The sequence below is a fragment of the Trichosurus vulpecula genome, chromosome 2 (genome assembly GCF_011100635.1).
Source record: "Trichosurus vulpecula isolate mTriVul1 chromosome 2, mTriVul1.pri, whole genome shotgun sequence".
In the NCBI taxonomy this organism is placed as follows: domain Eukaryota; kingdom Metazoa; phylum Chordata; class Mammalia; order Diprotodontia; family Phalangeridae; genus Trichosurus; species Trichosurus vulpecula.
Genome location: NC_050574.1, coordinates 446737883 through 446809971, shown reverse-complemented (window position 1 = coordinate 446809971; position 72089 = coordinate 446737883). Strand labels below are relative to the sequence as shown.

The 72089-nt window shown below is 35.0% G+C and overlaps 1 protein-coding gene and 1 pseudogene across 1 annotated transcript; one reads left to right on the top strand and one right to left on the bottom strand.

The window, feature by feature from the left end:
* Window positions 1-32824: 32824 nt before the first annotated feature.
* Window positions 32825-38099, top strand: LOC118837340 (perilipin-3-like). The gene is made up of 2 exons (XM_036744207.1): window positions 32825-32847; window positions 36914-38099. Exons 1-2 carry the CDS (start codon window positions 32825-32827, stop codon window positions 38097-38099), a joined length of 1209 nt encoding a protein of 402 aa, XP_036600102.1.
* Window positions 38100-65617: 27518 nt separating this feature from the next.
* The window catches only part of LOC118840054, an 8224-nt pseudogene continuing 1752 nt past the window's right edge, over window positions 65618-72089 (bottom strand).

Below are 72089 nucleotides of genomic sequence, written 5' to 3'. Positions count from 1 at the left end.
ATATCTATAGTCATATGAAAAAATGCTCCAAATCACTATTGACGAGAGAAATGCAAATCAAAACAACTCTTAGGTAACACATCTCTCCTGTCAGATTGGTTAACGTGACAAAACAGGAAAATGATAAATGCTGGAGAAGTTGTGAGAATATAGGAACATTACTACATTGTTGGAGGAGTTGTGAACTGATTCAGCCATTCTGGAGAGCAATTTGGAACTATGCCCAAAGGGCTATAAAAATGTGCATACCCTTTGACCCAGCAATACCACTTCTAGTGCTGTATCCCAAAGAGGTCATACAAATAGGAAAAGAACCCAGATGTACAAATATACTTATAGCAGCTCTTTTTGTGGTGGCAAAGAATTGGAAATCAAGGGGGTGCCCATTAATTGGGGAAGGGCTAAACAAGTTTTGTTATATGAATGTAATGAAATACTATTGTGCTATAAGAAATGAAGAGCAGACCGATTTCATAATAACCTGGAATGACTTATTTTATCTGATAGTGAGGGGAGCACAACCAAGTGAACATTATACACAATTAGAGACACATGGTATCTGTGATGACTGACTTTGATAGACTTGGCTCTTCTCAGCAATACAAGGTTCAAAGACAGCTCCAAAAGACTCATGATGGACAAAGCTATCCACATCCAGAGTAAGAACTGTGGAATCTGAATGCAGATTGAGGCAAACTATTTGTTTCTCTCTCTGTCTCTCTCTCACTCTGTCTCTCTGTCTCTCTCTCTGTCTCTCTTCCCTCTTTTCTCCTCTCTCTCTGTGTCTCTTCTCTCTCTCTCTCTCTCTCACTCTCTCTTTCTCTGTGTGTGTCTCTCTCAGTTTTGTTTCTTCTTTCTCATGGCTCATTCCATTGGTTATAATTCTTCTTTACAACTTGACCATTGGGAAAATAAGTTTAATGTGAAGGCATATTGTTAAGGCAATCAGGCTTTTCCCTGTTCTTCCCTTTGGGGATGCTAAGACTATCAAGTCTTCTCTTTGTTTGAATTGATGGAAAACCTTTTGCTGTCTTTGTTTTGGAATATTTCTCAGCACTAAGGTAGTCAGAAGTCATTGACTTGCATATGATTTGATACTGGAGATGGGGAACTTTCACACACCCAGCCTGGGTGAGGTCAAAGCCCTCAGGGCTCCAAACAGGATATAATTGAGGGGAGCTTGGTGTTTGACTTTTGGGGCTCATTCATGGAAGGAATGTTGAGACTCTGGGCAAGCTGTTGTAACTGTCCCCCGGCTTTAATAACCCAGACCCATTGGTTCTTCTCAGGTAACTATGAATTGTGATTTGAATCAGACAAGGTCTGTCTGTTGATGTTTGTAATTTCTGTTTGTATTTGCCTTGAAGTTCAGGGAGTTGATCTTTTCTCCCTGAGCTAAGTGAATGATATATGCATGTTTAATTAAACTGAGATTTTTTAACCCCTTAAAGTTACTTTCTTTGGAAAAGCAGATCAAAGAACCTGTGTTGGTAGCCCTTCTGTATGCTGGTGTTGTTGGTCTTACACCCCTACAGCAGCTGCCAGCAAGATTGTTGCTACACATATGTAGAACCTATGTTGGATTACACGTCATCTTGGGGAGGGAGGTGGGGAGTAAATTTGGAACTCAAAAACTTGTGGAACTGAGTGTTGTAAACTAAAAAATAAAAAAAAAAATTAAAATGATTATAATACACTCAACATGCTATTTTCAAATTTTTTCTCTCTTTTCTGTTTCTCTCTCTGATCGTTCATTCTGTACTATCTAAGAGAAAATCAAAGACTCATTTTTCTTTTGTTTTTCCATCACAATTTTCGACACTTCTTTCCCCACCATATTAAAAAAGAAAACAACACCCCCTCCCTTGTGAAAAATAAAAATAGATGAGCAAAGTAAAGCCACACATTGACCATGTTCAAAAAAATTAATAGGTCTTCTACAACAGTAGTCCATCATCTATTTGTAAGGTGAACAGGAAATGTTTTCATTATCAATCATCTCATGTTGTGGTATTTTACTGCAAAGTTTTTCAAAGGTTTTTTTTTATTGTTATAGTCCTTGTATAAATATTATTCTTCCTGTTTTACTTTCCACCATCCAAAAAAGTCATCCAAGTTTGCTAAGAATCCATCTTTTTGTAATTTCTTCTGGCAAAATAATATTTCATTATATACGCATATCATATTATCTTCAGCAATTTTCCAATAAACCTTTGTTTCTAATTTTTTTGTACAATGCTTCCATATATACTTATACACACACACACACACATATATGTATATACATATGCATATATGTTTTTTTCTTGGCTCTCTGGTGCCTAGTAAGAATAAAACTAGGTCTGTATTCTGTATTAACATAATCTGTTTGGTGACTTTTTTTGGAAATCTCAAATTTTTTTTTCATGAAGGCTGGACACCTTTTGTGCCTGTTCTCTCAGAGCTAGCATAATTGTTTTCTAGTTTTGTCGTTTTGCCCTTTTGATGGGTGCAAGCTGGGAACTCACGGCTTACGTTGCATTGTTCCTATTGTTGATTTGTACAGCTTTCCCTGCACCCCCTTCCATGTGGCTGTAGGTAGCTTGGATTTCTTTCATTTAGAACTGATTATCTATGTCTAAAGGGAAATGGAATTTGTTCTTATATATTTGAATCAATTGACTTTATTTTATGTGGTATTATCAGAGAAGTTAGCTGTAAAAGTCTTTTTGGTTTTTTTTTTTTGGTTGTTGAACAGTTGTTTCCATTTAATCTTAACTACATTGATTTTGTTTGTGCAGAAATTTCTGCATTCTGTGAATTCAAAATGGCCAATGACTCTTCTACCATCTATAGTTGGAAATGCTACCTCCTCTACCAATCCTATAATTTTTGCACAATATGATTTTTTTAATGTAGGTCCTGCGTCCATGTGTAGTTTATTGTAGCATATAGTGAAAGATACTGCCTTATATGTAATTTCTTCCAGACTATTTTCTCTCTTTTTTATCATGTTTTGTTGAATAGTGAGTTGTTATACAAGTGGTATCGTTTGACTTTCTACATGTTTGATTCTTTCCTTTGGCCTTTTATTCCCCTTTGTATTTTTTCCCAAGATCTGTAAGGTAATTCTTAAATTATTTGATTAGTGTGCACTGAATGTTAATAAATGTAGATTGTATTATCATTTTATTTTATTGACAATCCAACAATGAACAATTAATCTCAAAATTTTTACCTTTTTTATTCTGGTAAAGAGAATACAAAAAGTTGTATTCATATGGCTCCTCTGTGCCCTGGTAGGAATATTTCTACATGTTTTTCATAGTTCTATGATTATTCTATAGTTATTTTAAACATATCTTGTCAACTCTTTGTATTGTAATATACAGAAAAGTGATGATGTCTGTTCATCCAATTTCTACGCTGTTGCTTTGCTGACATCAACACTTTCTCAATTCTTTTTTGGTATTCTGCAGGGATTTCTAAATACATAATTATATCACTTGCAAAAGCAATAATTTGATTTCTTTTTTTGCGAATGTTTCTTCAATAAATTACTATTTTTTAAAATTCCCTTAGCTCTAGCAAGATGTCAAACAGAGGTTATGAAATGGATATCCTTGCTTTTTTATTGTTCTTGCTGAAAACTTTTGATATGTTACTTAATTGTATGATTATTTTTTGTAACTAAAATTGATTATCATCTTTGAGAAAATTTTGTTATTTTTATTTTGTTCTTTGATTCTTTAATATTGTAAGTCTTTATCTGAGTTTAAATGTTCTCTACTTATTTTAAAATTATATGTCTATTAAAATTACAAATTTTTGTTTTATTAGCATCAAGAACCAATGCATATCATCATTTTCATTTTGATGTATTTTATAATGATTTTATGCCCTAGCACACAACCAGTTTTTGAAAGGTACCCATGCAAATGCTAAATTTGTATGTTATTTCACTCTATTCTCATCCAGTACTTACCAGAGATCTTTCATATTAAATCTACTAAAATTTTATTCACCTCTTTAAATCATTTTTGTTAATTGTTTTCTTAAATTCATTTATGTATGAAAAGGTTTTCTTTTTGTTGTGGTAGTTTCCAGCTATTATAGTTTTTCCTTGAATTTTTCTATTGTAATTCAACTTCACCCTCCCTTCTCTATTCCATTTCTTTTCTCCTTTTTTTCTTTCCATTCCCCCCCCTTCACATTCACCTCTCAAGTTGAAGTTTATTTTTCTTGTGACTAGCCCTCTACTGCTCTACCCTCTCTCAAACTTTTGTATCATTTCTATCTCACCACCTGTTGCTCTGTTTAGGTTAACATATTGGTACATGAAATTGTGTTTCTGTAAGTGTTTTTGTGTAAGTGTGTATGGTATGTATCCAATTGTCCTTTGACAGATTCATGTAAGAGTGATGCCCACTCTTCTTACACCTTCTTCTACTTTGCACACACTTCTAATATCCAAATTATCAGAAAAATAGTAAATGTAACCTTTTTCTGCCTTTCTTCCCAAGGGTATTCCTTGTCCCCTTCACTTTTATTACTTTTTTTCCTCACGACCACCAAGTGTGAGTGAAACAACCTTAGATCCTTTGGTTGTCTAATTTAAATACTGCTGCTACTTTTAAAGATGTTAGAGTTACAAAGAGGCATTTATTTCTCCTATTCCAATTAGAATATAAGCATTTCATCATCAATCATATAGCCCTTCCAAATGTTTATATGTATTTTTTCTAGATTGCTGGAAAATTCTCTATTCCATTAAAAGTTCATTTTCCTGCCATAGGATTGTCATCTGTTATCCAGGATGATTTGTTGTTGTTTTGAAGCTTTGATCATTGGCCTTTTGTAATATTATATGTGAAAATTTTCTCCCTTTATGGTTGAAGCTGCCAAGTGTTTTTTGATCCTGACTTTAGTTGTTTTATTGTTAGACTTTTTTTTTATTCTAATGACAGGATTTTTTTTCCCTTTGACCTGCCAGCTTCTTGCCCATCTTCATAATTCAAGAGGTGTGAGTACTGCAAGTTTTCAGCCACTTATGTGTCTCCTTTGCACAGAACCCTAGGCTTCCTGCTTTCAAGTATAGAGTACTGTAGCCTTCAGATGCACCTGATTTTCTCAGGTATGAACTGACAGCTGTCTGGCTTACATCGGATTTTCTCATACAGCAGCTTTCCTTTTGCCTGTAGTGTTCTCGTTGACATTTTGTTGGCTTGAATGAAGGCATATAATATAGTTGCTACTTGGATTCTCTGATAATTCTTCATGTGAGTCCCCTTTTTGCTCTCTGTTGGCATTCATGGATGAGAGCTGTGTTCTGCAACCATCAATGAAGCCATGTTCAAGTCAGATATGTGTATATGCAATATTTATATTTATATATATATATATATACATATATACACACACACTTATGTACATATATATATTTTACTTAAAATAGTGATATAGTAGAATTTAGAAATAAGATATTTAATTCTAACACAATTAGATGCTGACACTATACCAATTCCCTCAAGAGAGTTACTTTAGATATTATATTGACACAAACACCTAGAATAATGTATAGATGGTAGTAGAAACCCAATATTGGTATTATAAAATCAGATAGGTAACTAGAAATTATTGATATAGTCTAAGAAGAGGAATTATAAAGCTGTTTGTAAATAAATAGATAAGTGTATTTCTAGCTTATCAAATAATATATTAGAAACTAAAAAGATCATTAAATGCTAAAAATATTTTTCTTGATATTATTTTGAGACAAATAGATAGTTGATTCCCAGGTATAGAAAACCAGTAATAATACTTGGAACTTGGTAATTAATAATTAATCATTTATAAAATTTTTAATGAATACATTGTCAAAATAAATGCTAAATTGTACCAATTTCTTTTCTATTTTTCTGAAGAGATACCGAGATCTATTTTGACCTAAAGTATTTCTATTCACTGTATCCTACAAATGATGCACTCAATTCACGTAGTCAAACCATGATATTTCCCCAGTTCTCTCCAGAGATTTACCATTGATGCTTTATTGATGTAGGTAATTAGAATATTGATTACTCAAAAGGAAGAATTTGATATTACTATTAAGAAGTGTGGTAGCTCACCAAAAATCAAGGACATAATCTGCCAACAATACATTTTCATGGAACACTGTAATGCTTACATTTTGAGTCTCAAAATAGCTGAATGAATCTATTTCTAAAATAACTAATAGAGCAGAATATTACAACCTGAATATCAAGCATGTGTGCCTAATAGAATTATATATTGACATAGCATGAAATTCTATCACAAGGTTTCTTTTAAGGTTACAAGTGTTAAACACTTGAATTTTTGGATTTGCAGGCAAGTTTGTATATATTACACCTAGTAGAAAGACATTGATTTAGAAAAAAAATATATTTTTACAGGTCTTCTTTTTTTACAGTATAAAATCTGTAAACAAATATTTATAACAATCAGTTGTTGGTGTGAAATGTATCTTCCAAATAAATACCCTTACATTTTAAAATACTTATTGCTTTATTTTTGTGCATTCTATGTATATTTGATTTGTATAATTTTCATTCATACTATATGGATTATATATGCATATTTGTATATGTTGTATATGTGTATATACACAGATTCTTAAAACTATGCTAAGGTTTGTGGAACACATATAGACATATAAGTATGGATTTTCACACACACACTTTAGATAGATATGTGTACATGTATATAAATATATATGCACATATATGTCTCTCTGTGTGTAGATGATAGACAAATAGACAAAAAAATATTGCTATAGATATAGATAAGTAGATAGATGCTGTTATTTTTATTGAAAGCCAAGACAGAGGAATGAGAGCTAGTCAAGTCTAGAAGACCTGTGTGAAATTCTACCTCTGGCACATACTGGCTGTGTAAACAGAAGTTACTTGACTTCTATGGCTCTAATTTTTTTTCTTTTTTTGGAGGGGGGAAGGCAATTGGGTTTAAGAGACTTGCCCAAGGTCACACAGCTAGTAAGTGTCAATTGTCTGAGGCCAGATTTGAATTCAGGTCTTCCTGACTCCAGGGCTGGTGCTCTATTTGCTGCACCACCTAGCAGTCAACTTAGAGTCAGAACTCTAAGTTTGGAAACTGAAAAATATATAGTAATCTCTAGTTTGGGAGAGTTTCCTAACTGAAAACATAAACCTAAGGCCAAAAAAGTATATATTAAAAGTAGAAGACATAACAGAGGATGATTTATTACACTGAAAATACCTTCCTGAGAAGGGAAGTAGATTTATGTACCATGGCTGATTTTGGTAAACACACATATGCATGCATATATGTATGTATATATGTATACAAACACACATATGCATGTACATGTGCATATATATTTATATATGTATTCCATGTGTTTTCTATGTGTATATTGCTTATCTAGCCTTACAGAAGATAAATAGTGTTAGGCATGTCAATACATTTCAAAACTCTTAGGTCCACTTAAATTGCATGTAATTGCACCATATATTATTTATCCAAAGCTGAAATTATTATTTATTCTAGAAAGACTGTGAAATTGTCCTATCCAGTGCAATTTCTACCAAATCAGGTAAAGCTCCAACTCTCAGATGAGAATCGCCTGAGGATGGTGAAGGCTGACTAAGCCTAATCAGGATTAATAACATTAATTCCATGTAATAGTTCTGTGTAGAAAAAACTTCAACTAAAATGACATAGGAAGAGATATAGAAATATCTGTGTCATACAGATATTTTATAATTCTTTCATTAATGTCAACATATATTTAATTGTTAAAGAATGAGCAAAAATCTTCAAGGGCTACATTCCCCTTAAAATATATTTTTTTAATGATGAAGAATTCATGAGGAGAACTTAAAGCTGAATATCCATGATGAACGCTTTATTTGATTATACAGAGAGTTTAGATTGTTTTATTTTCAAAACAGATGTATTTGGCATGACTGCTAATAATAAGTTGGTACTCTGAAGATAGATTCTGGCAATTAACACCCTTATAGCTTTCTTTTTTCTCCTATTTTTAATTTTTTTTTTTGCAAAGGAAGTAGCTGAACTTGAAGCAAATCGATAGAAAATTAAACAATGAAAAATAAGTTATAAATATCAAAAGAAAAAAGAGTGGATAGACTTATAGGTAGAACAGTATAATTGATGAAATGATAATATAATGAATGAATTTGGGAAACTGCACATTTTTAAAAAATGTATCTTGAATGAAGTATCTAAAACATTTTTTTGAAGTTGCAATGCAAAAAATTAGCTTCCAGTCTTTCAAAAATATCTCTTCCTATTTTTTTAGAAATTGATGCATTTAATAAGAAGATAAAAACTACAGATAAGTATTTCTTTCTATTTATTTTATGTGAAATTGCTAATTAGGTAAATGCTGATGGAGTGAGGAAATTGCAATCTCTAAGTATCAGTAACTTTGAAACAAAAAGCTATAACCGCATCATGGAAAAACCCATATATATGCTGTTTCATTCCATTTCAGTTTTTTTAAAAAAAAGAATTTATTAAGGATCAACTAGTTATGTGACATTGCACTATGCTGTGGTGAATACAAAGAAGAGACACTACTTATTACCAAGGATTCTTGAATATATTTGGAGACAAGATATGGACACATAATATAATACACACAATGTTGTTGTTCAATTTTGTCTGTCTCTTATATATCCATGGGGTTTTCTTGGCAAAAATACTGAAATGGTTTGCCATTTCCTTCTCCAGTGATTTAAGGCAAATTATGGTTAAATGTCAAAAAAGTAGTATCTGAGGCTGAACTTGAACTAAGGTCTTCCTGACTCTAGGCCCAGAAGTTTATCCACTTAAGGCTCCTAGATGCCTCCTAAGATACAAATACATACATACATACATACGTACGTACGTACATACGTACGTACGTACATACATACGTACATGCACAAGTCTAATATGCACATATAACATACACATATACATATATATGTACAAATATAAAAATACATACATATATTTACAATGAACACACAAAAATATAAGCCAATAATATTAAAAATGTGAGAAAGACTATTATACTGTATATTTGAAAGATATGAGTTGTTACCTCTTCTTATCATGACCTTTCTATTGCACTCATCCCACAAATATTCCAAGTCACAGAGTAATATTGAGTGGCTACAAATACTTATCTTGGCATATGTCAGCACCAAATACCAATCAATCAAATAAACAACAATGGATAATTGAGGAATATATCTATGTCTGATGTGCTAGCAACTGAGAATTGGAAACAAAATGAAATTTCCTGTCCTAAGTACCAGTTCATTCTAACAGAACCTGATTTTACTCATTCACAGTTTCCACCAATTATCTGCATAAAGGATTATTGTTTAAAGACAAATATATTATCACTCTCTTCCCATGCTCTTTCAATCTCACAGTCCAGTTTATGATCAGTTTCTGTAGGTCCTAGAATAAATCTGAAATCATGAAGAGATAGACACTCCCTCCAATTGTATGCGGATACTTACTGGTTCTCTGGCCCTCTACCTCTCAGCCTCACTATTCTCATCTGTAAAATCAGGATGACAATAATACCCTCTACTTCTCAAGATTGTTGAAAGAAGGTCAAGTGAGATAACATAGTAAGAGCACTTTGGAAACCTTAAAGTACAAATGAAATACTATCTTCAACAACAGAGTTACTATTGTTCATATCCTTCCGTGAATCTTTTGTAAAGGAACCACCCAAACCAAATGCAGTTTTTCATCTAGGTCTTTTGACCTTAAATTTATTGTAGTATACAATACAGACCCTATCCATTGGTTATCTCACATTGATATAAAGCATGTGAATAATATTTATGTCATTTTTTTCTACAAGCACTATCTTTATTTATACACCGTAGACTATTTGTACCTAGCATAAATTAGTTTATTGCCCTTTACATGACTTAGAATTTTGATTGTTCAGAACTTATGATATTCCATAAGTCACAGTCATTTAGCATTGTAAGAAGAATACTGATGTTAAAGACATATTTTTTTTTTTCCAGGAAAAACCTTAGATCTGCTGATTAGCACTACATAATCTTCAAAATGATATCGGGCCTACTGAATTTCTCTTGTTGATTTTGGAGCTCAGCTCATTGTACACCTGCAATATCTGTTCAAAATCTGTGTGTATACTGATATAACATAATGTGCAAAGAGAGAAACACAAACAGTAACAGAGACAGAGACAGAGACAGAGACAAAGAGAGACAGAGGCAGAGAGAAAGAAAGTGAGACCGAAATGTATGCATAGAGAGACAGGGCAGCTAGGTAGCACAGTGGATAGACTACCAGACGTGGATTCAGGAAGATGATTCTTCCTGAGTTCAAATGCAGCCTCAAACACTTACTAGCTATGTGACCCTGGACAAGTAACTTAAGCCTGTTTGCCTCAGTTTCTTCATCTGTAAAATAACCTGGAGAAGGAAATGGCAAAATACTCCAGTATCTTTGCCAAGAAAACCTTAAATGGGGTTACAAGGAGTTGGACACAACTGAAAGCCAACTGAACATATACAATGTGGACAGATAGATATGGCCCTGCTCTGTAGACTGCTCAACTGATTATATAGTCTGGACAGTAAAATGTCTTCATCCACTTGGTTTTTCCAATGGGATTTTTTTTTGTTAATTCTTTTACGTGGTTTTATATATCTTTTAAGATGCTGTGTAATGTTTGTGAACTTTATGGAATTTGTGTAATGTCACCCACAAACTGAAGCATCTAGAATACCTCAGCACTTATAGGAAATCACTTTTTCATTTGGATTTAGCATTGAACAAGATCTGTGACGATTAGTATTAATACAGAGAGACATAACTAGATGATACAATGGATAGAGCACTGGACTGGGAATCAGAGAGTTCTGAGTTCTACTCTCTTCCATGATACTTATGAGCTGCCTGAGTCTGAGCAAGTCACTTACCTTTGTTTGCCAGAGAGAGGGTGGAGGGAAGAGAGAGAGAGAGAGAGAGAGAAGAGGAGAGAGAGAGGAGAGAGAGAGAGAGAGAGAAAGAGAGAGAGAGAGAGAGAGAGAAGAGAGAGACAAAGAGGAGAGAGAGAGAGAGAGAGAGAGAGAGAGAGAGAGAGAGAGAGAAAGAGAGAGAGAGAGAGGAGAGAGAGAGAGAGAGAAAGAGAGAGAAAGTATAAACACAAATGAATAATCTGTCATCGTTGTGAGAATCAAGAGATGTTTGAAATTGCTCTGCAAACCATAAAACATTTTATGACACACTGTATAAATGTGAGTTATTATTGTATTATTATTGCTATTGTTGCAATCTCTAACATTGTATCAACCAAGCTATCAAAAAGCATTTTTAAGTGCTTACTATGTGTTGGGCACTATACTTAGTGCTACTGCTACAGAAGCAAAAATGAAGCACGTCCTAACCCCAAATTTCTGTCAGGTAAGATGGCATACACATATAAAAATATGGAAGCAATAAATACAAGGGGAGACACTGTTAGCTAAAGAGATCAGGAAACATACCATATAGAAAGTGCAACTGAAATTAAACTTTAAAAATGTAGAGGATCTAAGAGGAGGATTTGAGAAAGGGGTATACTCCAGGCATGGGGAAGAACATATGTGAAGTTACACATATGAGACATGGAGTTAGGTGAGAAAAAAGGCAAGAGAATGCATTAAATGGAATAATGAATAATAAGGCTGGAAAAGTAGGTATGAGGCAAGTTGTGAAGTGCTCTTACCATCAAACTGAAGATTTTATATTTGATGCTACTGTTAATAGAGAGCCACAGGAGAGCGAAATAGACCTATACATAGGGGAAATCATTTGATCAGCTGTGTGGCTGATAGATTGGAGAGGAGGGATAAGAAAGAGGGACCGAAGAGGACGCTATTTCACAAGTTCAAATGAGAGAAAATGAACAAATCAAGGTATAGAGCCATGAAAGTGGGGAAAACAACAGATAATAATGATGTCGTAGCAGAATAATTGACAAGATTTGTATTGTACAGGCATATGGAGGTAGAAAGAGTGGTTAAGGAAAACACTAAAGTTGGAAACTGGGATAAATGGAAGGATGACTACTTGCTAATGGCATGGTGCTGATCCACCACCTACTTAAGAGCCTCACATTCCTCCTAAAACGTGACTACCTCTTTTTATGGGTCTTGAAATCTTTTCATGTATGTGTATGTCAGAATCAGAAAAATTATTCTTTTTGTTGGGCCCCTTCTCTTTGGATTCATAAGCAGCATCTGTTCATATTTTGAATTTTTCAATCTATTCTCAACAAATGTCCAAAATTAATTACCATGTCTACATGAGTAATTTAGAGTTTACATTTGTTTGCTTATCAGATCTGTCAATTGAAGATATTTTTTTCATCATGTGATCACCCTGTAGTATGTGTCCTACCAATGATGATTCTGTCGATAACAAGGTATGAAATCTGAGGCCCATTCCCTTTGTAAGTTCACGCTGTAGGCCAGACATGAATAAGACAAGTATATCAGGTTTGTTATTCAAAATAAATTAATTACTTGTAGAAGATCTAGCAATTAACAAAAGGACATTTACTAACCATGTTGATTTAGCCCAGTGAAGCTTCCTTTTCTGTACTGTCCATTATGGCTAATATTCAAGCATCAAGGGGCACCCCAAGGTCATGGTGGTGTTTTTGTTTGTTCGTGCTGTTACATTTTGCATGGCCATTTGACTCAGAAGTTACATGTACTTCCTAAGCCTTAGTATTCTTAGTCAATTACAGCTCAAGAATTATTGAAATATCTTTTGGGGGAAAAATATAGCCTAACCTTCCTGTGGTGGCCCCTTAGGACGTTGCTCTCACTTCAACCCAACCCTTGGTGGAAAGGACTTCTAGAAGGTTTTCAACAACTTACATGATTTTGGAGTATTACTAGAAAATGCTAAATTTATGGAAGAAACCCTCATAGGTATCGGTGGAAATTTTTTTTAATGAAATGATTAAGAGAGCAAAAATAAAAGACAACAGACAATGAAATGACTTCCTGAAGAGTGAATAAATATGACAAATTAGAACTAGAAATGCCAGACCACCTCCCTTATTTGGAAGAATCTACATTCCAAATAATGCAGGCTGTGTACTAAATGGTACTAAATCTTTTAAAGTCATCATGGGTCTCCCAACGTCAAGAAGTCACCATGAACAGGAATAGTACATGAACCTTTAGAGCTACATCAAACATGAGGACATTTCCTTCATAATTACCAATCCTCAACAACAGTCAGGGCAATCTATGGGAAGGTAGCTAAGAAGACATTATACTTTTGCTTGCTTCCTATCTCAGTGACAAGAATCACCACATTGTAACCAACTTAGTAACCTTGGCCCATAAGCCAGGACCTCCTCCTTCTCCCCACAGGCCATATAAAGAAAAAGGAAAATACCAAATCTTTGTCCCTTTGGAGTTCTCTTTTGAAGAAATACTCTCCTTCTTCCATGGGATGGAAGTGGGGGGATGACATCTAGGTATATCCTTTCTCTCCTCCCATCACCAGAAAGCAAGCTGCCTCCCCAAAAGCTAATTCTTGATCCTCTAAGTTCTCCCTGGAAAGGAATTGTCCAATGACCACTGGGTGCTGTCCTCGAAGCAAATTTCACTGGGGCACTTCAGTTCCATATTCAAGTAAGCAGAAAGCTACATTATGCTTGTCTTTTCCACTATCTATGCTAATGTCTAATTTGCTGAGACCCATGTCTCTATCCAAATCTGCTACTGGGACCCATGATAGTATATGTTGCCACTGCTATTTTGGCCTATGTTATTCCCCACTGTCATTAACTCTGGCTCTTGCTAATACTAGAGTCTGCACCCCTCCCCTCTCAGCTACCTGGTATAATTGAGGCTCATGGCATTGCCTACTGCCTCTGGGAATAACATTGTTGCTTGGTCCACTATATGCTGCTTACAGGGCCTATGTTGTAGTCCACTTCCTCTGCTGATATGGCCTGTGATGGGATATAATAACGATCCCCTAGGCCAGGGGCCTGGGACTTCATTCTATTTATCATGATATCAGTAAACGGCAATTGTGATCATATTAGTTCCCAAAAGCAATTAAATTTCAAGCAGAGTTTCAATACCTTTTAAGGAAAATCGAGCCTAACCTTTATGGAACAGGACTTTGGAATATTGTTTCCGCTATAGCTCCCCTTCTATCATAGATTAGAATAAGTTCTCTCTGAGTACATTTAAGCATTTTTTGGGCCTTCAGTGGTTTAGCAAGTATATGGATTTACTCCACATTGTAAAACAGCTTAGTTCCAATTTTCTCCTCACAACATATTATTTAAATCTCGCCTTCTTTGTACATGAAATGTACTTCTTTTTCCTTTTCTCCAAGTTCTAAAGCCTTTCTTGGACCTGCTGGTGCCACATTTTTCTCCTATCTGTTTTAAGAATGTTTTCAGTGATGGTCGGCTGACACTAGAAAAGCCTCACCCTCCTTTTTTTTGCTTTCAGCCACCTCTATTTCACATTAATCATTGCCTCATGGTTTCAAATTGCAATTTTCATGATTCCAAAATGTAACACTTTTGTTATTGTGAACTCAGTTGCCAAGTCTCCTTGACTCTATCTCCATAAAAATCTCCTGTCTGTCCTCTTCTTCCCACTAATGTATCAAAGCGATTATCCTATTTCAGGACTTTATGACATCTTTCTTAAACATTTGCAATAGTCTTCTATGTGGTTTCCCTGCTTCCAGGCTCTGCTCATTCTAATCTATATGCCATCAAGCTGCCAAAATGATATTCCTAAAACATTGTCACTCTCTGGTGAACAAACTACAAGGGTTCCCTCTGGATTCTAGGTTAAAATTTAAACTCTTCTGCTTGGCTTTTAAAACCCTTTATAATCTGAATTTTGACTACTTTTCCAGGATTACTACACATTTTTCCTCATACACTTTAAGTTTGAATCATACAGGACTCCTTGCAGTTCTCAATACATGATCTCCATTCACATTTCTCGGTGCCTTAATTTAAGCTCCCAATCATTCGTGGAATGTACTCTTCATATTATCTCATACAATCCATAGCTTCCTTCACAACTCCATTCAACATCCTCCTTTAAGAAATCTTTACTGATACCACCCAGTTAGTTCCCTGCCCTTATAAATGACATATTGTAATGGCAAGCAAAGTGGGACTTTTTGGTGGCTTTTGTTTTGGAGTGCTTCTTAGCACTCAAGCAATCAAGTTCCTTTGAGTCTTGCCTTTGTTTCAATCAAGAGTCTTTGATTGAATCAAAAGTCTTTGATGATCTACTTAAGTCACGGGAAGGCCTAGATCACATGTGTTCGAGTCCCATGGTTGTGATGCCCTCTGACCCTGAAGAAGTTTATATATACATTGAAGTTAGCATTTTGCTTTGGGGCTCCTCACCCATTGGAAGAGCATTCATGTGATTTGGCCAGACGAGACTGTGTAGCCATTAAGGAGCCCCCCCACTCTGGCTTTGAAAACCCAGATGTTGGTGCTTCTCTCTCTGGTAACTGTGTACATATTGCTGTGGTCAGACATTTAGAAGCTTATCTTTTGATTTGTGTTTATTTGATCTGCTTATATAATTTCTCCTTGTGATTTCTATTTGTGTATTCTGTGAAGTTCAGAGTGCTGGCTTTTCCCCCTCAACTAATTGAATGATATATGTATGTTTAATTAAAGTAAGATTGTTAACCCCTTAAAGTTGCTTTCCTTAGAAAAGTAGATCAAAGAACCTGTGCTAGCAGCCCTTCTGTGTGCTGTTGTTTGTGATTTTGTTATTGGCCTTACACAGCCACAGGAGCTGCAAGTAACATTGTTGTTACAAATATGTATGTATGTATACATATATATATATATATATATGTATATATATATGTATATATATATACATACATTTACTTTTTATGTAAATTCTATTTTTTCCAAGTAGAATATAAGACCTTTAGTGGCAGTGACTGTTTTATTTGTCTATACATACACAATGCCTAACATCATGCTTTAAATATAATGGGCTAATTTTTTAAATTAGTGAATCAAATTTATTTTCATTATTTTTTTCATTAACATTCATCAAACTAGTATCTGCTTACTCTCATCCTTAGACAGAAGTCAGCTTCATTCTTATGTTTTCATTTTCATGTCTTCACTCTCAGTGTTTCATTTTCAATCTCAGTTCTAGAGCCTGCTCCACTTACTTTTTTGATCTGGCAATGCATTTGTCAATGTCAATAACCACTTTCCAAAGTCCAACTGTATGGTAATTTCCTTGCTATTGTTGTCTTCAACCACAAGTGAAATGATCCTCAAGGACAACCTCATTGTTGTCATTCCAGACAAATACAATTTTGAGGTCATTTACTCTGAAACAGGAGTTACTTTTCCAAAAGTCATGACACGTGTTTATCTACTCCTTACATGACCACTCACAAACTTAGAAAGATGCTTGTTACACTCAGTTCTAATAGTTAGAAAATACTCTTAAAGTGAAATCTATCTCAATGATGGAAAAGTCAGTGATAAACCACTCTAGTAGTTTCACCATAAAAACCTCAAAGAGGGCCATGAAGATTCAGGCACAACTGAAACAAACTGAATAGCCAACTATCACTTCAAAATTCTTAAATTAGTCCTGAAAACTGAAGACTCTTCTATCAATGAATGCCATGGTGCCATGATGCTCTATTATTAAAAAAAGTTGCGTCCCAGACCTGACCCCTAGTAACTATTTCTAAATTACACCAGAATAACGTCATTTTGTACACTATGCGTTAGCAGAATCAAAAGAGTCAGTTTGGAAATAGTCATATGTGCTGCTTAATTCTTGATGCCACATTAAACATACTATCTGCAATGGATCTTGGGAAATATTATCAATGGCAGCAATCTACTGGAAAGTTTAAGTAGTCAGTCTAGTAATAAAAATAGAAATAAAGAAGACACTAAAAAATTCAACATAACACGTTTTGTAGAAAAACAGACTACAATTAAAGTATGAGGATCACATGATTGCAGAAGACAGAATAATTTCTTCTCATGTAACCTCTTTTACCTTCAGTTTCTTTATCTCTAAAATTGGGAGAATAACAGCATTTACCTTGAAGACTTATTTTAAGGATAAAATGAAATGATGGAAGGATAGATATAGATAGATAAAATATATAAATGATACATGTATATGAAGGGGTTTGTTGTATGTATGTTAACTATTATCATCATTATTGTTGTTATTATGTCTAAATGCATCTTCATCACTTAATTCTTCTATCTCATTGTTTTCCCTTTCATTTAAAAAAATTCAATTTACTATTTTTATTAATTTATTATGTTTTTTTAGTGTTCAACATTCATTTTCACAAGATTTTGAGTTCCAAATTTTCTCCTCATCTCTCCCCTCCCCTCACCCCAAGATGGCATGAATTCTGATTACCCCTTCCCCCAATCTGGCCTCCTTTCTATCACCCCCCCATTCCCTCCCCCCTTACTTTCTTGGAGGGCAAGATAGATTTCTATACTCCATTGTCTGTATATCTCATTTCCCAGCTGCATGTAAAAACAATTTTTAACATTTATATATAAAATTTTGAGTCCCAAATTCTATCCCTTCTTTTCTCCCCACCCACCCTCATTACTCTCACCCAGGTCCCTCCAAACGCCTGTGAAAAATGGCTCTGAACAAATTCTAAAGCTGCAGAACCCATGAAATAACAGAGGGAAGCAGGGCTCCAGCCCAGGAAAGCCTGGATGGTTGCTAGATAAGGTCTATCACTCATGGAGCTGGGAACGGAGTGGAGTAGAGCCCAGCATGGGCTGCACCAGGACCAATCAGACTGGGAGCAGGGCAGAAGAGGTGGTAGGGCCCCGAATCATTGAGCTTTGGCAGTTATCAGACTTCTCAACTCACAAATGCCAAAGACAACAGAGCAGATTAGTGGGATAAACTGCTGGATCTGGGTGAAAGGAGTGTGCAGTCGGCCCCAGTCCTGGGGCATGGAAGTAGTGCAGTTCTGGGGCTGCTTCCAGAACTGCAGCTACAGTTGCTTCTGGCCCCAGGCCAACCCCATGGGAGGAATTAAGCAGCAGATCAGAGCGGGAGTGCAGAGCCTGCTTGGAGCAGGGTCACGGTCCAGGTTGGCAGTTCTTGGAGGAGGAGGAGTGCTGGTGTGGCAGAGTTTGCTATGTAGAAGTACCTCTGAAAACAGCAGCACAGCTGCTAAAGCTTGGGACAAAGTACTCTCTACTCTATAAGCAGTCATGCCTTGACAAAAAGCTCAAGGGTAAAATAGTGGGCTAGAACATGAACAGCCAGTGAAAATGGACTCAGATTCAGACTCAGACTTTGGAATCTCTTTTTGGTGACAAAGAAGATCAAAACATATACCCAGAAGAAGTCAACACAGCCAAAGAGCCTACATCCAAAGCCTCCAACAAAAATATGAATTGGTCTCAGGCCATGGAAAAGCCCAAAAATGATTTGGAAAAGCAAGTAAGAGAAGTAGAGGAAAAATTGGGAAGAGAAATCACAGTTATGCAAGAAAATCATGAAAAACATGTCAATGACTTGCTAAAGGAGACCCCAAAAATACTGAAGAAAATAATACCTCAAAATATAGACTAAATCTAAAGGCAAAAGAGCTCCAAAAAGCCAATGAGGAGAAGAATGTCTTGAAAGGCAGAATTAGCCAAATGGAAAAGGAGGTCCAAAAGACCACTGAAGAAAATACTACCTTAAAAATGAGATTGGAGCAAGTGGAAGCTAGTGACTTTATGAGAAATCATGGTATTATCAAGCATAACCAAAGGAATGAAAAAATGAATGACAATGTGAAATATCTTACTGGAAACATCACTGACCTGGACAATAGATCCAGGACAGGTAATTTAAAAATTATTGGACTACCTGAAAGTCATGATAAAAAAAAAAGATCCTAGATATCATCTTTCAAGAAATTATCAGGGAATATTGCCCTGATATTCTAGAACCAGAGAGTAAAATAGAAATTGAAAGAATCCGCTGATTGCCTCTTGAAAAACATTCCAAAAAAAAACTCCTAAGAATATTGTCGCCCAATTTCAGATCTCCCTGATCAAGGAGAAAATACTTCAAGCAGCCAGAAAGAAACAATTTGAATATTGTGGAAACACAATCAGGATAACACAAGATCTAGCAGCTTCCATATTAAGGGATCAAAGGGTTTAGAATATGGTATTCTAGAGGACAAAGGAGTTAGAGTTAAAATCAAGAATCACCTGCCCAGCAAAACTGATTTTAATGCTCCAAGGCAAAATATGGATTTTCAATAAAATAGAGGACTTTCATGCTTTGTCAGTGAAAAGACCAGAGATAAATAGAAAATTTGACTTTCAAACACAAGAATCAAGGGAAGCATGAAAAGGTAAACAGGAAAGAGAAATCCTAAGGGACTTACTAAAGTGGAACTGATTTGCTTACATTCCTACATGGAAGGATGATGTATGTAATTCATGAGACATTTTTCAGTATTAGGGTAGTTGAAGAGAATATACATATACATAGACAGAGGGCACAGGGTGAGTTGAATATGAAGGGATGATATCTAAAAAAAATCAAATTAAGGGATGAAAGAGGAATATATTGAGAGGAGAGAGGGAGAGATAGAATGGGGTAAATTATCTCAAACATAAAAGTGGCAAGAAAAAGTGGTTCATTGGAAGGGAAGAGGGGGCAGGTGAGGGGGAATGGGTGAATCTTGCTCTCATTGCATTTGACTTGAGGAAGGAATAACATACACACTCAATTGGATATCTTACCCCACATGAAAGTAGGGGCAAGGGGATAAAAAGGGGGGATGATAGAAAGGAGGGCAGATAGGGAGAAGAAGTAATCAAAAGAAACACTTTTGGAAAGGGACAGGGTCAAGGAAGAAAATTGGATAAAGGGGGATAGGATGGGAAGGAGCAAAATATAGTTAGTCTTTCACAACATGAGTATTGTGGAAGGGTTTTGCATAACGATACACATGTGGCCTATGTTGAATTGCTTGCCTTCTTAGGGAGGGTGGGTGGGGTGGGAAGAGGGGAGAGAATTTGGAACTCAAAGTTTTAAAAGAAGATGTTAAAAAAAGTTTTTGCATGCAACTAGGAAATAAGATATACAGGCAATGGTGCATAAACATTTTTCTTGCCCTACAAGAAAGTAAGGGAAAAGGAGATGGGGGGAATGGGATGACAGAAGGAAGGGCTGACAGGGAAATGGGGCAATCAGAGTATATGCCATCTTGGAGTGGGGGAGAGGGCAGAAATGAGGAGAAAATTTGTAACTCAAAATCTTGTGGAAATCAATGCTGAAGGCTAAAAAATCTCAAATAATAAAGTATGGAATTCAAAAAAAAGTGTTTGCTTCTGACTACCTCCTGCCCGAATCTTCCCTCCCTTCTATCATCCCTTCCCTTTTTATCCCCTTCCCCCTACTTTCCTGTAGAGTAAAATACCTAATTGAGTGTGTATGTTATTGCTTCCCTTCCTGCCACCTCAGCTGCCCCAGTTCTGGGGCTAGACCACACTCCTCTCTCACCTAGGTCTGAAAGTTTTCTCACTGATCTTCTACATTGTCTGGCATTTGTGGGTTGAGAAGTCTAGAAACCACCACAGCTGCCAGTGATTCAGTCCCCTGGGGCCTGCTTCAGCCTGTCAGTGCTGGGCCTCAAGCTGTACTGTGCTTTGCTACCAGCCCGGTGTGATAGACATTTCCTGTTCACCTTCCAGTTTGTCTAGGGCTGGATATTTGTTTCACTCTGTCATTTTGTGGGTTCTGTAGCTCTAGAATTTGTTTAGATTCATTTTTACAGTTATTTGGAGGGGTTTGGGTGGGGAAGCTCAAGCAAGTCCCTGCTTTTACTCTGCCATCTTGGCTCTGCCTCTGTTTTCCCTTTTAAACCTGTTAGGGTTCAGTTTTACTCTAAACAAAAAAAAGAGGTTAAAACTTTAAAAACTAATGTGTTTTCTGGGTAACATAACCAGCAAGGGGGTAGATTAGTAACTTTATTCACTACCATATAATTATAACTCTACTATCCTTGCCAAAAAGTGGGAGGCGAGGGATGGGGGAGGCAAGACTCAACATGTCATACGTACAGCTGAAGTCAAAGGTTGCTTATTGTCCTTTGTTCTTGAAGAGGACCAAAATGACATCGCTATGCTAGAATCATGTTACGTTGTGTCTGACTATGACTCATTAGACTAATATGAACTTGGAATGTTCTACCACAGATCAGGCACAAACAATCCATGTGAACATTTGGGGTGGATTCTCTAAATTTACACATCTCAAAATTCTTTTCAGCTGAAGCCAAAGGAAAAGAAGAGAAAGAAGCTTAACAAGGTAAAACCTTTACAAATTAAACCCAGATAATGCTCTCCAATCCCTAAAGTGTTCATTCAGTAACCCTCTCCATCAGCCTCGGTTACGGTAGTGGTAGGAATATAAAGCACGTTCAGGCTTGTACCAGGGCCAAACTTTTCCAGTTAACTTTACCTAGGACTACACTCCCATACCACAATAAGTGAAAGACACTGACTCTTTCCAGCCAAGTAAAGAGAAAGAAGAATTCTTTAATTAGTCAGTCAGTCAATAAATATTATTAAGTTTCTTTATTGGGTTAGGGACAGTGCCAAGTGGTAGAAATACAAAAGGTGGGTATACAAAAGGTGGAAATACAAAAGCTCTTAAGGAGCTCACAATATAATGTATGAGACAAAATGCGAACAATACCTACTATATATATATATATATATATATATATATATATATATATATATATACATGATAAATTGAAGATAATCAACAGAAGGAAGACACTGGCATTAAAACAAGGAGGCTTCCTAGAATAGAAGATTGAAATTTGGATGGGACTTGAAAAAAGGCAAGGAAATCAAGAGGCATATTTAAGTAGGGAGAGGATACTAGGCATGGAGGAGAGACAGTAAAAATTCCAAGAGTCAAGAGATAGAAAACAGTTATCCCTTCTACATCATGACTTTCCTCATCATGGTTTTGATATATTGCATATGAGAATAAGAAATTAAATGAGAACTTTTGGGTTGTTTTTCAGAAGGCACAGATGACATGCAAAGCCCCAGTAGACAACACAGAACCAAATATTTAACCCAAATTTTACAATGAGATACCTCACCCATGCCATTGAAAAAAAAGAAAAAAAATTCAGAGTTCTTTTCTGGTACAAAGGGAGGGTCAAAAAATTTTACAAAGTTTTTCCAGATCATCGGGGCACATGATGTGAAAGGGATAATTGTATCTTGGGAGAGAGTAGTGGCAACAATGAAACCAGTGTCACTGGATCAGAAATTAAGAGGTAGGGGTGGGTAAGATATAAGAAGACTGAAAAGGTGGGAGGCAGGTTTATAAAGGGCATTGTACACTAAACAAAGGATTTTATATCTGATTTTGAAAGAACCACGAGAGTTTATTGAAAGTCGTGGGGTGGGGGGCGGGAGATGACATGGTTAAACTTTGCTTTATGAAGAATCCTTTGACAGGTGTGTTGAAAATGGAATGGAATGGGAAGAGACTTGTGCCAATCAGGAAGATCATCCAGCAACTATTGGCATAGTCTGGACATAAGGTGGTTAAGACCTTAGTTCATCCTTCATTATTGAAGAAGACAAATGACATCATGCAGGTGATTGGGTTTAAGTGAGGCAGCTATGTGCAAAGTCATAAGCCTCACTCTCTCCTCCAGAGTCATTGAAGTACAGTCCATCAGGGTAGTAGCAGTAACAGAAGAGAGAGAGAGAGAGAGAGAGAGAGAGAGAGAGAGAGAGAGAGAGAGAAAGTGATGGAATCCTATGGACTCCCATGAGAACATGGAAATGGAGCAAGAAAAATTACAGAATGGTTCTTGAGAGAAAAACGACAAATAAACTTTGAGCCTTTAGGACCAAAATGGTCATACATCTTCTTAACATGAAGATGTGTTTAATTATATATACATACATATATGTGTGTATTTGCATATATTTGCATGTTCATATATACACATTTATTTCTACATGCGTGCACACACATATGTAGCACATATTTCTGCATGTATGTAAACATACACATATGTAGTATGTATACATATATGCATATTCACAAGATTATCACTGAAACCTTTATAGAAGCTGAACATGTAATTTAGCACATGGAAATTGTAAATAGATTGTAAAAAATTATATATATATATATGTATATGCATAATAGTCTATAACACAATTAAAAATAGTAATCAATATTAAAAACAGACTGAAATGGAGACAACAATTAAATCTGGATTAGTGACTTAGTCAGAGATGGATCATAGAACAATTAAGAACTATGTGAAAGACTAGTGATTGAAAACAGCATACCATCATTTCTGGCATGACTGTGAAAGCAACATCAATTAAAGAGAAAAATAAAAAATAATATAAAATGTATTTTCACAAAAAGGAAATCAAACCGGTTGCATACGGAATGCAAAAAAAATGATGGTTTAGATAGACTTACAGGAGAATTCTATCAAATTTTGAATGAATCATTAATACATATACTGCATAAGTTATTCACGAACATTGAGATAAAGAGTACTTTACTAATCTCAATTTATGGGACAACACAGTAAGCTAAATCAGTGAAGGGAAGGAGACCCCTAGAGTGATATCACTAATGAATATTCCTCCAATTTTTTAAGTAAAGTACTTGCAAAAAGAACATTTATCCAAAAATAATTCACCATGACCATGTTAGATTTATATAAGAGATGCAAGGAAGGTTCAACATTAGGAAATTTGGCAGAATTAATCATATTTTAAAGTATCAGAAAGGCACAGAATCATCTCAATATTTCATCACTAATTTTTGATTGAAACACTAACAGCTATAGCCAAAGTATATTTTAATAATATGATAATTTTTTTCTAAAATGCACACAATACGTGATGAGAGGGAAAAAAATCCTAGAAGTTTTCTTAATAAATGCAAAAGTAAAATGGAAATTCCCTGCCTCACTCTGGTCTTATTTGTCATACTTCTAGACAAGCTAAGCAATAGCAATGATATCAGAGAAATATGTTAAAAAGGTGATAAAAAATAAAGCCATTCCTATTCATTGATAGCATGGCAGATTACTTTGGAAATCCTAAAGAATCGACAAAGGAATTATGAAACTTTACAGCTCCAAGAAATTACTAACATCAATACCATTTCTGTATAACACTAACAAAGCTCAAGAAAGAAGAATAGAAAGGGAATTACTATTCAAAATATGTAAAGCATAAATAAAATACCTTGGAATCAATCCACCAATCTTCAAGCAATGCATCTATTTTAAAAATTACATGTCTCTTTTTAAAAATTACAATTTCCTTAATTAAAGGTTTATTCAGTGATCATGTACCAATATAATATAAATGTCCATGAATTCTAAGAAATTTCCATATATAGTGTTACACTAATCAGACTGTCAAGTAGATACTATAAAGAGCAAGATAAATAGTTACAAAATGCTCTTGAAGCAAGGAAAATTGCCCCCAAAAGTCAATGGGAATGATAAATAGAAGTAAAAATCCATGGGGAATAGGACTTCAAAGCTTCAAATTATGTTATACATAAATTAGAGAACAAGCATTTATCAGGTGCCTATTATTTGCCACACTCTGCTGGGAAAACAAATATAAACAATGAAAAAAATTCTGTTTTCACAAATATCACAAAGTGTAGAAGCATGAAGTACCTGTATAAGCATATGCAGAACACTTTATAAAAATTAAAGCAGTACTCACCAAAATTATTTATCATAGTTAAAGTATGGAACAGTAGATCAATGGACAATAAAGAATCAAAAATAATAGCCCAGTATTTGATAAACATAAATTACCAAGGAAAGTAGATTTGATTATAATTTGTGGGTAAATTGAAAATGTCTCACAGAAGAAATTATGTGTGTACCTCAATCATAAAACATACACCATGATAAGATAAAAATGGATACTTAAATGAATATTAGATAATGTAACAAAATTAGAAGATAATCAGATCAGTTACCTCTCTCAGCTATGGCATAGGGTTAATTCTTAGCCAAACAAGAAATTGAGGCCTTGCAAAAGACAAAGTAGATATTTTTATGACATGAAATTGAAAAAAAAAACTTTTGTGTGGACAAAATTAATGCACTAGAAGAGCAGTAGTTGACTAGATAGGAAAAAATGTGTAACAGAAATCTCTAGGAAATTGATATCCAAGATTTATAAGCAACGAAAAGAAACTTGTAATGATGCACCAAGAGCCCTTCCTCGATAGATAAGTTGTAAAAGGATGTGAACTAACAGTTCTCAAAAAGATGAATTCCAAACTATTAACAACCACATAAAAGAATGCTCTAAATCATCAATAAAAAGACTAGAAAATAAAAAGAAAGCCAAAGTTTTATCCTATATTTGCTATATCTTTACCAAATTGAGAAGATAACAAAAGATGGAACTCATCAATGCTGGAGAAATTGCGGAAATATGGCTACATTACTGCAGTTTTAATAAAGCTGTGAATCTGTTGAACCACTCTGAAGAGTAATTTGCAATTCTGACAAGAAAGGAAAATACCATTATCTTTTGCTTGGGATTTTACTGATAGGCATACATACCAAGGAGCCAATGCAGTTCCTCCAGAATTTCTCTATATGCACCCCCCAAAATGATAGCAGCACTTACAAGCAAGAACTCAAAACCAAATAAATGGCCAAAAAGAAAAAAAATAATTTTTTGTGCATTCAGATAATGGGATATGACCAAGTTCTCTGGTGCTCTTCATATTTGATTTCAACTCATGTGATGGAGTGACATCCCCAGCATGAACCTTTAGGCTTTGAGTCCAGGAAGTTTCAAAAAAGATCTCAATACAGGGTGTTCCTAAAGTCTGGACACATAGGCAAAAATTCATATTTTCAAGAAATGAAATGAATGAAATTTTCAACAACATTTCATTTAATTGGAATATTAACAAATAACATTTTCAATTCATTTGTGATGCACAGGTTGATGCACTCTGCAAGATTCATGTGAACTTGCTGCAACAACTCCACATTGCTGTCAATTGCCTATTTGTACAGACTTTAGGAACCCCCTGTCCTTTTAAGGAAAAAACTAACCTAAATTGCATGGAGAGAAGGCTTAAAATGTTGCTCTTCCTACAAGTACAAGAAATAATGAATATGATGAATACTGAGAAGCATGAGAAAATATATGGATTAATGCAAAGTGACATAAGCAGAAGGAGGAAGACAATATTTAAAATAACTATAAAAATGTAAATAGAAAGAACAATACCCAGCAAACCATATCAACCTGAAACCCTTTCTATGGACCCTGGCCTTTTTGCTATGTTAGTTAGTTTTGCTACTTTTCTTTTCCCTCTGTTTTGTTCTTCATTTAAGGTATTGCTATCTGGGTCAGAGGAAAGTATATTGAAAAAATAAATATAAATATATATCATAAAATATAAAAGATATAAAATGTATCAATAAAATAATTTATAACATGGAATTACTGAATCATCTTCCTTCAGGTTAACGGTGGCTATCAGATAAATCAAGATTGGTGATTAGAAATATATCCAATATTAAGATAATAGGAACTTAGGTTTTGATATCAAGCTGACTACAGAGGTAATTTTATCCATGTGTCTTTTTTTTCCACTGGGAGGAAAACTGATATACAGAGAGATTAAATTATTTGCCTACTGCCACTCAAATGACTGATACAGATTTGAATTCTTTTCTTACTTATAAAACGTTCAGTTGTCTTTCCAACATTCTATGGGCTAGGACAGTGTTCATATGTAACATGAGCATGCCTATGTTTTCATTATTCACAACACTGTTTGTTTTTTGCCCTCCATAAATTGCTCAAGAAAACCAGATGCAACAACATTGGAATATTAGCTAAAATAAGGCTACACCACTTGTAATTTTTCATACCATGTAGAAGGCAAAAACACTTTGTTGTCAATAGGGCAACTCACTCTATCTTAAATGTGTCAGAAGATATAATTGAACTCTTTTTTTCTGGGAGCCTTCATTTTCTAAAGACTATGTTGGATGCCACTGTTGGGCCCTAAGAATCTTGAAATCCTACTGGAAGGGTGGAGAATCTCTAAACAAATTATTTGAGGTTAGCTTTATTGGACCATTCTGAAAAGCTAGTAGTCAGAAACATTACACTCAATGATTGCCATACCATTGGATAAATGCAAAAGTATGTGTGCTGATATTTACTGGCAGGATAAGCTGTGATCCTGAAAAGTATTACAAGATCCACAATAACATTGATGGATTTTTCATACTGATTGTAGGGAAGGCACAACTCCCTAAGCTCACTGCTGCTGCTAGTATGCATTATATTTGTAAATGTAACATTTAATAAGGAAAGTTTATTCTAGAAAAATAAAAAAGAAATCATGAGTCAAAATTCATGTATTGAAAGTTCAACTTTGTGCAAATGCATGAGGCAAACATTCTATAAATATGCACATAACTACTGTAGGAATCAGGTACCCATGAGTTCAAATCCAGCCACAGATACTATGGGACTCTGGGCAAGTCACCTAACCTCTTTTTGCCTTAATTTCTTCAAATGTTAGATGGTTATAATCATAGTGCCTACCTCATATGGATGTTGTGAGGATCGAAAGAAATATTTGTAAAACGCTTACAATGACTGGCACATAGTACACACTGTATAAATGCTTTTTTTTCCCTTTTCCTTCCTTTATTGTAATCCAGGTTATGCTAGCTTGTCTAAATAATCCATAGCATCAAGCCTACATCTTTCAAAAGTGTCAAGAATCAAAATATGTTTTATGGTACTCAGAATATGTTACAATGCTAATAAATAAAGCATGAAATGCTAAAATAGTAATATTTGGGATGAGAGACAATGTACCTTGCTGAATAGAGTGCTTGACTTAGAATTAAAAAGACCTGGGTTCAAATTCTAACTCTGATATGTATTAGCTATGTGACCATAGACAAATCATTGAACCTAAATCTCAGGAAAGTCTGTAAAACTTATCTTTGAAGTTATAAATAGGTTGTGATTTGTGTTGGCAAAGAAATTTCCCATTCCACTGAAATCATAGACACCCAAATTTTGATGATAATCATAATTTTTCTTTGTAATCCATTTTGTTGGAATAGCTAGGTGGCACAGATAGAGTTTTGTGCCTGGAATCAGGAAGACTCATCTTGTGACTTCAAAGCTGGCCTCAGACACTTACTTATTAGCTATGTGACCCTGGGAAAGTCACTTAACCCTATCTGGCTCAGTTTCTTCATATCTGAAATGAGCTGGAGAAGGAAATGGCAAATGACATCAGTATCTTTGTCAAGAAAACCCCAAATGAGGTCATGAAGAGTCAGACATGACTGAAAAATGACCCAACAACAACAAAAATAATCCACTTTATGTTATCTATTTAGTACATTTCAAATTCTGCAATATTGGAAGTTTGGAGACAAATATATCTATGAAGAATTATCACATTTTTGAGGTGGTCAAATATTTAGAAGTGCAGCCATCCATCTCATGCCTCAAGAAAAGAGATTTCCTTTCAAAAATTTGAAACAAGAATCTCTTTATTCTTTAGAGACATTGCACTTATTTTCTGAACAAATAAATGAAAAGAGTCAAATGATGATTATAAAATAACTATTTACTTCATCTGCAGACACTTCCTTTCCCAACTTTAAAATGATTCCTATTCTCCTGGGACAAGGAGACAATTAGATTCTCTGGACACATTGTAAATGTAATCTAGAGTTAGGATGGTATTGTATGGAGAAATATTAGAGAATCACACACACATACATGCATGCACACACACACACACACACACACACACACACACACACCTCTGTCTACATTAAGAGATGAACATTAACAAAAGATACAAGGGCTATATTCCTCTTTTTAAAGTGTTCTTTTCTGTTTATTGCAGCTGTATTCCTGCAAAAAATAATTCCAGATTGTTTAGGTGTCTTTAGAACTAATTTTGAGCTGTTCAAATCAAGCTCCTTACATAATTCTACATTATTCTCAAGTCCCTTGATGAACATTCAGGTTATAATTATAAGTTGAAAAGATAACCAGAGCTCATGTTTACATAGCATTTCAATGGTTGCAAAGTGCTTTGCCTGCATTTTCTCACCTGAGCCCTGAGAAGCTGTTAGTGTAGACATTATTAACCCCATTTTAGGAATAAGGAGACTGAGGTTTTGAAAAAATAAGTAACCTGCATGTGGACAAAAAGTTTTAGCAACTGTCAGAGGGAGTATTTAAGACATGCCTCTTCTGAATTTTCTCTTTTTTACTGTCCCAAATTATGTGCTTAATGATAAAGCCTTATACATTTGGCAATGAGAGATATTTGTTTCTAGGGAAGTTTTGGGCTGAGTTACTTGGTATATGTCACCCATCTATCCTTTACTTTTTTCCCCTACCTTATAAACTGAAGTTCTTGACACCAGTTAGTTTCTCTTTTTTTTGGAGCGGGGACGGCAGGGGAATTAGGGTTAAGTGACTTGCCCAAGGTCACACAGCTGGTAAGTGTGTCAAGTGTCTGAGGCCAATTTGTACTCAGGGAGGGCTGGTGCTCTACTCACTGTGTCATCTAGCTGCCCCTCACCAGTTAGTTTCGTAGATTGAGGAAGACTATACAAACTTCCAGATTTTGGGATGGAATACAGAAGCACAGTGAATTTGGAAAATAGAGTATTAATTAATGGGATTTTTCCAAATTAATTATTCTTTAATTCCTAGTGTTTCGATGAAAGCATAAATGTTTTAACTATATAAATTAAGATAATTTCAGACATAGAAGAGTAAAACCCAGAGATTAAGATTATCATCTTTAATATTACTATTTTACATAGCTATCAACTACAAATTTACAAAACACTTTGCATAAAATTGATATCTCCTTTGGTCTTTATTAATTCATTTAATAGTTAAATTCTAGCATTGAAATTGAAAGTATTAGTCATTCATATCTCAGTATAAATAACTTGTTACATAAGTTCCTAAATACTCAACTGAAGGAAGCACTGTATTCAGGATGTACCCATGTTATCTCCCTTTGAAAATGTATATGTGTGTTTATGAATGACTGGCATGTATACCAGCAAACTTGTCAAAACATCATAATTATCCTTGAGACTAAAACATTTGTGAATACTATATACATGCTCACCTTCCTTTCCCCTTATTGTAAAACATTCATTTCATTCCTTTCTCTACCACCCCTTCCTTTCCTTAAGTAATAGGCTCAAATTGATAGTACAAGTACAGCAACAGGACAATATGTTTTATATTTATAGTTTAATCTAGTTCTATGTTTTATCCTATCTTGTTTAGGTAACTAATATAACCCAAAGTCACGCAGCTAGTATTATACCTCTAGAATTAAGGTAATTTAAATAAATTATTTAAAACTTTAAATAGTTCTTTTTCCATTTTCCCCATTAGAGTAATTAGCAAAAATATTTTTCAGAAAAGTTGTTTGAGAAAACCCACAATAAGCAAAAGGGATTTTTGAGTGCTGGACATAAGAAATTGGAAGGTAGTTTTAGAGCATAGAACACTTTTTGGATGAGAGCTGAAGGTCTGCATAGGGTACAACAAAACTTTGGATGGCCAAAAGATGCGTGAAGGTAGTAACTGAATTGTATTAGTAAACTTAATTTTAATTTGCCATAACTAGAAAAATGGTGCTCTTTGATGGATAAGACAAAGAAGAGAGGAAATAGGAAGTGGTCATAGAAAAAGAGGTAGGAAAGCAGAAAAAAAGACTTGTTACCTGCTTTATAATTTTCTCTACAGTCCTAGTGGGAATATCAGCTTTTTTATATAAAGCAAAATATCATGTTTATTGCTTTTGGTGGGCTTAACACAGTTGGCCCATGTCGCACCTGGAAAATTCAAATTTAAAATTTATCTGGTAAATCCATCCATCCCAACTGGCTGTCTCTTCAAAGAGGAGATCTTTTATCAGGTTAAGGATGCCCTAAAACTGTATTGGACTGAACAAAAATTGAGGTTCTACTCCCATGTGAAGTCCAGAGGATAGTACTGGTTGTTGTGGTTGTAGTTGTTTTTAACTGAGATTTTGTGTTGGACAGCTGTGAAGTTCATCAAGGTCACCTCCTCAGGAAATGTACTAAAAAAATCTAGAGAAAAATTAAAAATTGAAATAAAATTGTCTGATCTGGTAGGTATTTTGGTAGTAATTGAATCTGTGACTGCACTGGTAAAGGGAACTTCCAGGTAGGGAAACTTCTATCAGTTAGATGAAGATCAAATACCTCTACAACTAGGAATTTGTTTCAAATTAAGGAATAGAATCATTAGTGTCCCTTTCATGTTAAGCAGTTTGCATAAGTGTCCCAGTGCTATATTTTAAAGTTCAAACCCATATGTAATTCCCCTTAAAAATAGCAATAATAAACAAAGAAAGCTAAGGCATTGTAACAGCAAGCACCCTGGTACAGCCAGAATGGCCTGGTAGTGCAGGTTCTTAGATTTGCTTTTAAAGTAAAGGCAACTTTTTAAAGAGGTCAACAATCTTGCTGAAATTACATTCACTAGTGCAGGAGAAAGATCAGCACCCTGAACGTGGAGAAAATACAGAGAATTTAGAACAAGGATCAACAGACAGGACTCCAACTGCCTGATTGAAGTAATACAACCACTTACACACACCACTGAATTGAGGCAGCACCACTACATCTGAGTTGTCAGGGGGCTCTGAACAAAGCAGCTACTCAGAATCCGGTCCAGGGAATCAAAAGGTCCTTCTCATGAGGGAGCCCCCAAAGCAAAATACCAACCTCGGAATATATATGTACTTTTCTCAGAGACAGAAGGCATCACAACCCTCCTGACTCAGTGCCTAATTAGGTTAGTACCAACAGGTGTGAAAGCCTTCCTACAAGCAAAACTCCCACTAAGCAAGCCTCCCACTGAGCAAACCTCCCCCTAAGAAAACTCCTCTTTAGGCAAGTTCCTCCCCTAATGTGCTCTTGTGACTCAGGAAGTATCACAGCTGTGATCGAACACATGAGCAGGGAGAATCTTCCTATTCCATAACATTACAGGTACCCACTGACTTACTGACCCAAAAGAGTCCAGGAAACTTTAAGGCAGATTGGGTCAAAGCCTGTGGAAGAAGCATTAACTATTCTATTCCTTAATATAAAATAGTTTTTAGGATGAAATTCCCTTCCTTTAAAAGGAAATCACAGCATTTGACTTCCTGCATTACTTTAGAAGTATCACTGTTAGTAATTGTGTGTGTGTGTGTGTGTGTATGTGTGTCTGTGTGTGTGTATGTGGTCAGAGCACACATAGGTAAAGAGGAATACAGACATATCAGGAACCAAGCTTTTGCACCCAGCCGTCTTGTTTATGGAAGAGAAGTCCAAATCACTGTATTGAATTTTATTACACCCCAAAGAAAAGTTTGGTCTTTCTAATAATTTGGAAAAAAATAAAATACACTTAGGATATCTAATGAAGTTTCAAGTAATTCCTAACATAATTCCCCTCCACTCCCATCCCGCCAGATATATCCTGCACTCTCTAAATGGAATCTCTGGAAGGTCCACTAAGGCTTATATTTATCTTATTTTGCAAAATTCCTTGGGGTCCCTCAATTGTCTTTGAATGATCAACAATGGGAAACTGTAACAGAGATGAATGGGCTATCACAGTCCAGAAAGGTATGTAGGTACTCACTTACTCCTTTATGACTTAATCAGGTTAAATCTGCAGACATCACCACATATGGAATCGTCTGTTCCCACTTAGATACTTACTGATAATATGAGCCAAATATTTAATTGACCAAATAATAGGGATATGACTTTGAGTTTCCATCCCACTCAATTTCCTTTTGTGCTATATTAAGAATTGTCTCTCATTTTTTAAGCTTAATTTTTTCTTGTAGAAATATGTCTGTGTTTTCATGTATATGAGCTGTTAATTTGGGCCTGATGTCTTCCAATTGTTCCCTTACAGCTAACCTCTAAGTTTTCCCCTTTCTGATGAAAATTGTAAAAGCTTATCTTTCTTATCTCTTCCTACTGGTTTAGAATGTACCTTTTTGATTCTAGTTCAGCCATTCATTCTGAAAAGGAAGATCTGTAGTGGACCTTAAAACTCCAATCACAATTTTTATTTTTCTGTTTTGTTTAAAAGTTCAAGGGAAAAATACAGACTATGGTTTATATACAGTAAACAAGATTATTTTCAGTGTGTGTGTGTGTGTGTGTGTGTGTGTACGTACGCATGTGTGTGTTTGTGTGTCTGTGTGTAATTTAATATGTATGATGAGACAAATCAGTGGATGGAGCATTATACTTATAGTTAAGAAGATCTGAGTTCAAAGTCCACCTCAGACATATGATAGTTGTGTGCTTTGGCAAGTTACTTAATTGCTATCTGCCTCAGTTTCCTTACCCATAAAATGGGGATAATATTAGCACCTATACCCCAGGATTTTTGCAAGGAAAAAAATGATCTAATATCTGTCAGGCACTATGCAAAACTTAAGGTGCTACATATAAACTAGATACTATACATATATATATATATAAGTATATATACATATATATAGAGAGAGAGTATGTAAACATATATACAAATAAATACACATGTGCATACAGTCAATTCACAATATTTGTGCTTTAGCTTTCATGACTTGAAGCATTCTCATGATTTTATTAATAACCTTATTTTGACATTTGTATGGGCAACCACACACACTCACAGCTGAGCACAGGAGATAAAGAAAATGAGAGATGAAATAAACATGTTTGTGGAGCCACTATTAGGCACTTCACTGGTCTTGTTCATTCTGACTTTGTAGAGTAAGGCCCTCCCCATGCATTTGTTGCATATTTTCATTCTTTGCCTTTAAAACTCAAGTTCTATGTGCAATTATACCCCTGCTTATCTGAGCAAGCTGCTGCGGCCTTCATGGACTTGAATGCCATCCACCAGGCCTAAAGAACAGTGTCAGAGGTGATGTGGAGACCTCACTTCCAATACCAGCAACTACAGTCACAGCAACTTCTCCTTGGTTTTCAGTAGACCGGTAGAGAGGTTAACAATGCAGCGCACTCCTACTGCCATCTGACACAGTGGACAGTAACATTCGAGTTAAAAATTCTTTCTAAATTAAGTATTTTATTTGCTATGTAGTATTTATGACACTAGATTTCATATGTTATGAAAAGTGAATATTGTATGAAGTCAATGTTTGTTTTAATTGAGATGGTAGCATAAAAGGTTACAGAATTCTAAGGAATTACTAGGAAGAAAATATATTGAATGGCACCTGCTTTATTTTGTGTACTGCATTTTATGGGTTATTTCATGGTTACTGTGTTACAAAAAATGAATATTATAAGAATTAGTGTTTTGTTATCAAGAATTATATGCAGAAAAGTGCATTTTCAGCTGTATCTAGTGAAAGATTATAGTTTTTGGTGGTCACAGAAACCTAACCCCCTATTTCTCTTAGGTTAAATGTGTCAACATTTTGGACTTCTGCATGTTCCCTAGGAGTGTTACCCCGCCCCCCAAAATAAATTGAGCGTTGACTGCATGTGTATATATGCATATGGACATTAACATTCCTGCATGATTCTACGGTATACAAGTTCCTCTAAACGCTTTCACAGAATTACTCATTATTAGTTATAGATTTAAATGGGAAAGGGCAAAATATATTCCATACACACATACATGTACACTCCTTTTAGAAGTACAATGAGAAATGTGTCGTAAACTTTAAAAGCCAAAAGGCTTCATAATTCAAAACTGTCACTAAAGTGTTTAATAACCAAAAAGCAAATGTCTGCCTGTTTGAAAGACCAAAATAATATCCAGAATACATACATGCCACCTACATATATGTATGTATATCTGTATATACATTTTTGTATATGTATAATATAACTTGAAAAACACATAATATTTTAAGAGAATAAATCAAAGTTTGTTTTACAGTATTTCTTCAGATATACCTAAAACTATGTAGAAAAGAAAAACAATAACATGGAAGCATCTAATTCAAAGAAAAAAGAAGCCAAGGGAATTTTTTAAAACTCCTCAGAGGATTTTGATTGCATGCTTTACATTATATATCTCATTATTAGTGACTATAAAATCATGATACTAATGTAAAGCAATACACTTAACAATCTTGGATTTTGTGCTGGATTAAGTATTTGGGTAGATGAATGGATAAAGCATTGTACTTGGAGTTACTAAGATTTGCATTCAAAATACTGTCCAATACACTTTTTAGTTGTGTGACCATAGGCAATTTGCTTGTGTTATTGGAACTGTGCTTGACATATTCACTTGGGACATTAAGATGCAGGCAATGGATATAGCTTCCTCAGTTCCTGAGTACAATAACCAGGATATGAGAGACCAAATACCATCCCTTCAGCTTCTGGTTGCAAATTACCAGAATGAACAATGGGAATCAAAGTGTTATCTTTTCTTAAGTCTTTCTCTATTCTGAATGTCCTTCCTCTGCTCTAGCTAGGTAAATCTCCATTTTTAGATGGGTTATCATTGTTTCATTGCACTCCAATACCAGACCTGAGCTACTGCTTAGGCCTTATTCAGGTCTGGCCTAGTATACCATAATTATCATGTATCTTCATCTGCAATGTCACTTCTCTCTCCAATCAAGCTCATTGAAACAAGGGAATTTATCTTTGCACCTTCAAGCCCTGTGGATTTTGCCAGTTCAAATCTTGGATGAATTAAAACTGTTGCCTTTGGGGGAAAAATATTTTTATTTGAAAAAAAGTAAAATGACAATTGTATTCTAGTAATAATAGATTAACTAAATGTCAATAAAATTTTGTTCAAAACAGTACAATTTTAGATCTGAAGAATTCCAGTAAAATTATATTTAGATATTTTTACTTTAAGCTATAATAAACATTCACAACAAACTAAAGATAAACTAAATGCACAAATATGCAATAACTTTCTTTATATAAATTTGAAAAAACAAATATTGAAGACACTACTGAACTAAAATTCCTAACAAAAATTATCCCTCTGGTAGAAATGACCCCAAAGGAGTGTGTGAATATGCTTCTGTAACATTTGTATTTAAAAAGTATTCCAATGGTAATTTATATAACACATACTTCCTTGGCTTAGATATACAATTTGACACCATCAGAACAATTTATAGAATACTGTTTGCTTGGTATAGAAATGATTTACATTATATACTGAATTTTTGCTAATTGGCAATGATTTAAAAATGTATTCAGCTAAAACCTCATATGGTTTTACTTTCATGGTATGAAATCCTTTGCATTCTCAAAGGTTTCATTTTTAGAATCTTTTATTCTATTTTCTCTTATTTATCTCAAATTGTAGTAGTTTAATATTGTGATTATTTCCATTTCTATCATCTCTGTAGAATTTATTCAGCTCTCTATTTTATCAAATTTAAATCATTTTGCAATTTACACCAAATTTTGTTATTTGATAAAGTTAAGACATCTCTTTTTTTGTTTTCACTGAATATTTGGATTTATGATAGACTTTTGGCAAATTATTACTATTTTAGAAAAAATAATATAAATAAAATTGAATTTTAGAGGAATATTTGAAAGAAATTAAATATTTGAAGAAAGATATCTTTAAAATTAATCTTTAGTTTAAATCTTAAAATTATTTGTTATTGTATATGCATTCCTGTTTTTCTTTTTAAAAATTACTGATTTATTCTCTTTCCTTTTGCAGTTGGTGTGGGAGCAACCGGGAGCAGGACTCTGGCCAGCCCTTGCTCTCAGGCCCAGCCCAAGTATTGTACTGGGAAGAAAAAAGGGCTGGGTATAGCTTTATCCATATCACTGCTACTGGCATAAAGGAGTCTTGCATGGACTGTATATCCACTGTTGGCAAAGAGACTCTCCATCTAGCAGAAACCAGAACAAGCCCATCACAGATGGAGAAGACTGTCTCTGAGATACTTACTGATGCAAAAGAGGTTGAAGCTAGGCTTACTGACAAAGTTTCAAGTGAGCCTATCAGCCAAGAGAGAATGAGCATACCACAAGTACCACAGGAGATATCGCCTTCATCTAAAGAGATCATACCTGACAAAGCTCAACCATCAAAAGAAAGTGATTCATTGATGAATGCCAGTAGTGGTTACTCGAGCAAGGACGATGCCATAAGCCTCAGTAATGTGAGCACAAGGTCTGTGTCTGATGAAGAGAAAATCTGGTCTGAAACCCAAGAGGAGAAAGAAATACTAGAAGAATGCAAAATGACTATGGACAAATACTTCCCACTCTTGCCAAATGAGGAGGAAGATAGAGGTTGTTTTGGAGACGTGTCTTCAAAAGGCACAGCCTACTTCACATCACTACGTTTTCTGCCAAGCCACCTCCAGCCCCAGGTGTATAAGCAGGCATTGGAAAATATCAGAGGTGCCAGGAACAACATCAGAAAACTCTTGTACCATCTCTATGAAGCAATTGAATGGGCTTATCAAAGAAAGCAAGGTTCTGTGGATGGGCAGAATAGCCATAAGGCCCTTTTTGAGCTGTGGATCAAGTGGAGCCAGTTTGAAAATGTCGATGGTGATACAAAGTTATCAGACTTAGAGTTCCTTGAAGCCCTGACTCTGCACATGTCCTGCAGAATTTCTCTGAGATTACAGTCGGCCTTCATGGACCTCATGCCTCAGGTCCTTGGTCTCCCAACCAGTATACAAGACGATCTCCAACAGGCTTGCTGTGACATGGAGGAGCTTCATACCACCTTTTCCACAAGTGGTAGTTTTCAAGATCTAAACAAGCATAATCTGATACTTAGCCAGTTAAAGCTGACCAAAGCCCAGGGAAGCTTAGAAAAATTGCTCTGTTTCTTAGAAGGTGATATTGCTTCTGGTTGGATTGCAGGATCATTTCCCCCCTTCTGAATATTCCTTCCCAGAGGTAGCACTTCCTAAAGAAAAAGCATCTTGAATTATCATATGGAATTGGGGTGATCTTTATTGTACTCTTAATACTTTTCAAATTAGGATAATAAAGTTGCATTAAAAATTAAAAAAAAATTACTGATTTAAAAAATAAGATTTTTATAAGATTGCTAAATTACAGGTTATATCAAATCCTAGCTCATCTCATCTTTTCAAAACAGCAAGTAATTAATCAAAGAAAGGTAGAAAATGGCCATGAAAGAAGGGACTGTAAAGAATCACAAAGAAACTTCACAGAAAAATCGATAGAGGGGATAAAAATGGATAAGTATCCATATTATCTCACATATCTGAGGAAAAAATTTAAAGCAATGCAAAAGCTCAGAAGAAAATCTCCATTATGAAATCAGAGAGACTTCTAGAAATGATTACTAAAATATCTTAGGAAACTACAAAGTGATTTTGGAGACCAAATAATCACTTAAAAAAAACAAACAGGAAAACTGTGAGACTTTGCCTAGGTCCCCCACCTCTTTGATTAAAGAAAGGAATGGGACTAGATGATTCTGAGTCACTTTATCACACTGGCAAACAATTCACTTATATGTAAATTAAGGGCGTATAATTAAATGGCTAAAGTCTCTGTTGGCTCTCAAATTTTTAAGTTTAATAATACCAAGAAAATACAAAAGTGTGGTAAGGTGAGAAAAATGACTTCATCTTGGATATATGAAGATAAGTTCATGTCCTTGCTCTGACACTAACTAGTTGAGTGACTTTAAGAAAGTTATTTAAAATATATTCACCTCACAAATGCTTGAATGAGACATTTACTGGAGTTGCTATGAGAAAAAAAAATATACATACATATATATATATACAAATATATATACATATATATACAAATATACACACACACACACATATATATATACATACAAATATATGTATGTATATTTGTGCTTTCAAAACAGAAAAAAGGAAAATGACAATGGAAATTAGCAAGAATTAAATATTTCATAGAAAAATCAATGAGAGAATGTATTGTTTAGATGGAATCATGGATTATATATTTTTGAGCTGGACCTTGAGGTGTGAAGTAATTTGTTCAAGGTCCCACAGTGACAAAGCATGTGTCTCTTCTGGTTTCAAATCTATTTATCTTTCCAGAGTGCTGCTCTGTTTCAATGACAGAGAATTTTTTTAAATCAGTGGTTTATTTGAAAATGCTATACACAGTTTTGAAATATAAGAACTCAGAGATAAAAGGATAATTAATGGAAGTAAATTTTAAACATTTAAAAAACCATAAATTGCTACAAGCCAAAACAACTAAATTTAAGGATAGAATGTCACAAGAAAATCTGAGATTTATTGGTCTCCCAGAAAAATACAATGAAATAAGAATTCTTAAAAAAGACCTTTCAAAAATTTATACAAGGAAATTGTTTAAAAGTATTTGAAACCTAGGTCAAAATGACCAGGTGATAAAATTAATAGGATGTTAACAGAAAGAAATTTTAATTTCAAGGCACCCAGAAATGGTGTGATCAAATTCTAGAATTAAGTAACAAAGACCATGGAAATAAGAAGTTCTACCACTATGAAGGAGTCTGATTTCCATACACATACTACTTGTCTATGATTTTTTTAAAAAATGGAAGAATGATATTTTTAAAAGCAAAGAAAATAATTTTTGTACCAGAAAATTATATACTCTGAAAAAAAAATTAAATTTAAAGATGAATTTTCAGCAGGAGGGAAGTACTTGAATAATTCCTATCATGATAAACAGGGCAAATGGTATAGAAATTCCTCAAACAACAGGAACTGAAAAATATAAAGAATTCACTATAGCATAAAATAAGATAAATTATTACTTTAGAAACTTAAATGATAAAAGAGTTTAGTCTTTTTCAGAAATTTAATTTTCTGACAGCTATTAAGAAAACAAAGGGAGAATTGTTGAGTTAAGCTTATGATGGCACACTGCATTAAAAAATATAACTCAGGAAGGAAGGGACATTAAATAATATTTCAGGGAAAGGAAGTGTTACAAGCAAAAAGTAAGGGTATATGAGTAAAAGGAAATAGAGGACCTGAAATGCCCTTATATCTGGATATCTCCTTTTTGCAAAGGAAACAGTGAGCCAACAGAAGTCTCTATGGGTAGGACCAAATTAGTAGGAACAGAAAACATCATAAAGAGAAGAAGGAACCATTTGGGGATAAATGTAATAGAATTACAGAGGTGGAAATGGAGGGAATCTTGGGGATTGCTATGCCAAAGTCTTCTCTTTGCCAGAGGAATTTAGACCTTAGGGATGATAAAGTCCTTAGATCCGGAACATGAAAGTGGTTAGTATTGAAGTATGAATTTGTTCTTGGTCTTCTGAATCCAGATTGAGTGATATGTTGACTATTTCACTTCACCTTCCTCATAAATTAATGTTGAAATTTTTGGTTAAGATGGCCTTGTGAAAAGTTAAAAGGAAGGACATTTCCCACCAATGTACTACAGGAAAGATATGAAAACAAGTACTAGGTTGAATAATGATTAAAAGCATTTCTATGGGGTAATATACTAAGTGTTATTGCCTAGCTCAAGATTCTACCTGGAAAACAAGAACAAAATCCTGAGGGCATTGGAAAAGTCCAACAAAAAAGCTAGTGGGAACACAGATAAATAAGTTGCAAGGCTGACTGCAGAACAGATACTCTCAAAGGTTATCTAAAACCTTCAGGTCCTATATGTGGAGGCAGGAAGATTTTGGTGCACAGAAAGGAAATTATCAGGTTAGTTAAGAACCTGAAGCACTTTTGAAAACTTGGATTTTGAAGTCAGAATATATTGAATGACAGTTAGGCTGGCATACCCTAAAGAGAAGAAATGTGTGTTGTAATGTGACCTGAGATGCTCCAGAGGGTACTGAAAATTGCAGCTCTATAGACTCTCAGAATTCAGGGTAGCCTAAGACCTCCAACTAGTGGAGATAGAACAAAGAAAGCCCAGGGAAAGGGGCTCAAGAAGAAAGTTGGAACAGGTTCAGTCTACCACATCTGAGAACAGAAGAGAGGTAAGTAGGAGGTAGGCCTTGCAAAAAATCAGAAAATCATTCAAGAGATATAAATAAACAAGATACAAGTTAATACTGCATAGAAATATTGTGATTCCAAAGATGCTTAAAAGACAAACCCTTAAGAATAGATATTTAAAAAGCAGAAACTTATGGGAACATGGGGAAAGGTTCATTCAAAAGGAATATGAATACCTAAAAAATGAAGTCAGTTTTGTTTTAAATAAATTCTTAGTGAAATAAGAGCTCTAGGGACAGCAATTGCAAGGGAAGCAGTTTAGAAAAGAAAATGGAAATATTTTCTAAGAAATAGATTCTCTGAAAGATAGACCAGACTAAATGGAAATCAAAGAAATAGAAAAAATAATTGAATTGGTAAAACTAGGAAGTGGATGATGATGATATAATAATAATAATAATAACCTGTTAGCTTGTCTGTTAACTAAAAAAGTTATCAATAGAAATACAGAAAATTGGGGCAGCTAGGTACTGACATTGGAGTCAGATGACCTGATTTCAAATCTGGCCTCAGACACTTGACACTTACTAGATATGTGATCTTGGGCAAGTCACTCAACCCCAATTGCATTGCAATAAATATAAAAAATTGATGAACATTAATAAACTATAAAGCACTCAGATTAATAGAAGAAAATAGAGAACTTAAATAACCTAATCTCAGAAAAAGAAATTAAATAATCTTTACACAAACTTTAAAGAGAAAAAATAGGGCCAAGTGGATTCAAAAGTGAATTGTTTTGAAGATTCAAAAAATTCTTAATTTTAATATTACAAAAATTGTTTGCAATAATGGAAAATAATGGATCCCATCAAATTCTCTCTGTTATATAAATTTATAGTTTCCTGTCTATCATGAGACAAAACAGAGAAAGATTGATATGAAACAATATTTTAATGAATATCAGATCAAAAATATTGAGCAAAATATTAGTAAAAATGTAAAAAGGAAAAAGAAAACATTTTAAAATATGTTTATTTTAAACTATGACTAGAGAGGATTTATACAAGGAGTACAGGGTTGGTTCAATATTAGGAAAACTATAACCATAATAGATTGTGTAAATTTTAAAAATCACATGCTTTATTAAAATTTAAAAAAATCTCTTTAAGTACAAAATTTAATTCTATCCAAGATTTTTGAATATATATCTATATCTATATAAATATATATGGAAAGTGTCAAAGTGTCTGTTTCCTTTATATGATAGATAATAACTATTTCAGATCAAGAACCTACTTTTCATATAATAATGTTAGAAGTCTAACTAATAAAAGTAGATGTTAAATATATCCTCTAACAACTTATGATATATATAATGCTAGAAACACTAGTTATAACAATATTATAAGAAAAATAAATGAAGGGAATATACATAAGAAAAGTGGAGACAAAGCTTAATTTTGGGAGAGATGATATTCTACTTGATAAATCCTAGAAATTCCAAGAAAATAATTTGAAATAAAGATTTTTAAAAAGTCACAAAAAAGAAAATAAAACAACACAAACATAATATATTCCATATATTAACAATACCAATAGGGCAAAGTGAGAAAGACATTTAATTGTGTGAAGTGTAATAAGCCTGGAATAAGTAGTAAGAGGATAAGATTTTGAAGGACTTTGAAAGACATAGAATTTCATATTTGTTCCTGGAGGTTATGGGTGTTCCTTGGGGTTTGTTGTAAGAATAAGATCAATATGGTTAGACCTGGCTACTAAAGAAGATCCTTTTGAATGCTGAGTGGAGAATGGACTAGACTGGAAACAGATGTGTCAAGTAGACCAAGTATTGTAATATTTAATGAATGAGGTGGTGAGCATCTGTACCAAGACTTGTCAACATCAGTGGAGAAAAAGTGTTATATATGAGAGATGTTATCATCAATCATAAAATTTCCACAAATCACTAAAGATAAGAGAAATTAATTATAAATCTGAGGTTCCATCTTACATTCATGATAAAAGAGTCATAAAAAGAGAAAATGTTACAGAACAGTTTTGAGAAACAAGAAAAATAATTAACTATTGTTGGATATGTGAATTTTTCTAGCCTTTCTGGAAATATTTGGAAGTATATCTGAAGTCTTTCAATCATTAATATACTTGGAGCCAATGGGAATTCAATTAGGAATATTATCCAAATAGATAAAACACAGGAAAAAAAGGATACATACATACATCCAATATTTATAAGAACTGCTTTTTTTGGGGGGAAGGATAAGAAATTAATGGAATATGTATCAATTTGGGATTAGTTGAAGAAATCATGATATTATCAAAACTGAAAGTAAAGAGTTCTGAGGAACTTGGGCAAACTTGTTCGAAATGGTGGGGAACCAGGAGAGCAAGTTTTAAGATATCTACATTGGTGGATTAAAAAAAAAAACCTTTTAAAGAGTTTAGAATTCTGTTCAGTTTGATGAACAATCATAACTCCAGAAGACTAGTAATGAAGTATGTTACCTGCTACTAACAGAGACATGATGGGCTGAAGGTGTATAATGTGGCATACATTTTTGTATGTGGATAATGTGGGGTTTTGTTTTGATTGATTATTCCTATTTTTAATGGGAAGGATATTTTATTAGAAGCGTGGCTTTTCAGAAAAGGGAGGCTTATAACAGTTATGCCAAAAAAAGAAATATATATGTATATATACATACACATATGCATATATACACATACATATATGTATATGTATATGTGTATGTGTGTGTGTATATATATATATATATATATATATATATATATATATATATATATGTATGTATGTATCCATCCTTGAAGCTTTTTAAAAATGCACAGAAAAGATCAGAAGGAAGTTGAGATGGAAATAGAGAAACAAAGGTAAGCACAGTAGCTTGGGTGCAGGCTTTTGACTGAGTCCAAGTTTACAGAACAGATCTTTTTTATTAAGAGTTTGTTCTGTGAAGACTGGGTTCAGTGAAAGGGCCACACTTGAGGACCTAGAGGGCCACATGTGTCCTCAAGGCTTCAGGTTCCCCACCCCTGGTCACTCTAACATGATAAATTTACTAGTTACTTTAATAGTAACTGGAATAGAAATTCATGCTTTCATGAATAATCCTCTTTTTTGTTCATGGAAATGTTTATGTTTATTGGTATTTGTCAGATTCAGAATAAATAAAAAAATTATCAATGTTGAAAATAAGCTAAATTCTTTCAAAATTAAATTGCAGAGAAAGTGATGTGTAATAGACTGAGGAGGGCATATGCAATCTCATCCATATCTAAATGTTGTTATATGGTGTAATTGAAAGAATCCTTGGCCTGAAGTCAAAAACTTCTGAGTTCATATATGGCCACAGATATTTACTAGCTTTGTTAACTAACAAGTTACTTAACTTCTGGCTGCCTCAGTTTCCTCATATGTAAAATTATGATATCACCTACTTCCTAGGGTTTTGTCAGGACAAAATGAGATAATATTTTCAGTGTACTTTACAAATTTTTAAGTGCTATATAAATGTCATCACCATCATCATCATCAATTTCCTAGACTAAGCAAATGAGAACACACAACATGACTCTTTCTTAAACTTCTTTTATGAAGCAAATAGAAGCCTAATATGCTAATATGAGAGGCAGATAAAGTAGAAAAATAAAAACACAGAAGAGCATTCCTAATTTTTAATAAACATTCCTGCAATAATTTTAAAGTTTTAGAAAGAGACTATAGAACTGTATGTTTAAATATGTGTGTGTATATATAAAATTGCTCATTATTTACAAATTGAATATATAACAGGAAGGTGTGAGAGGTTCAACAGTGCAATCTGCTCTGGTACAGTGTCCTAGAGCCAGGGTGGCTACACTTCCCTCTCAAGGATCTAAGTCTCCCTTCAGTGTTTGGACTATCTCTTATTTAGTGCCATTGACTTGAGCCCCCACTGGTGGCATTTTCCTATTGTTAATCATGACTAATGACTAACTACTAAGTTCTGTTTAATGACAATATCAATAAACTTTTACAAAGTATATGTATTTGGAGAATATAGCAAAAATAAACTATGAATATTTTCCTACAGCATGTGGGGGCATACTCTCACCTGTACTGAATGGACCCAGAGAGCATACTTTCTAAATGGCATTGAGCAACATAAATTCATACCCCAAAACCACATTGGTGGTCAGTGTTTCCTTGTCCCAGTTACCCTCATCTCAGTCTCAAAAATTACTTTTGAAAGTCACTCCTAGCTCCTCAGTCCTAAGCTACCTGCAAAACCCAGCATGTGATTGGAAACCCATACTACTGGAACTTTGCTCTCCTGACCATTGGAGACTAATAAGGTCAGAAGGTTGATACTAATTACTTTGCCTTAAATGAAAGAATAAGTAATATGCAGATGATTGAAACCTGGAAAAAATGCCTGGGCATAAAAATTAACCTCACACCCTACTTAAAGCAATATTTTTTTTCACCACACTTTATCATCAGCATCAACCCAAAAGCAGATATCCACTAAGACAAAGGAGACAAATATCATGGTCATGTAACTCTCCCACGTGGGGAGTAGCACCAGGGTTTCTTTGTGCATGTACCATTCCCTGTTATACTCCCCTCCTATTTGAAAAAATATGTCAACTTCAACATAGTCTATTTCTGTAGTCCAGAACAGGTATCTTAAGATTCAGAAGTATTTCCCTGTCATTTTTCCCCACTAGTGCCATGGTAGAATCTTAAAACAATGTGCTGAAACATAAGCTATCACAATATCTCTCACTGACAGTTAAAAATCATAAATGCCCCCAAATATAAGGCTGTGTAGTTTTAAACCCCTCCAAATAGAAAAAAAACAAATAAAATATTTTTAAAAAGAATATTTATTGTTTGGTACTCAACACGGTCTATCTTGGTGCTCAAAATGGGTTTAATAGGCAATAAAGAAAAAGCAAAGAAAATCTATATCATTAGTTTTCAAAAGTCTCTCCTTTCTTTTTAAAATTATAATTGCTGGAATTAAATTCCATTAATTTTTGCTATGTGTGATTTTTTGAGGATATCTAAAAGGCAATTTCCCCTGCCTACACCTACTTCATTTTTAAATTAGAAACTTAAGGAGTTACTCTAAGTACTTACAGGCTCCCATAAAAGCTAAACACATTACATATGTCATACTTCCACTTATTTGTGCCACCAAAAACATGCCAAGGTTCTAGTTTTGAATACAAATCAAAAGCTTTCTAAAACTGTTTCCTTCTGGTTTGTGGATTGATTTTTTTTCTTCTTGCTGCTCTTTTCTTTTCAAAAGTCACTATTTTTTTCTCAATTTTGCTTATGATTACTCTCTTCTTTTCCAATTTCCTTAGTTGTCCTTTGAGCTTTGTCCTCTAGTTTCTACCACTTACCAAAGTCCACTATTTTATATGAGAAAGTCTTTACTTACTCTTAAATGGATTACAATTCAATCAACAAAGATTTATTTGGCTACCAAAAACAAGATCATTTCCTTAGCAATAATGATCTAGACTATTTAATATTATCTCATTTCATTCTGCTTTCTTTCATTAATATTTTCTATTAAAATATGACAAAAACATTACTGAAATAACTTTCCAAAATTTTCAGAGGACCACAATATATACAAAAAAGCATTATTGTGACAAAAGTTTGCCTTTATAGTTTCTTCCATGCTGATGAGGATGATGGTGGTGGTGGTGGTGGTGATGTAGTATAATTTCCCTTCCTGTAGAAATGAAATCGACATGGGATTTTAAGAACTGGATGTCTTGAAATGCCTTAGCTATATGTGACTCACTCTATTTGTTTGATCTTCCCCTTTTTGCTGGCATTGAAATGAGAATATCTAGTAGTAAAATGCTAAAATACCTTCATGATTCTAGCAGAAGTGTAGTTAAGAATCTTTTAACCAAGGAAGATTTTGGTGGCAGGTAGGACACTTTAGCAAAAACATAAGCACATTATTTCTTATTCATTTAGTCATACTTTATTAAAAGATGGGAAGTACTTTGCAGAAAGAAAGATAAATTAAAATTCCTGGGGTTTATATAGAATAAATAACTATTTCCTGAACATCAAGAGGGGGAAAATAAAGGTACCTGCCATGAGGTTCTATCTGAAAAAAGTTGCCTTGAGAATCAAGAACTGAGAAAAGTAAGACGTAAGCGTGGCTGGCATGGATACTTGTTCAAATGGAGGTTCTGGGGGAGGAACTCAACAATTGGGAGTGGCCAGAGGGGTGGAGGTATCTCCAGCAAGAAAAAACTAATGAGGCAGAGGTGGCAAAGACTAAACATTGTTGAATAGCAGTGACCTCAGAGGTGATTAGGGCATTTCTTTGGAGGGTTACCTATAGAATGGACCCATTTTCTTGGGTAGAAATGTTCATGAATGTCCAAGCTATTCTCTTTCACTTCTAACTTGAAACTCCAATGGCCATTTCCTAGGGCAATTACCAATCTGCTAAGCACTGGCCTCAGGATTCTGTCAAGCACATTTCTACCTTGACAACTGTCTTGGTTTTCCACAATAATTGTTTCAATTAAACTTAGAAAAGTGTTGATGACATTTAAACATCACTTTCACATATGTATAACCAAAAATATTTAATGGTTTTTGAAATTAAATTTAAGATTAATTTTTTTTTGTTCTTTGATTTGATTGGATGCTTTGAGAAATAGCTAGAAAAATTCAGGAAGCAGGAAAAGGCAATAAAGAAGGTGTATGTTGGGGAAAGTCGAAAGAAGCATAAAAATGATTTTTTTGCCACTTGAAACAAAAGAAAAACAATTTCAAGATCTTAATCTTTCGTTCCAAATTTTCAATTATCAGCACTGTTGTTACCTTGAGCAATTAATATATTTGATGCTCAGAGATTGAAAGGTGATTTTGATAGAATCAAAACTAGCTGAAAACCAATTGTGTTTTGGATTTTTCTGAAGGTTTTTGGTACCACCAATGTGAGATTATTGTTCATTTTGTCTATTAATGTGTCAAACTGGCATTGGTGTTCTGTTTAGTAGTTTTAACTAAAAAAACATATAACACTATTTTCATCATACAGAGTGAAAAGCAACATCTGTCATAACAACTGTTTGTTTCAAAGTATATTTTTTTATGCTTTTCCCTAGGAGTTTGCATTCTGATACATATCAGAGTTTACTAAAATTGTACAAATGTATGAAATGAAAGGGTTGAGAGAAAAATTCAATTTAAATTGCACTGCAACATTTATAGTTCTATATTTTCAATCTGCTTTGTTTTCTTTTAGCAGAGTGTTAGATATTGTTATTTAGAAATAAGCACTTTGTAGCAGTCCTGTATATTACTTTTTTCTAGTTATAATCCGCCATTGACATTAGACATTAGATTTTTAAAAATAGGTTTAAAATTTTTTATTAAAAACTTTTTATTAGTTTTCACATATAGCTATCATAAAACAATAAAACAGAAAAATCCAAGGGACAAATAGCTGTGTGGGCTTCTCTGTTATAAACGAAGTTCTTAAAAGTTCTGTTCCTCATTTTTTGTATATAGTGCCTTAACCACAAAATCAGAAAAGCCTTAATTTTGAATAAATGAAATAATATTGAAAACAGGGGGTTTGCTCATCTCAGTTGTATTGTCCTGTTTACTGAATTTCCCTCTTTCTAGACAGATAAGGTGGTTATCCACACTTACTCTAACAATTCCTCTGTTTAATATTATATTTTATGAGGAATTAATATAATAAGTAGTACTTGGACCCAAAGTACAGGGGTTGTTGTATTATGAAAACTTCAGTAGTTTGAAATTTTATCATCATCACAAGTCCTCAGGATGAGTGGATGCAAAAGAATAACATGAACAAAATGGGGGAATTCTCTATAACACCCCCCTTCTTTTGTATCCCATCAACTTTCTTCCTTCCTTTCTCCCTCCCTTCCTTCCTCCCTTCCTTCCTTCTCTCCTTCCTTCCTTCCTCCCTTTCTTCCTTCCTTCTTTCTTCCTTCCTTCTTTCCTTCCATTCTCCTTCATACTTTCACTCTAATTCCTTCATTTGTTTGTTCATTCTTTCCTTTCTTCTTTCTTTCTTTCTTTCTTTCTTTCTTTCTTTCTTTCTTTCTTTCTTTCTTTCTTTCTTTCTTTCTTTCTGTCTTTCTTTCTTTCTCTCTCTTTGTTTTTTGTGTTTCTTTGTTGCATTCTTTCTTTCTTTCCTTCTATCTTTCTTTCTTCCTTCCTTCCTTCTCTCCTTCCTTCCTTCTTTCTTTTCTTCCTTCCTTCCTTCCTCCCTCCCACCCTTAATTCTTTCTTTCTTTCCTTCTTTCCTTCCTTCCATTCTCCTTCTTACTTTCACCCCAATTCCTTCATTTGTTCATTCTTTTCTTTCTTTCTTTCTTTCTTTCTTTCTTTCTTTCTTTCTTTCTCTCTCTCTTTCTTTGTTTCTTCCTTTCTTTGTTGCATTCTTTCTTCCTCCCTTCCTTTCTTTCTTTCCTTCTCTTTCTTTCTTTCCTTCTTTCTTTCTCCTTTTTGCCCTCTCTTTTTTCTTTATTCTTACTATCTTTTTGAGATGTCCTATCAATTTTTTATGGAAAAAATAAGAAAAGTATTCTATATATCTCAGGAGAAACAAATTTAATGAAAAAAATCAAATTATCTATGCAGAGGTATTTAATTACTAATTACTTTTAGAAGAACAATGAAAAGAAATGAATACCTAAATATACATGGCTATCTCAAGCTTTTGCATTGTTGAAAATCAATTTCTTTTACTATTTTCTTTTGTTCTGAATTTGTGTAGGAGTCTAGAGAATAAGGTATGGCATTCTTCATATTTACTGAGGAAGACTTGAATATATCCATCTTTTTGTCTTTCAAATGCTCATTAGGATAAAAAAGGAATAATTGTAAATTTACTTTAAAAAGATATAGAGGTGAAGTTCCATAATAAATAAGTATTTTTAAAATTCATTTCCACATCTAAATTTAATTTCGAGAATATAATTTAAAATTTGGTGAATATTATAATAATGCTAAAATATGGAAATGCAAAACTAATGTAACCTCCATAAAAGTTTAGTGTAGATATTTATATAAGCAATTCATTAATGTAGATGTTATCAGCTTGATATATGAATGCAGATTTGCACAACCTGATATACTTCCTTTGGGGGGAGAAGATATGATTTATAAGAGCATTAAAGAAAGAAAAAGACACTGACTCTTCCTCAATGCATCCTCTTTGATGATTTATAACACTCCCACAAATATTCATTTACCTCACTTCAGATTAACTTCAGTGATAAAATTTCTCCTTTTACCTCACCCCTTTATGTTTCTCTTATATATTGGATTACATTTGCAATGATAAGGTATATAATATTTGCAAATGCTACATTGCAAAGCAGAAGGGATTTTAAATGAGGAAAATAATATTACTAATCAGAGTTTTAAAAGTGTTCTTCTATGAGCAGGATGCATATGTGGGATGTAATAATGAAAAATATCATAAACCTTGTCCTCAATGAGCTTATGCTTTAATAAATGGGATATTAAAACCTATAACAATAAGTATGGTGCATGGAAGAATAATTTTAAAGGCAAAGGAGAAGTCCAATGTGCTAAAAACAGATTTGAGGAGGTAAAAATCATATTGATCTCTGAGTATCAGAGAAAGGACATTAATGAAGTGATTCCTGACTATGCCTTGTAGGAAGAAGAGTATGAAGTTTTGAAAGGACAATATTCATAAATGTAGGGAGGTGACATTTTTACATACACAAAAATATTACTACATAGTACATACATAATTTTTTGATTTAAGATATTTTGGATAATGCAGGTATATGTTTTATCTAGCTTTTTACACAGAAATGTCACTTGGAATTTTCAAATGATTCAGCCTCTACCTCAGATAATTTTCTTACAAAGGAGAAGAGGAATGATAATCATCAGTTTTTCAGATTATTTTTCTGCATAATTGAAAACTAATTACATTTTAATATGAAATGTGGAAAAGAAAAAGGAACAACACCAGATTTCCACCCTGCTTTTAAATAGAAGATGCCTATGATAGGAAAGGCCAAGTGAAACTACAATGTGAGGAAAACTAGCTACTTTCATCTTATAACCCACGAATGGAATAAGAGGAGATAAGTTCTTGAGACATTTCTTGACTCAACGAACAGATTTCATAAAAAAATGAGTCATAGATGACCCATTTAATGTTTGATAGATAGTGGTATCTTGTATCTATGGGGTAGAACAACAGACCAGTAGACAAAGAAAAAGTTCTGTGCATAGCAATATAAGCACATTATAACTAAGGTCATCATCTCTTGATAATCCATTAGGGACACCTCATCTCTAATCATTAGAAATTTTACTGGAGAAAATATAGACCATAAGCTTCCAAAAAAGTGTTGCCCTTTTATCCATTGCTTCAGTTCAATTCTAAGAGATATATATATATATATATATATATATATATATATATATATATATATATATAGAGAGAGAGAGAGAGAGAGAGAGAGAGAGAGGTGTTCACATTACCATACATTCTCAAAAATTATGCAAACTTAATGAACCCTATGGTAGGCTTCTACCAATGTGAAAAGACTTTTAGTACCAACTAAGTGACTAAGGATCAGCCTAGGCAAAACTAACTACTGGATGCTTGGCTACTAATGGATAACTGAAAACAATGATCCATGGAGTAGACTAAAATCCCAAATTGTTCTCAAACTAATTCAGCATTCTTCATGCAAGTCTTGCTTCTAACCTTTGTCTGTTGAGACACAAAATGTGGTTAATGAGCTGATATTGCAAAAGAAAATGAATAATCTCCATCTTATTTTTGTTGTTGTTGTTATAAGGAAGAAACATTGTATTGTGGCAAGAAAATTGGTTTTATATTTGGAAGATGTAGGATTAAGTCTCATTTCAGCATTTCAGTATATGTCTTACTTTTCTTCATTAATTCCTCACTAATAAAATACATATATGATCTTCAAGTTCTATAATAGCTAGGAAATGCTTGATCCTATGGTCTTATAAATGAAAGAATACTGATTTAGGATTCAGATTATATAGGTTTAAATTTGGCCTCTGATCTTGGCCAAACATTTAACATCTCTGGGTTCAGTTTTTACATCTTCAAAATAAAAAAATTTGAACTAAATTGCCTTGGAGATCCCTCTCAACTCTACATCTATTATCTTGGGATCCTTCCAGCTCAGATATAAAGAAGTACAGCAAACTTTAAAAGGTCATTCTTCATGTTTTCAGAAAAGTGAATAGTAGAGTTGGCAACTAGTTTCTTCAGGCACACAGAGACACTAAGAAATACAACTTAATAATAGACTGACCTATCTTTCTAGCAATTTTCATGATGAACTTCAGTAAATATATCACCTGGAAAATATAAGGAATATTATACATAGAGTCAAATTACTATGTGCTTAGGTTCTTTGTCAGTCTGTGATTTTGGTCCATATATGAGGAGGATATGTGACTCAGCCACATTTAGAAAAGTGTACAATCAAAAAAAAGTGTACAATCTTTTCCAGGCTTCCAAGAACCTTGCTGCTTTAAAATCTATCCACTTCTTTATTAATGTAAGCCCCAGGATGCTATAAGGCTTCAAATAATCACATATGCATATATCTTATTAATTACTCACTCTACATTATTTTCACATGGCAGGACAGGTGTTAGTAGGGTATCAATGGAGATTGATGTGATTTCAAAGTTGTTTATGGCTGTATCTACATGCCAACTAATGAAGAACCCTACATTTGGAGTCAGAGGATTGGAATTTAAATTCCAGGTGCAGCAAGGGCTATTTTGGGAAGGCTACCAAAGTTCTTAGACACTGTCAACAGGTCTGGCCATTTTTATCACCTGTGTTTCTGGCAGTCTTTCAGAGGCATTTTTAGAATACGCTCACTGCTGTTCTTGTTGTTCCTGGCCAGGATTCCAGCCTTTCTCATTTTATTTCCTTTTCTCTCTTTCAATACAAAAGAAGCACAGGAAAGGAAGAAAAAGGGGAAAAACATAAATTTAGAGTCAAATAATAGAATTTATGAGTTCGAATAAACTAGTCCAGGCACACCCTATCAAACTGGAAAATAATCACGTAGAGGCTCAGTAACAGACTGAATATCAGGTGTCTAATAAAGGCTCATTAAAATAAATTTATCTACCAGGTGATCAAATATTTCTTAGCAAAGACAAACCTGGAGATGGTTAAAAATATAAAACCCATAAATACTATTAATTTTATCAGTTGGGATTCTTAACATTATATTTCTGTTGAATGACCAGGAATTTCCTAAACTATTTTTAAGTATTTGAGAAGTTGAAGGTCAAAATTAAGAAGAGAAACACCTCCAGGCCGGTAGGTAGTTCCCCGAGAGAATAATTATGGGAAAATATGAAAAAAAGAATTATGCTGAGGAGTTTATAGTGTTCTGATTTGAATTGATGGAGGGTGTAGCTAAGTGAGGAAATCATAGATTCTTCAAAGTAAGTATTCTTTAATTAGGTAATGTTGGGGATTTCCATATCACATCAAATATTTTGTCATTTGAAAAATTAATTCTTAATCAGAGTAAGTTATTAACTTGTTTCTAAAATACAAGTCGCTAGAGAATATAAGCACTTACAGGATAAAAAGGACAGATTAACTATTAATGTAATGTGCAGGCAATATTTGACACCCTACTTAGCATGACCATTATGTACTACAGCCTACAAAATTATTCTTCATGCTTCCACTGCATAGCTACAGTGCCATATGGCCATGCTTGTTTTTTTTCAAATAATTTTTACATAAACAGCTGGTGAACTGTTTTTATTGTAGCTCAGCACATATTTTTTGAGACAGTTAGGAAGGATTGATGTAACTCTAGCCATTGCCTGTTTTTCATGTCAGTGTTGAAAAGAAACACATATTTATAATTCAAAGATGTGGAGCTCTTTGTATTCCTTCCTGTTTGGATCAGGTACAGGATATTTTATGTAGTTTGTTCATTATTGCAAAGTTAATAAACATTTTGAAGGAGTAGCTCATCATTAAGGATCTTTACCTAACATTATACTAAATAGCTCTCTTTTTGCTTCTTAAAAATTGATGCCTTTAAGAAGTAAGGCAGGTTAATCTTTGAATATTTTACTAGTAGATATATTTGATTGAAAACTGTACTCTCAGCTTAAAAATGGAAATATACAAAATAATAACCAGTACACAAATTTTTGTTTTAATCAGGACTCAGTCCTACAATATATCAGGGATTCTCTCTCTCTCTCTCTCTCTCTCTCCCCCTCTCTCTCACTCTCTCTCTCTCCCTCTGTGTGTGTGTGGGGGGGGTGTAAAAGACTTATTTGGCAGTGAAGCCTATGGCAGAAGAATGATTTACTTTTTTTAATGAATGAAATAAAATACATAGGATTACAAAGGAAAATAATTCTATTGAAATTATCAAAACATTTTCAAAAGTTTATAGACCCCATGTTAAAACCACTGATATAAAGGGAAGAAGAAGCTAGATTAGAATTTAATTAGGGCTTGTGAAAAAGTTTTATCACTCTATTCCTATCTGATGATAAATATTTTTTCCACTTTTAAAGTTAGAAGACAATGGGATTCTAAATGGACTGGGAAAAAAAGATAAAAGCACAAAAACCACACAATCTCTGCAAGGTCACCATTAAAATGTTGAAATTTGGGAAAATGTAGAGGACATGATTACATTGGCTAAATCGGAAAAAAAATACTTTCTGGGGATATTCTAACAGAAAAAACATTTAAACTGTGGAGGGGGAAGCAAATGAGGAGGAGGAGGAGGAGGAGAAGGAGAAGGAGAAGGAGAAGGAAGAGAAGTTGGAATTTTAGGGAAAAAGAGAAGTCAGGTAGAAAAAAAAATGAAGGAAGGGAGAAAGGGACAAATGGATGAAAGCATGGAAAGATGGATGGAAGGAGGGTGGGAAGGAAGAAGAAAGGAATGAAGGAAGGAAAAAATTCCAAATGATGTTATGTACTTTTGGGTAATAGAGTGCCAGATTCCAAATAATTGAAATTAAGGATCACCCAAAGGTCAATGAAAAAAGTTATAGTGAGCTATAACTCCAAAGAGATCAAAAGAAATAGGAAAAATTATTTGCCCAAAGGGGCTAATGTGGAACTTCTCCTAGCCACTTAGTTTCTTCTGATGATGAAACTCACAAAACATTCTCTTTTGCAAGGCCAATTAAATCACTTAGAGGACCAAGACAGAGATTTCTGATTTAGAATTGAGGCTTTGGTAAATATGGAGGTGAAGAGGACCACTATCTTTTTTAAAATTAATATTTATATTTTAACCTCTTATTGTAACTAAATTGATTTCTATTAAATTCTGTAATTTGAGACTGTTTGATTACATTCTTCCCAAAAGCCTAAATGACTACTGTGGGCTGAGCTACAACAAGTTGGTATGAGAACATTATGCTGCTCTGTTAGCAGTTTTTTTTTCTCTTTTTACTAATAGAAACTATAGGAATGTTCATCAATCCAGAAATAGCTTACTAAATTATTGTATAAGAATGTTATAGAATACCAAGGTGCTACAATACATGAACAAAATATGAATTCAGACAAATCTGCGAGAAAATGCTGTATAGGTTAATGTAGGGTTAATGCAAAGGGAAGTGAACAGAATGAAAACAATATAAAATAAAAAGTATTGAAAAGTCTAATAACCTTGTAGCACTTAAGTCCTCTAATCAATTATCAATCATGATTCCACAGAGAACTGATGAAGAGGCATTTCACCTACCTACTGACAGAGAAATGATGCACTCAAGATGAGGAATGAGATATACATCTTTGGAAATGACCAGAGTAGGAATTTGTTTTACTCCATTATGAAAATTTGTTTCAAAGTTTTCTTTTATCTTTTTCAAATGAAGGACAGGAATAGAAGAGATAGGAAGGTTCCCAGAACACTTGGGTGAGCTCCATGTGGCATAGAGATGCTAAGATATAGATAAAAGTAGCACAATACTATCTCACCAATTTGTTGTAGCTCAGCCCAAGGTAGTAATTTAGATTTTGGAAAAGAATGAAATTAATTTACAGTAAGATATTAAAATATGAATATTATTTTAAAAAGGAACTTGTCCAGTTCACCTCCATATTTACTATGGCATCAATTCTAAATCAGATATATCCATCTTGGTCCTCTAAATGATTTCATTGGCTTCACGAAAGTAAACCTTTTATGAACTCTCCAACTAGAAGGAACTATATGGCCAGGAGAAGTTCCCTGCTAGCTCTCTTGGGCAAGATTCACAAGCCATTAAAAATTTTAAAAGAAATTTAAAGATTCACAAGCCATTGTTGCAGTAATGCATCATATTATTTATTAAACTTCTGTAGCTTTCCAATTACCCTGTTGGTGAAAACATGCCCTCTATCAACAAATCCCCAGTGGAAAAAAATCATCGAATAGTGTCTAGAAATATGGTAAACGTAAGGATTCCATATCATAACCCCTGTCTCCAATTCATATCCTCCCTTGCTCTTATCCTCTTTGCATATATTTCTGGGATTCAATGGATTCTTCACTAACGTCTCTGGAGCCAAGCTTACGCTTTCACTTGTGTTTTGTCAGTTACCATCTCCGTTATTGACCTTTTCACTTGTATTGTTACTAAGGTCATATACATCCCCTCTGCCTTCAAGGAATGATCATTAAAAAATCAAAGCACTTTAATATCTCCTGTTTCTTGAATTGGTCAGCATCCTATCAAAGAAAGAGAAAAAAAAGAGTATCTATCCATGGAAACATCAATAAGGATGGGGAAGATATCAAGCATGTTCAGATACCAGGGGGCAATTTAATGACCAATCAGATAGTGTATTTCATAAGAGACTTCTAATGCATCATCCCATGAGGATCTTTCTGAAGGGAAAGGAGGATATATCAGTGTTAAACATAGGATTTGGTACAAAGTGCCAGATTATTTTTTATACCAAACCTTTTCAAATGGATTTAAACACCTTTGTCAATCTTAAGGGCTAAATTTGGTTAAACTTTTTTTTTTATTTTTTCCTCTTCACTTGCACTGGGAAGTAGAGTAATAATTTCTTCCACATGACTGCTTAGGGGTTTTCTGGTTTTAAAATTATTTGGGGAACCAGAGGCAAGTATAGAAAACTTAAATGCGAACTTAACCCTTAGATTTTTTGTGGTGGCTGTGACGAAGCCACAAGGCATTCCATATGACTAGTTAAGTGGAACATAGGTAGCCAGAATAGGAAGCAAAAGTAATCTTAAGGCATTGTCAGTTACTGCTGCAAAGCAATGTTTGTGGATAGATCAATGTGGTTCCTAACTATTGAACATTGTGTTTTAGTCATTTGGAACAGAATTCTTCCTTGAGGCAGTAAGATAAGTCAGGGACAGCCCCTCTGAAGACATGCTAGGAAGCAGGCGGGTTACATTTCTGTGTAATGTCTTTCTATAATTACTAATATGGCTGCTAAATTGCCCACGCAGATTATACCACACTTTCCTTGTCAGTACTTACGCTTCCTAATTATTGCTGCTCACATAAATATGTTTATTTCTAATAAGCTAATTCATGATGGTCTTTTGTCCAAAATGACTTGCTGAATGTGTTCTATATATCTTTATAGTCATTTTGCACTCATACTTCTCCATTATGGTGGTAATGAGTATGCAGTAGACCACTTTGTGTAACTAAACTACCTGTTTTATTACTCTGCAATAGTTCTAGCTTTAAGCAAATATTATTCTACAGTTTATTTAGTGCTGATTGCAAAGCATGTTACTTTGTATTTCTCTTACATATTGTGAGCTTTAAGGGATGTGGTAATTTATGATTGAAATTTAATGACAATTTTCATTACTAAAAATAACTATTGAGAGTCCACTGATGGCCATGTTAAAGTTTCTTGAAAATTCCTTGAAAATACAGTCAATTAACCATTATGCAGTGTATATCGTTACCAAATAGTTTAATAATATTTGACATACTTTTTTCAACCAAATAAGTGGTTATTTTCTGCTTTGTCACTGGAAAGTGGCATGCTGCATGACTTCTGTTTTGTTTCTTTTTGTTATGTCTGTAATATGTTGAACATGCAAGAGTTTTATTTTTTTGCTAGTTAATGACTGGATACCCTTAATACTTCATTAGGATTTTCTCAAAAGACACAATACTTTAAAAATATTATGATCTCATTGATGAATTTATGTCCTTTCAAGAATACAAATTGCTATTTATCCCTAATTCTGATTCTATACAACTCTTCTCCATTTCCTCCCTAACATTTATCTTTGGGGGTCAAAAATATACTGACAGCCTCTTCTAGATCTCTTGACATTATTTGTAAACCAATATAGTGTATCAGCTATTCTCTTTATGTATGTGACTCCTTCTATGTGACTGACCCTATTCTTTTCCATTCATATGTCTCATATTTTATGCCAATTTATAATATATGATATTTCTTATGAGAAAATTTTCATAGGCAATACGCTGAATACTATTTATACTCACCATTCTTTTCTATATTTCTCTTTGGGTTACATATTATTTTGATTCCTAAGAAACTGGCATCTATATAGAACTAACAGAGTGGATATGAATGTGGATATCCACAGATAATTGAACTATCATGGTGGATGGAGTGCTAAACTTGGATTGAGAAAAAAATTGAGTCCAAATCCTCTCACCAACACTTAGCTGTGTGACTCTACACAAGTCACTAACTTTCACTCAATTTCCTCATCTGCAAAGTAGGATTGATAATAGTACCCACTTCCTAAGGTTGTTGTAAGGATAAAATGAGGTAATATATTTAAATCATTTTTGCACACTTTAAATCACAATAAAATGCTAGAATCATTGTTATTATTTGGCTAAATGTCTGTGTCATATGGTGAAAATGATAAGGAGCCCCCCAAAATATCACAACACTTAATTCAGATAAAACCATGAATAAATGTAAATATTTGTCCAAATACTTGTGTGCAGATACAATTTTGCAAATTTCTCAGAACATCAAAAGAAACTGTATCACTTTCAAAGTGGCCTAATTTTGAAGTAAGGAATTTAGCATCTCCACATTGTCATTAATCTGAAATGGGACATCATAATATTTCATGATACTGACGATAGATCTTTTCCCGCCTTGTGTCTTTTTGGTTATTGTTGCCAATTAACAGTGAAACAATAAACATTACTAGGCTAAGACTTTTGTATACTTAGAAGAAAAAGGATGACAAACTGCTGTGAGAGCAACAGAGAAACTGTACAAACTCACTAACATTAGGGAAGCATGTATTTCCCTTTGAAATTTTACTCCAAATTGTTGTTTTATTCCTTGTTGATATTACATCCTTAAAAAGCAAATAAAAATCCTTATTCTAACTGGCAGGAGTAAAGGAGATAAAATTTTTGTAAAATGTATTACACAGGTATTTTGCTAAATTTTATCCAAAGGGATAATGGAAAGACAAAATGGTTTTATGATTTCACTTGGTATCACTCCCTACCTAATTCCAATATCAGAAACATCTTCCTAGTGAGTTGCAGAAGAGGATAAGGAATCTTAAGTTAGATCAAAGGCTAAGCTATACTTAATATGAAAGACACAACAGAGTGCACTCTCTCTCTCTCTCTCTCTCTCTGTTTCTCTCTCTCTCTCTCTCATATATATCTATATCTATATCTATCTATATCTATATCTATATCTATATCTATATCTATATATATATATATATATATATATATATATACATACACACATATAAATGTTGGAAACAGGTCACATGGACAAAATGGTCTTAAAGAAAGAACACCACTAAGAAACTGCTTTCCAGAAAAGAGAAGCATTCAAGGGTACAGGTCTTGAGTTAAAAAAAACAGACAAACAACTTTATGGTTCTGGTCTTCTCATCTCTGCCACGTAATTTACCTGATTCACATGAGTTTACTAGCAGAATCCCCCTTCAGAAATTTCAATATTTAAAGTGAGCTGAAATCATTAATTATAAAAAAGAAATAATGAAATTTAGGCAAGTTTATATTGCTGTTTTGTCATTCTTATGTATGTCAGCTATTTTTGGTAATGTGCTCTGAGCCGTTGTATACCAGGAAACAGTACTTTGGAATTTTAAAACATTATATGACTGATATTTCCATGTCTGCAATTCCTGTTAATTTCCTGTATGTTTTACAATCAGGGATGCATTCATTTGAAGAAACAATCAAAAATGAAGGCACAAGAATTTGTTCCCAATAAGGAATATTTGTAAAGCCAAGGAATCAATTAATGTATGTGTGTATTGGTAATAAAGGAGATATTATAATTCAAGATCATGCTCAGACGATTTCATGAGTTTCTACTGGACCTGTAACTGGCAGTTCTGCTGCCCAAAACAGGTAGCATACATTGTGCCTGGGGCAAAGAACACAATATGGAACCTAAACCTTTTTTTAATACAGTTTTGGTTAAGGCTGAAAGACCCCAGGACACGAGGCACATGAATAAAAATCTGGAGATGCTGGAAGGACACTGCTAGAGGAGCTAGCACTAAGGGAGAGGAGGATTCTGACAGGACCAGATCAGAAATGCACCTGAGATATAACTGACATCTGGAAGCTTTTTATTTTAGCTAATTATTCCTAACCATATGCTAAACTCCATGATTCTGAATGAGTACAGTTGATATCAAAACCAGCTTAATTTTAGTGCCCTGAGGAAAAGTCTCTCAGACACCAGATCTACCCTTGCCTGGATTTCAGATTAAATCATTTAGTAAAATGCGTGTTTATTTATGAGACCAACATGTAGATTAAAAGAACCTTAAAATTGGAATTGGAATTTCATATGATCTACTTTAAAGTCAAAGTGACAGAAAACCCATTACCCCACAAGGCTACTCATTACGTTTTTTAAGAAATGGAATGTTTATTAGAAAGCATTGATTTCTATGATTGTGAAAAAATGTTTACATCAGGCCAAAACTTTCTTCCCTTTATTTTTCTTATCAGTTGTTTCTCTCTCTGTTCTCCTGAGTCAAGAAGAATTAGTCTAATCTTTCTTCTATGTGATAACCTTTTAAATACTTGAAGTCATCAGGTCCCATCAGCCCTTTTGTTCTTTGCACAAATAATTGCCAACTCCTCCTCCATGTGTTCCCTTCCAACAAGCAGTTTGATCATCATTAAAACAGTTAGCCAGATAATCTAAGGTTTTCTCAGTTGGCTATGAGTCTTTGCCAAATAACTAAATAGCAATTCCTAGTTATTAATTCATTCAATTGGCATGGGGAATATAGCCATTCACATTTGAATTGTTTTATCAATTATGAAAACATCGAATGCAACATACTGCCCCTCAACCATCTTTTTCAGTAGGGGGAAGAGAAGAATTGGCAAAGTTATATGATTTTAAAAAGCACACACCAAGTTTCAGAAAAATAAAATCAGAAATATTTTTTTATAAGTTGCAAATGTGCATTGTGTTTATCAGTTTCATATGTCTAAAAATGTCCAAGTCAAAGTTGGTAAAATGATTTTGGTTTTCAATAAGACAGAATGTGGTAGTGTCAACAGTAGCAACTAGAATATATTTAAATCCTATTTGCTATGGACACACAGAATAAGAGGTCAAAAGTATTCTACAAATCATGGCTTCTACTGCCTCAGGCCAGAAGGTTGAAATTGTTAACACAAATATAAACCCTTGTTGGAAACTGGGACAGCCAGTAATCCTGGGTTAATTATCCCAAGTACCTGTATTAATACAAGTCAGGCATCTGATCTTACCCTAAGATTCTGGACTGACATGGATCAAGCCCAGCTATGGGCTTGGAGCTGGAGAGGTTAAGATTCCATATTCCCTAAATAGGGGGTTAATGACCCTTTCCCCACGGTTTTAATCTGATGAAATTTCCTGATTTCCCTGTGTCTCTGTACATGTGAGTAGAGGAATAGTAATTTCCATATAAATATTTAAAGTAAAATACATTTATCAGATATAGGACAGCTTTCACAGAAAATGAATAAAGTGAAAAGGGCCCATAAGAGGCCATGCAGAATTACAGAAATGTAAAGTACCTAAACAGCCCACTAGTGCACCTGTCAAAAATAAACTACAGCTTCATGAACAATCTATCCCCCATTCAAATCAACCTCACATGGTATGAGCACCTGAGAAAACATAATCTGGAAGTCCAGGAAAGATAGTCCATAATTAAAGAAAAAAAATTTTGAACCATTTTGAATCTTAAATAAATGCTAAAGGAAAGATATTTCTCATTTGCTAGTCATCTCAGAGGCAGGTAAAGTCAATGTGAACTAATCAAAGGAATTCCCTTCATTTTCATCAATATACATGGTCCTTCAGATGAAGTTCCATACCATTTGTTGTTGTTGGATCATTTAGTCATGTCTGACTCTTTAGGAACCTATGTACTGTAGCATCCACTGCCTTTTGAAATCTGTCAGAGCTCATGTTCATTGTTTCCAAGATACTATTTACCCATCTTATCCTCCACCATTCCCTTTTCTTTTGCCTTCAATCTTTCCAAATATCAAAGTATTTTCCAATTAGTCCTGTCTTCTCATTATATGGCCAAAGAATTTAAGCTTCAACTTCAGTATTTAACCATTCAGTGAATAACCTAAATTAATTTGTTCAAGTTTTGAGTGATCTGACCTCCTTGCTCTCCAAGGGAATCTGAAAAATCTTCTCAAACACCACAATTCAAAAGTGTCACTGCTGTGGCTCTCAGCTTTCCTTATAGTCTAATCCTTACAGTCATACAAAGCTATGGAAAAACCATAGCTTTGACCATAGAGATCTCTGTTGGCAAGGTGATATTCTACTTGTTAGTTTGCTGTCCAGATTTGCCTTAGCTTTCCTTCCAAGGAGCAAGTATGTTTTAATTGGAAAAATAAAGCTGTCATCTGCAGTGATCTTTGAGCTTAAGAATATAAAATTGGACACTGCTTCCATTTCTAATTGTGGCACCACCATATTTAAATTATTTTATTCTCGTTGCTTTTAATATTTTATCCTTGAGCTGGGGGTTTCAGGGTTTGACTATAATATTCCTGTTAGTTTTCCTCATAGCACCTCTGGTAAGTGGAGACTGGTGGATTTTTTTCTATTTCTACTTTCCCTCTTGTTCCAATACTTCAGGACAATTTTCTTTATTTCCTGTATTATTGTATCAAGGTTCTTTTTTTGATCATAGCTTTCCATTACTCTGATTATTTTCATACTTTCTATTCTTGATCTATTCTCTAAATCTGTTGTTTTTATCATGTTTCTCTTCTATTTTTTCACCATTCATTTTTTGTTTAATTATTTCTTGATCTCTTATAATGCCACTGGCTTCGCCTCGCCCGATTCTAATTTTCAAGGTGTCATTTTCTTACTTAAGATTCTGGATCTCCTTTTCTAATTAACTTTCCTTTCATAATCTTGATTTTGTTGGATTTTTTTTGTTTTTTTTTCTGCATCTCTGTCATTTGATTTTTAAAGTCTTTTTTTAAAGATCTTCTATGAATTCTTTTTGGGCAGGTAACCATTTGACATTACTCTTTGGAGTAGAAGGGGGTTTCATTACTTCAATATTCTTCCCTGAATATGAACCCCTGGTCTTCTCTATTCCAATAAAAGCTTTCTATGTTTGTGGTCTTTCTCTTTTGTCTGTCCTTTTTTTTTTATTTTTTGTAGTAATAGCTTAATTTTTGTAATCACCTCTAGCCCTGGGGTATGGGGGATGGTGCCTCTTGCCCCAGATCTTCATTCTCCTCTCTAACCTAGAACCATAGCCAAACCTCCACCCTCCTGCCCACAGGCAGGGGCTTTCTGCCCCACTCCTTCTGCACACACCAGGCATGTGCTGTTTCCTTTCCCCCCCTCCCCCAAAGCTCTTTCGCAGCACAGCTGGGTCTGGCTTTTCTTGTTAGCAGAGATTCCCTGGATTTTCTCAGGCTCAGATGCCCAACTCCCCTCACTATCACAGGGGTAAAAGTTCTTGTGCCTGGGGCTGAGGCAGCCTCTCAAACCAACTAACCCCAGGGCTTGCTACTTGTTGTTAAAGGGGACCCTAGCCTGCAGATGTCTACTCTTCATAGGGACCAAACCTAGTCCTGGGATTTTTCTTCTGGTCTTCTCAAATTGTCCCAGGAAAATCCTTCTACCTCTACTCTTCTTTATTTTTACCTGCATTTTGTTTATCCTAAGGTGCTATTTTATCTCTTTCGTGGGGGGAAATCTTGAGAGCTTGGAGTTTTCTGACCTACTCCACCATCTTCCCACAATCCTCTCCCCTTTTTTTCAAAGCTTTTTTTGAGGCAGGTTGGGGAATGCAGGAAGAGGAGTGGGTCAAGGATGGGCCAAGGATTGGGGTAGAGCTGAAATTGAGAGTGAAATAAATATACAAAGAAAAGCTTAGGAACCCTGACTGGGGACAGGGGAGAGCCGGACAGAAACTGTAACATAGTGATAACAGCCAAAGGAGCGTATCTGGGGATAAGGGGTAGGGGACATCTGGGCTTCCATTTAAATTTGTATTGATTTATATAGAATATAATATAGTGTGAAAAAGCGATTAGAGGAGGAAAGAAGGGCTTCAACACCCCACCCCGATGTTCCTCCCTAGAGCCAGTGAGCCATCCCTCTCCTCCCCATGGGCCCCTGGCCTCAGGAGGGGCTGGGAGGGAAGGCAAAAGTAGTCCCACCAGGCAGTTAATGCTTCTGGGGTAGGGGAGGAGTTAGTGTCTGCAGTGTGTGTGTGTGTGTGTGTGTGTGTGTGTGTGTGTGTGTGTGTGTGTATGTATGTTTCTACACCTTGGAAAGAGACAGGTCTGCCCCAGGGGCAAGGTGTGCTGACCCAAGAATACCACCCCCCCCCCATTCCTTCCTCAAAACTGTCCACAGACCAGAGGAGTTTTCACATGTGTCCTGCAGGAGCACCTCCCCTCCCCTGTTCCATCTAGGCTGTGCTAGAAGAGGGGACAGTGAGGCAGACAGAGGATCCTAAGATAGTGAGAGCTACACCTCCCAGCAACACCACCAACTCGAACCCCTAAGTCAAACCCTATTACTGTGGCTCAAAGACTAATGGAAAGTTCTGGACATGAGCTCCAGTGGGGAAGCCAGGGGAGAAAAGGAACAAATTCCTCAAGGGGTGGGGAAGCAGGGAAGAATGGCTCCCATTTCAAAATAGGGAAAGTGACAGTGGAGAGGGCCAACCCCACAGGCTGCTAGCACCATGAGGCTCAAGGAGCTGTAGCATCTTGCTCTCCCCTCCCCCAGACTAGACGTGGAGTGGAAAAAAATCACCTGCTCTTTAGGCCCCCCTGCCCCGCCCCAATCTATATCAAGGAAGAGGGGCGAGGTGGCAGGGCGTGACACTGGTCATCATACAAACACCTTGGCTAGGGCATTGGCCCTGGTGCTCTCAATGAGTGCCTTGCTGGTATGGCAGGCCATGGCATGAATGACTTCCTCGTGTTTCTTATGGTATGCCATGATCTCCTCAACGTGCCTTATTGTCCAGACTCCAGAGGTGAAGGGAGTACTCTTGGCTTTGGGACATCAGGAACACACCATTCGTGCCAACAGCCAAGCAGGTCGCTGCATCGAGGTGAGTGACCACAGAATGCACAGATTTACCTGTCCTATTGTCCAAAAATCAGATGCCCCTCTCGTCAAGGTCAGTGATGGTAAGGGGCTGGTTGGTATGGCTCACCACCTGGTTGATCTGTGTGGGACCACTGCTCTCTCGGGACTCCAGTGTGAGAAGGCCCCTGCCAGTCTCCAGGTTGTAGAGGACCATGTCCCCTGAGCGCAAGAAAGCAAGGGCCTGGGCTGGCTCTGTGATGGTGAAGGTCACCAAAGTGGGGGTCCCATGTTCGTCAGCTGTGTGGAAAGTGCACAGGCAAATGGGGCTGTTGCCATTGGGGTTCCAGACACGAATGGTGCCTTCCCCAGAACAGGAGACCATATGGTGCAGTGGCCTGAAGGCAAGGCCCCAGGGGGCATGCCTGAGGCCCTCTAGGATACTGCTCAGCAGGTCAAGGTCATAGCTGTAGAGAATGATGGGAAGAGTTTTGTTTGCACAGAGTAGAAAGTATCTTCCCTCCCCCCAACCCAGCTTTAGCAGAATGTAAGTCAGGTGACTGGTTCTAATCAGAGCTGTAATCTAGGGGCCTTCTTATCAGGTAAAAGGTTAGAGGCTTGTATGCATGCTTAAGGAGCTGTTTGAGGGAGGCATTACAGTGGGCAGTTCAGGGGGCTGCATCTGGACAATGAAGAGCCAATCAGGAGATTCGAATTAGGAGCCAATAAAAAGACTGGCCTATGTCTGAGTCCTTGCACTCTCCTGTACTCTGTTGAGAGGACCTATCCACTTATTCCAAAGAATAAATGTAAGATATAATTAAAATCTTCCTCGCTTTCCAACGAGTATTGTTTATTCGTAGACTTCGATTGTTCTATCATGGCCATCACAGGGTCCATGTTGAGGGCTGGGATCCTCCATCAATGAATGCGGGCATCTGCTCCTCCATTGTAGCAGTGTTTGCTGTGACTGCCAACACAGGACCCCTGTAGGCCCAGAAGGGGTGGATGGCCTCCATATCCAGAGCAGCATTCTTCTTAGCTGTCACTGTCTCCTGCAGGTTCCAATGCATCTTGGTGCCATCCTCCCAGGCTGTGAGCGGGGTCGACTCACTGTGATGGAGGGCCAGTGAGCAGATGTCACCACAGTGAGAGCAGAGGGTGAATTTGGGGTTCCAGGTCTTCTTGAAGGCATCTTTGCTCTCAGAGAGGTCACAGCTGAGGTGGTTGTCTTTGCTGACAATGAGGTCAGAGGAGTCCCCCGGGCTCACCTCTAGGCCCCCAATTGTGTCCATGATGAGGATGAGAGAGTAGTAGTGGAGGGAACCGTCAGGAGGCCACGGCTTCGGAATGCCGGGGGGTGGGGGGGGGAGCGGCGGGGATGCGGAGGGGGGACGTCAATTTTGGGTGAGCAGCCAGCCGACATCTCGAAGATCAACCAGCATGCCCTGCAATTTCTCCCGCCGGATCTCCACCTCAGTGCTGTCAGTCATCAGACCTCGCCGTCCTCCCCAAACCAAAACAATCAAACTCTTTGAGAGCATGCTCAGAGTCTTCCTCCTCCTCCTCCTCATCCATTTCTGGGAAGAGGGGCTTTGATGATAACTTGACCTGTTGCTTCCTGGGCTGCCAGCTGTCCCGCTCCTCCTCCTCGTCGCTGCCTTTATGCTCACAATTCTGCAGGAAGGGGATCTTCTCCAACACGGAGCCGCCCAGCAGCTCAGCACCTTCTTTTCCCGCAGCATTGCTCGTGATCCGCTCTTTGATCTGCTTCACCAACACCGAATCCCCTGCGGAAAGTCCTCCAAGGCTGCTATTGCCAGGCTCGGTTGTGTCTTTAAGCTCGACAGGGCCCTAGCAGGGAGGGCACGGGCTTCGATCTCGTGTCCAAGATGATTTCCTTGTAGCAAACCTCCTCGGAGTACTGTTGGAACAGCTACTGGCCTTCCTTCTACACCAGCTGGCTGCTCTCCAGGGACACCGGCTCCACAGGGCCATTGGGAACTTGCTCCAGCACGTCCGACTTCTCTCCTTGGTTTGAGTCAGTCCCAAGCTTCAGTTTGAGATACTTGGCCTGTTCTTGCTTCAGTGCAAACGCTAACATTTTGATACATTGCACCAGGTCCGTCTTAAGGCAATTGACATTTTTCCACATTTTTAGCTTTGGCTTTGTGTGAAAAATGTTTTGTAATTGTGCTAATACAGTTCCTGGGTCTGTCTTGGCAGGTAGGCTCCCAAGTTTTTTATTTTGTTTACAATTATGTTGAATGGAATTTCTTTCTAACTCTTGCAGCTGAGCTTTATTGGTATATACAGAAATGCTGATGATTTATCTGGGTTTAATTTTATATCCAGTGACTTTGCTAAAGTTGCTAATTGTTATAAGAAATTTTTAGTTGATGCCCTAGGGTTCTCTAAAGCATACCATCATGTCATCTGCAAAGAATGATAATGAATAATCGTGATAATGGCCATCCTTACTTCACCTCTGATATTATTAGGAAGGCTCCTAGCTTATTCCCATTACAGACAATGCTTGCTGGTGATTTAAGAGAAAAATTGTCATTTTAAGGAACACTCCATTTATTCCTATGTTCTCTAGTGTTTTTAATAGGAATGGGTGTCGTATTTTACAAAAAAAAAATTCTGCATCTATTGAAATAGTCATGATTTCTGTTTATTTATTGATGAGGTTAATTTTTCTGATAGTTTTCCTAATATTGAACCAACCCTAATTTCCAGGTATAAATCCCACCTGATCATAGTGTAGAATTGTTGTGATATATTACCATAATCACCTTGATAAAATTTTGTTCAAAAATTTTGCATTGATATTCTTTAGGGAAAATGTTCTATAAATTTCTTTCTCTTTTATGGCTCTTCCTGGTTTAGGTATCAGCACCATATTTGTATCATAATAGGAATTTGGTAAGACTCTTTCTTTGCCTATTTTTCCAAATGGTTTATATAGTATTGGAATTAATTGTTCTTTGGATGTTTGGTACATCTTTGGATGTTTGAGCACATCTGGCCCTGGGGATTTTTACTTAGGGAGATAATTAATGACTTGTTCCATTTTCTTTTCTAAGATGGTGTCATTTAGCCATTCTATTTCCTGACCAAATAATCTGGATAATTAATATTTAAATATAAATAAAATATAAATTAATATATATTAAAATTTATATTTTAATAAATAATAATTTATTAACATCTTGATATTTACAGGCATATAATTGAAGCAAAATATTTTCTAATGATTTCTTTTATGTCTTCTTCAGTGGAAGTGCTTTCACCTTTTTCATTTTTGATACAGGATATTTGGTTTTCTTCTTTTTTTATTTTTTAATTTAATTTATTTATTTTTGGTTTTCAACATAAATTTCCAAAAGATTTGGAATTCCAAATTTTCTCCCCACCCCATACCCCAAAATGACATGCATTCTAATTACCCCTTCCCCCAGTCCGCCCTTCCTTCTATCACCTACTCCCCCTTATTGCCCACCCCCTTATTTTCTTGTAGGGCAAGATAGAGTTCTATACCCCGTTGCCTATGTATCTTATTTCCCAGGTGCGTGTAAAAACAATTTTTAACTTTTGTTTTTAAAACTTTGAGTTCCACATCCTCTCCCTTCTTCCTTCCCCACCCACCCTCATTGAGAAGGCAAGCAATTCAATATAGGTTGTACATGTGTAGTTGTGCAAAACATTTCCATAATAGTCATATTATGAAAGACTAACTGTATTTCACTTCGTCCTATCCCACCCCCAATTTATTCTATTTTCTCTTTTTTCATTTTAAACTGTAATTCTTTTTTCAATTAATTTGTTTTTTAGTTTACAACACTCAGTTCCATAAGTTTTTGAGTTCCAGATTTTCTCCTCCCCGCTCCCTCCCAATACGGCATGTAATCTGATACAGGCTCTACACATACCTTCACATTAAACTTATTTTCCCAATAATCAAGTTGTATGGAAGAATTATAATCAATGAAATGAACCATGAGAAAGATGTAACCCAACCAAAAATAAAATAAATTTTAAAAAGAGAGAGCAAATAGTTTGCTTTAATCTGCATTCACATTCCACAGTTCTTTCACTGGATGTGGTTAGCCTTTTACTTCATGAGTATTTTGTAGCTGTCTTAGAACCTTGCGTTGTTGAGAAGAGCCAAGTCTATAAAAGTTAGTCATCATGGAAGCAATGTGTCTGTTGTTGTGTACAATGTTCCCCTGGTTCTGCTCCCCTCACTCAGCATCAGATCATCTAAGACTGTCCAGGTTCTTATGAAGTCCATCTGTTCCTCATTTATTATGATACAATAGAATTCCATTGCATTTATATACCACAATTTGTTTATCCACTTTCCAATTGATGGGCATCCCCTTGACTTCCAATTCTTTGCCACCACAATAAGAGCTGCTATAAATATTTTTGCACAAAGGGGTTGTTTTCCCCCTTGTATGATCTCCTTGGGATACAGCCCTAGAAGTGCTGGGTCAAAGGGCATACACGTTTTTATAGCCCTTTGGGCATAGTTTAAAATTGCTCTCCAGAATGATTAGATCAGTTTGCAACTCCACCGGTAACACAACAGTGTTCCATTTTTCCCACATCTTCTCCAGCATTTTTCATTTTCCTGTTTTGACATGTTAGCTGATCTGACAGAAGAGATATGGAAGCTGACAGTTGCTTTGATTTGCATATCAATAGTGATTTAGAGCTTTTTTTATATGACTAGAGATATCTTTAATTTCTTCCTCTAAAAATTGTCTGTTCATATCCTTTGACCATTTATCAATTGGGGAATGACTTGTATTCTTATAAATTTGACTCAATTCCTTGCATATTTTAGAGATGAAGCCTTTGTCAGAGACACTGGTTACAAAAATTCATTCCTGGTTTTCTGTTTCCCTCCTAATCTTGGTTGCATTGGCTTTGTTTGTACAAAAACTTTTCAGTTTAACATAATCCAAATTATCCATTTTGTGTGTTGTAATGCTCTCTTTCTCTTGTTTATTGATAAGTTCTTCCCTCCTCCATAAGTCTGACAGGGAAACTATTCCCTTCTCTCCCAAATTGCTGATAGTATCAGCCTTTATATCTAAGTCATGAACACATTTTGATTTTATTATGATATATGGAGTAAGATATTGGTCCATGCCCAATTGTTCCCTTACTGTTTTCCAGATTTCCCACCAGTTTTTGTGAAATAGTGAATTCTTAACCCAGAAGCTGGACTCTTTGGATTTATCAAAGAGTAGATTGCCATAGTGATTGACTACTGTGTCTTGGCTACCTCACCTAGTCCACTGATCCACTACTCTGTTTCTTAGCCAGTACAAAATAGTTTTGATGACTGCTGCTTGATAATATAGTTTAATATCTGGTATGTCTACGCCACCTTCCCTAGCATTTGTTTTCATTAATTCCCTTGATATTCTGGAACCCTAGTTCTTGGTAGTTTGATTGGTATGGCACTCAATAAGTAAATTAATTTAGGTAAAATTGTTGTTTTTATTATATTAGCTCTGCCTAACCATGAGCAACCGATGTTTTCCATTTATTTAGATCTGACTTTACTTGTGGGAAAAGTGTTTTGTAATTATGTTCATATAGGCCCTGGGTTTGTCTTGGAAGATAGACTCCCAAATATTTCATAGTGTCTACAATAACTTTAAATGAAATTTCTCTTTCTATCTCTTACTATTGGGCTTCATTAGTAATAGATAGTAATGCCAAGGATTTATGTGGGTTTATTTTATATGCTTCAAGTTTGCTAACGTTATTTATTATTTCAAGAAGTTTTTTTACTTCATTCTCTAGGATTCTCTAAGTACATCATTATATCATATGCAAAGAATGATAACAAGTTTCTTCTTTGCCTATTCCAATTCCTGCAATTTCTTTTTCTTCTCTTAATGCTAAAGCTAACATTTCTAGTACCAAATTGAATAATAGGGATGATAATGGACATCCTTGTTTCACCCCCAATCTTTTTTTTTTCCTTTGTATATGTTTATTTTAAAATGGAGTAAAACTTAGTATTCTGTTAAGATGTTAGATTTCCATTACAAAAGGGGACATTTAATTAACTGTTAATTAAACATAAAAGTTCTTAATTAATAAGTTATTTAGAAGGAAAATGGAATGTATCCATAAGATAAATAATGAATTTCAATTTTATTTCTACTAAGATAATTATGAAACTTACATGGAAGATGGTATAGCATGATATGGTTCATTGGGCTGGTAAATGTCTATATTGGAG

Coding starts and splice junctions, on each gene's coding strand:
- LOC118837340 (XM_036744207.1), top strand. CDS start 32,825: ATGGGCTATCACAGTCCAGAAAG. Junction 32,848..36,913: donor GGCTATCACAGTCCAGAAAG/GTATGTAGGTAC, acceptor TTCCTTTTGCAG/TTGGTGTGGGAGCAACCGGG.